The sequence below is a fragment of the Xiphias gladius genome, chromosome 20 (genome assembly GCF_016859285.1).
Source record: "Xiphias gladius isolate SHS-SW01 ecotype Sanya breed wild chromosome 20, ASM1685928v1, whole genome shotgun sequence".
Classification (NCBI taxonomy): Eukaryota; Metazoa; Chordata; class Actinopteri; order Istiophoriformes; family Xiphiidae; genus Xiphias; species Xiphias gladius.
In genome coordinates, this window is record NC_053419.1 from 23114943 (window position 1) to 23176110 (window position 61168).

The 61168-nt window shown below is 42.8% G+C and overlaps 4 protein-coding genes across 17 annotated transcripts in view; 3 read left to right on the forward strand and 1 right to left on the reverse strand.

The window, feature by feature from the left end:
- Positions 1-802: 802 nt before the first annotated feature.
- Positions 803-10894, forward strand: ckmt2a (creatine kinase, mitochondrial 2a (sarcomeric)). The gene is made up of 10 exons (XM_040157098.1): positions 803-907; positions 3345-3534; positions 4842-5040; positions 5275-5370; positions 5462-5683; positions 8137-8222; positions 8645-8768; positions 9262-9396; positions 10235-10360; positions 10533-10894. The coding sequence occupies exons 2-10, from the start codon at positions 3386-3388 to the stop codon at positions 10647-10649; spliced, it is 1254 nt and encodes a 417-aa protein (XP_040013032.1). The 5' UTR covers positions 803-907; positions 3345-3385; the 3' UTR covers positions 10650-10894.
- A 1546-nt stretch (positions 10895-12440) lies between these two features.
- On the reverse strand, positions 12441-19833 carry LOC120805948 (ubiquitin-conjugating enzyme E2 L3-like). The gene is made up of 4 exons (XM_040156520.1): positions 19703-19833; positions 15031-15126; positions 14422-14608; positions 12441-13303 (listed from the first exon to the last, which is right to left on the reverse strand). The coding sequence occupies exons 1-4, from the start codon at positions 19727-19729 to the stop codon at positions 13149-13151; spliced, it is 465 nt and encodes a 154-aa protein (XP_040012454.1). The 5' UTR covers positions 19730-19833; the 3' UTR covers positions 12441-13148.
- Positions 19834-22046: 2213 nt separating this feature from the next.
- On the forward strand, positions 22047-45016 carry zfyve16 (zinc finger, FYVE domain containing 16). Of its 5 annotated transcripts, none has more exons than XM_040156767.1 (18): positions 22047-22157; positions 27231-27340; positions 28026-30118; positions 32134-32230; positions 35612-35788; positions 35893-36032; positions 36331-36547; positions 37891-38013; positions 38171-38326; positions 38426-38650; positions 39497-39579; positions 40854-40958; positions 41060-41210; positions 41365-41445; positions 41581-41743; positions 42944-43049; positions 44051-44227; positions 44334-45016. In XM_040156767.1, the coding sequence occupies exons 2-18, from the start codon at positions 27271-27273 to the stop codon at positions 44490-44492; spliced, it is 4323 nt and encodes a 1440-aa protein (XP_040012701.1). In that variant the 5' UTR covers positions 22047-22157; positions 27231-27270; the 3' UTR covers positions 44493-45016. The 5 variants fall into 5 exon arrangements, with proteins under 5 accessions (XP_040012701.1, XP_040012699.1, XP_040012700.1 ...); XM_040156765.1 differs by having other exon boundaries at positions 22099-22211; XM_040156766.1 differs by lacking the exon at positions 22047-22157 and adding an exon at positions 22216-22315.
- A 5392-nt stretch (positions 45017-50408) lies between these two features.
- sec14l7 (SEC14-like lipid binding 7) overlaps positions 50409-61168 on the forward strand; it is a 13815-nt gene continuing 3055 nt past the window's right edge. Inside the window, exons 1-9 of one of the 10 annotated variants that reach the window (XM_040157459.1) lie at positions 50420-50488; positions 50806-50946; positions 51392-51467; positions 54747-54790; positions 56579-56641; positions 57702-57890; positions 59174-59269; positions 59346-59406; positions 59502-59585. In XM_040157459.1, the coding sequence (XP_040013393.1) occupies positions 50435-50488; positions 50806-50946; positions 51392-51467; positions 54747-54790; positions 56579-56641; positions 57702-57890; positions 59174-59269; positions 59346-59406; positions 59502-59585 (808 nt within the window). In that variant the 5' untranslated portion in view covers positions 50420-50434. The other 9 variants (XM_040157461.1, XM_040157463.1, XM_040157460.1 and 6 more) reach the window with 9 other exon arrangements.

The window sequence follows — 61168 nt, forward strand, 5'->3', positions numbered from 1 at the left end:
CACAGAAAACACAACCACACACAGAAAACACAACCACACACAGAAAACAAAACTAAACGCAGAAAACACAACCACACACAGAAAACACAACTAAACACAGAAAACACAACCACACACAGAAAACACAACTAAACACAGAAAACACAACCACACACAGAAAACACAACCACACACAGAAAACAGAATTGTGCAACAAATACAAATGACACTAGCAAATAGAGAAACGCTTCTAGTTGCACAGAACAAAATGCTCTATTTTTCTCCATCTTGTGTGGCCAGTTTCATGAGTTTTTAATGTTTTGTTTTTATTTTGTTTGTACCTCAGTTCCACTTTATCGCTTTTCCTCTATTTGGTTTTCGTTCACTGCATTTGGTTTTTCTCTGTTTGCAGAACTTTTCGTTATCAGTCATGTGCTGTCAAATTGGTGAAAATGTTTTCCTCGTTTATATTTGCATGTGTTTTCTGACGTTGCAGTGTGCAGAGCACACAGGGACACTGGAGAGAAAAGGGTCAAGGACTGTAAGAATCGGGGCAGCGGGAGGAGACCGTGTGTGTGTGTGTGTGTGTGTGTGTGTGTGTGTGTGTGTGTGTGTGTGTGTGTGTGTGTGTGTGTGTGTGTGTGTATGTGAGAGAGTGTGTGTGTGTGAGAGTGGCTGCAGTTGGAAATATCAAGGTCAAATGGAAAGTGATATCGGACCCTCGGTGGTCATGGCTCAACACGAGAGGTCTGGACCGTTGTAGCTCACGTTGGTGGCCTTCAATTGGTTTATAACGGCGAGTCTCTGAACTTATGATTGGCCTCCAGTTTGTAATCCCGTGTGAGGGGGTGGAGCGCCCTGTGAGGAGAGGGTGAAAAGCTCTTTAACAAGAGAACTTCAGCAGGAAGGCAGAGCAGCTTTTCTACAGGTACTGTACCCTCTTTTCTTATTTCTCTTGCAGGAAGCCTTAATTAGCTTCTAGTACTTTCTCATACATTTCAAAGTGTTTGTTAAAACCATTTGTAGAGAATGTTTTAAAGAAGATTTAGGCTATATTGCTATATTTTATACCACGTTTGTGCACGCTTTTGATGTTTATAGTTAATCTGAGGGGGTCTACCAGTGAGTGAGTGTTTCAAAAGTCAAAATGTTTAAAGTCGGACAGCTAGAGGCACGTGATGATGACTTTATATATAGCTGAACAAATAAACCAAGGCCCAAAGAGAGGTTAGAAATAAAAGAAAGCATTGCAGTCAAACATCTCCGGTAGCAGCAGCCTTGGTTCGTCACATGAAAGTCATTTTGTCCGCATTTAATGTTTTTATTTTAAATACCTGAAGCGGCGTTAACTCGTCTGTGTCCTTTGGACAGGCCGAAGCCGGTCTTACGTCCTGCACTCCCTCAGAGTTAAAAGGTCACACAGGCCAGGGGAGGGGAGGCTGAGTCTGTAGTGGTTTTAGTTTAATCCTGACCCTAAGGCCATATGATCCACAGTGTCAATTAGCAGTAGAGGCTTTATAACCAGAGGACAGTGGTACCATGAAGCCAGGGATTTTGTATCTTGTCTAAACTTTTACTTTTTTCTAGAGATCTTTCTCTTCTTCCTTTGATCTAGCCTAATTTTCATCACTATCTCTGCTATTCTGTGTTTCTTTTCCTACCTCCTTCCCTGTTTCCATCCCTCGGTCCAGCTGACTTGGCCTCATGAGGGTCTGGTCTTGTGACCAATGTCACTGTGTTGTGAGCCAGAGACGGCTTTGGTCCTGGCACTGGATCCTGGCAGCACAGCCGCCCTCCTGTGATCTATAAATAATATTACCATTGACCTAAAGAGTCCGCAGTCCTCAACCGCCACGGCAGTGGGATGAATACAGTGGATAAAAATCCTGTGAATTACTGGGTGAATGTTTTACTCCTCAGTTATTACTTCAGTGTAGTGCAGGAGACTGACTGGCCATGTTTCACCTCTGACCAGGATTAACAAGACAAACGTTGTCCTTACAGCTTCCCTCTATATTAAGACACAGTTGCATCGTCTCTGCCCACTCTCTGTGAAGGACAAGCTCCAAAAAAATTACCTCCCAGTAACAACGGTTTCATTAAACCTAATCAAAGTATTAAAGATAACATTTTAAATCAATTTTGATGGACTTAACTGGCAACTGCAACCTTATTTCCAACTGCGCATGAGATCTGTCTCAAGCCCCACCTTTCCTTTCATCCTGAGTTTAAGACAGATTTCTTAGGGTAATTGCTCATTACTGAAGCATTACATGTTCATATGAAATGTGCCATTCTGTAGGTGAGAGTCTGGGATAATGCTAAGAGGCTAAGAGGCTAAGAGCATCTGCCAAGGCCCCGTCTAATCTGATCTTGTTACTGTACTGAACAAAAACCAGCGGGGGGGGGGTCGTCAAAGCATCGGGTGTGAGTCGGTGTATGTCCACAGAGACTTGCGCCCGAGGACTTGAACGTCTGCAGCAGTTAGATTTGTTGGAAAAGGGCTCCGCTCTTTGAGGCGGCTCTCAGGGAATCAGACCAGCATCAAGGATTCTGTTGGAAGGTCTAATTCAGCCTTAATAATCACACGCAACATGAATCAACAATACCATGAAATAGGCGAAGGTTGGGGTGGTGGAAGGAGCTGCGGCAAAAAAAGGCTGTTGGGATTGGCGCATCTGCAGATCAAAGGCCTGGTCACACCAGAAAGTAGTGCAACAAAATTTATTTGCGCGTCTTTGTGAAACATCGGGTCTTAGAAGCTCGCTGACCTGGGGACTACTCGCGGCGCTAACCGGGCAGGAACATGTTAGTAGCACCCAGCACCCAGCAGTCTACTCCCATTTGGCTCTCCTTTTTAGTCTTTCTGGCGCTCCGTTCCCTCAAAGGTCAGCATGGTCCTGACAGTTGTCTATTGGTCAGCGGCACACATTTGCCGCTCAAGGTTCACCAAAGTTGAACTTGACGTGAAATATTCACATAGATTTCCACTGAAATGACTTTATTTTGCTGCGACCTTTTGCTGTTTTTAAATGCTGGTGTGACAGGGCCACAGTAGTGAAGGGTGTCACGTTCTAATGGCGGTGCTGTACACCTGCGGGAATACGACCGGACGAGACTAGTCGGCCGGTAGCCATGCGCCGGTCTGACCAGTGATTGTGAAGCATGAATGAAACAGCTGATGCCAAATCTGCTACTGTAACTGCTCGGCCTGAGCTAACGCTATCCTCCAGTGTGTTTTCCTTGTACTGTACGTGTCATATTTCAAACTCAGGTTGAAGATTTTTATCGGCGCACTGAGTCTCAGACCCCGAGCAGCGTGGACCAAACTTTGCGTCTCTTTCTGTCATTTGTTTTTCCTCCAGCTCATTCGCTACTGACGGAGAGTTACCCAACGAGCAGGAAGATGGCGAGCTCTTTCACGCGTCTGATCTCTGGCCGCAACAAGGCCGTGCTGCTGGCCAGCTTGGGCGCGGGAACGATGGCGACCGGCTTCTTGTTGAGCGAAAACAGCTCTCTGGCTGCTGAGGCGAAGAAGAAGCTTTATCCTCCCAGGTGAGACGGCGTAACATGAACAGCGTATGATTGGTTATATTCCATGAGGAATCAGATCAAGATGAGGACCCTGCAAAAAGGGGTCCATTCCCAATGTTTACTGTGAGTGCAGTGGATGGGTGACCTTAATGAGTCTGTGAATAGTCCAAGCTCTATAATTATCTGCCTCGACAACACAGAAACTGACTACGTGCTTCACATCACTTGCACATTTCAGAAGAATGGCTCATTGCTTTGTTCTGCCACGAGACAAGCAGCTGAGGGGTGACACCGGTAGAAAAGCTCGGAGGGTTTATGAACTCATTTATGTGTTTAAAAGAGAGAGTGTCCCACGAAAACCGCATAGCATCGGTACACACATTCTGAGGGTCAGTGTGACCGTGTGGATTGCGTCGACGCACTGCGAGTGAATATCTGAGAGGACGAAGAGGTCAGAGCAGCTACAACGGGCAGCGTCCCGCAGTATCGCTGACGCTCTCAGGTTTCATCTTTTACCTTTGACTCACTCTCTCTCTCCCTCTCACTCTTGCACATACGCCCCCTCCCAATCCCCATGTTTCACTCCATATCATCTTGGTTTATATAATTTGATTAATTGCAATTTTTTTTTCTTTTTTCACGAATTTGCACCAGTAAAGTAGAACATCAACTCTGACAAGTCGTTCATCCTCCAGCTTGTGGCCCTGGTGTTGTAGATGAAGCCTGTGTTTTAAGACCTAAACTCTTTCAGTTCATATTGAAGGTCGTTTGTTGTAAAGTTGTGTTTTATCATATTGCTTCCATTTTTACCTGTTTGAAGTAAGTTAACAAACAGAAAACCTCAGGCAATGCTGTACAATTCCGTCATAGAACTGTAAGGTTGCTAACAATGATTATTTTTATTTTCAACAGGTCTCACAGTTATTTTCTTAAATAAACCCAAAATTGTTCAGTTTACTGTCACACGAAACTAAGAAAACTAGAAAATATTTGCATTTGAGAAGCTGGTAGCAGTGAAATTTTGGCATTTGTGATTTTAAAAAATGACGTTAATAAGTAATGAATAATCAAAACTGTTGCCCATTAACTATCTGGCAATCGACTAATGGATTTATCAACTAATGGTTTCAGCTTCGCAGTACTTGTTGGTTTCTGGGTGTCTGGGGAAATAATGAAACTGACATGTATAGTGGGAATCAATAGGGGCCCAGCAGCACATTTTTTTCCCCTGTTGTCACCACTAGTCGGCAGTGCAAGCATGATAATTAGACTAATAGAATAATCAGATTTCAAAGCTTAAAATCTTTCCAATACCTCCTCTCCTGTAGCTCTGATTTCCCTGACCTGAGGCACCACAACAACTGCATGGCCTCGGCTCTGACTCCAGCCATTTATGCCAGACTGAGGGACAAGGTCACCCCCAACAACTGGACCCTGGACCAGTCCATCCAAACTGGAGTCGACAACCCCGGGCACCCTTTCATCAAGACGGTGGGCTGTGTGGCTGGTGACGAGGAGAGCTATGAGGTAAGAGAGGTCAAGGGTCACAGTTTCCGTTTCCTAAAATTAAATAAATGGTTTGTACTTTGTTCAAGGGCGTTATTTACATTTAAGTGGAGCTTCAAAGTCAAATTTTGATCTTGGAAGTACCTTTTTTTTTCTTTTTTGAAGAACCTTTGACATTATTGTGCCCCCCCGCCCCCAAGCTCCCACTGCTGAAACCAAACCTACACCCTTGACTTTGTTTACCGTTCCCTGCAGGTGTTTGCTGACCTCTTTGACCCCGTCATCAAAGACAGGCACAACGGCTACGACCCCAGAACCATGAAACACCCCACTGACCTGGATGACTCCAAGGTCTCTACACCCCAACACCCCCGTCCCTTTGTTATCTCTCCATCCATACAGCTCCTACAAGTGGAACAACATTTTCTTTCCTCCCATGCAGATAACGCACGGCGTGTTTGATGACAATTACGTTCTTTCGTCCCGCGTCCGCACCGGCCGCAGTATCCGTGGGCTGAGCCTCCCCCCGGCCTGCTCGAGGGCCGAGCGTCGCGAGGTGGAGCGGGTGGTGGTGACGGCCCTGGCAGGCCTGAAGGGAGACCTGGCTGGACGTTATTACAGCCTGGGAGAAATGACGGATAAGGAGCAGCAGCAGCTCATTGACGTGAGTTTCATCTTGGCTTATACAGAGAAGCAAGAAAACCATGTATATCCCATATTCCTCTGACATTTTTGTTGATCGAGCAGCTTTTTGGTTTGAAAAGCCCAGTCAAATTTCTGTGATTCCACTGACCTATATCATAGCACATAGGTCAGTATATTCCATGCTGACCTACGGATTTTCATTGGCACTTTCAACTTAAAGGGCCAATGAAAATCCAGAGAATCTACATTTCAATAAACACGTGTTCAAGTGTTTCAATAAACACTTGAACAGAATAGGAAATTGGGATTTTAAGATGTAATATTATTCAGTTAAAAGTTGACTTACTGACTCGATCTTGTATACACAGTCTGCACTGTTTATGAGTTTGACTTATTTTGAATATATTTTTGAAACTTTCTTAATAAGCCCTCACTAAGACGGATTGTATGTTTGTATACATTACTATTAACACGATGGTCTTACTGATTCTGAGGACATCTAGCCATCATTTCCAGTTCTTCCAAAGTTTGGAATCGCAAGACAATGACGGGTAAATCATTGTTTAAGTCTGGCCTTGGATGATGGATTACCACATTTATGCCAGAACCTGAAACACAAAGGTGTATACCAAAGTTTAACTAAACTAGCTGGAATCTGTAATACCATGATTGTTCTTGTAATCTCAAAGTTCATCCGTGGTCTGCGTGTGACATGGACTTAAAGGGGCACTCCACCAATTCTGCACATGAATATCAGTTTATTTGCAATAGGGACTAGTCTGACATTTTGAAAAATATGCTTATTCAGTTTCTTGCTGAGAGTGAGATTGTTCCGAGTCTCATGTCTGTCCTGTAAACATACGGCCTCCCGCCACCAGCCTTGTACTTTAGCTTAGCATAAAGACTGGAACCAGGGGGAAACTGCTAGCCTGGCTCTGTCCAAATGTAGCAAAATCCACCTACCAGCACCTCCAAATTTTGATTTGTTAACTATATACCATACAAAACCTTTGGCGTAAAAATGACAAATTGGGGTTTTATATGCAGGACTATTTCCTACACGTCTCCAGTCTATGTGCTAAGCTAAGCTAACCTGCTGCTGGCTGTAGCTTCATATTTAAGGGACATAGATGAGCTTGGTATCAATCTACCCATCTAACTCTGCTAGAAAAACCAAATGAGTGTGTGTGTGACCGAATTTGGACACTTCAAATTTATAGCAGGAAGCCTTCATTACAAAAACCGGGGTTTGGAGTTCGCAAGATGTGGGCGTTTATGAGAACTGTGGGAACCAACAGTTTTGGAGATTGACCCATGCTGAGGACTAAACGTCATGATATGAACGATACAAGCCTTTTTTTCTCTCTCTTTTTCACCTAAAGTCATGATATCTTGCATATGTCGCATCATTTTTGACTATTCAAAGTCCAAAAGCTTTATTGAAGTGCAGTTCTACATTGCTGGCGTACCTCTCTTAGAACGTATGAAGTTTTAGGCCAGAATAGAAGCATGTAGTGCAGTTGTTGTATATAGATATGTCTCGATCGGTCCCAGAGGTAATGTGGGCTCACTTTTATTGACCTTTCTGCTCTGACCATTTTCACGCTGCACCACATAAGGATCACTTCCTGTTTGACAAGCCCGTGTCTCCATTACTCACTTCGGCCTTCATGGCCCGAGACTGGCCTGACTCCAGGGGGATCTGGTAAGGCCGACACCGTTCTGTGAAAGTAAAAAAGGGGAAATGCAGTTCAATGCATTTCTGTCTTGAAAGACCAACATATTTGACCCACACCCTTTCCTGTTCCAGAGTCCCGATCTGTGAAGTCATCCCATTTATTCTGTTCTTTTCCTCCCCACAGTAGGTGGAGGTTACAGTTTTTTTCCAGTGGCGGAAGAAGCACTCGGATCCTTTATTTGAGGAAAAGTAGCTCTGCCACGTTGTTAAATTACTCAGTTACGAGCAAAAGTCTTGCATTCAAAATTCAACTTAAGTAAGAATTTTAAAATCATATGTGAACAAGATGACCTGCAGGTTAGTATTTTATAAAACAAGATCAACAATACAAATTTTTTCAGGTCCTGACCTCATGTACGTCCAGGCAGAGCTTTGCACAACTCTAACCTGAGCCGGTCCAATCAGTCACGTAACTGCAAACACCTGTGCAGGTGTTCAGGGCCTTTACTCCCTAATAATCCATCACATTTCATAAACTGAACGTATGTTTTGTTTGTAAAATCAAAGTAATTATAGTTTCCAGATAAATACAATGGAGTAAAAAGTACAGTATTTCCCTCTGAAATGTGGAAGTATAGAAGTATAAAGTACCATAGATCGGAAACATTCAAGTAAAATACAAGTACCTAAAACTGTACTTGAGTAAATGTACTTTGTTACTTTCCACCACTGATTTCTTCTCCTCCTCTGTAACATCCCCTACCTCTGTCTTCTGCGCCCCTCCCACCCTTTAGGACCACTTCTTGTTTGACAAGCCTGTCTCTCCGTTGTTGACATGCGCCTTTATGGCCCGAGACTGGCCGGACGCCAGGGGCATCTGGTAGGGTCTATTCAGCTCTCCTGCATGTCTGCTGTGTGACCATTTAGGCTCCGACCTCCACACGCTGATCCATGCGGGTGATGCATTTAATTTTTAGATACCTTTCTGCTTCACGTGAAGCTCAACAGAAGCATTCAGTTGTTGTTTCTTTGACGCACGTTGGCGGAAAAAAAAAAGCTTCCTGGCGGCTAAACCAACAGGAAACTTGCTTTGTTTGTGTGTGTGCGTGTGTTGTTGTCTGTTACAAATGCATGTGTCCCTCACAACACTGTTGCACATGTTAATTCTACACAGACAAGCGGCATGAATATCAAAATGTCTACGAAATCAGGTCCTCCGTGACCGTGAGTCATCTCCGGTAATGAAAGCGGGGTTTTACCTGGAGAGCTCTTTATTTAGTTCCTTTAGCTGGTTCTCCTCAGGCACAACAATGAGAAGACCTTCCTGATCTGGGTGAACGAGGAGGACCACACCAGAGTCATCTCCATGGAGAAGGGCGGCAACATGAAGAGAGTGTTTGAGAGATTCTGCAGGGGACTCAAACAGGTAGAGTGGCGTCTGAGAAGCACAAACATGAGCAGAGCCAGTGGTGATGCTAGTGGTGTGGCTCTCTGGATCCAATACTTTGTTCCAGACTGAAATATCTCAACAACTATGGGAAGAATTGCCATGAAGTTTAGTACAGACATCCACGTTCCCTTCAGGATAAACTGTAGAAACTCTGACCTTTCATGTAGCGCCATTAGCAGGTCAAAATTTCGACTTGTCCAGTACCTTTACTCATCAACAGATCACCTTGCTGACGTTAGCATTTAGCTCAAACCCCTGCTGTGCTAGAACGGCTGTAGACGCTTGGTCCTTTTATTAAAGGTACACTGGTATGTAAAATAAGATCTGGGAGAATTTGTTTGTTTCTTTTGTTTTGTTTTTTTTTTTCCTGAAAAAAAAATCAAATTCACCAAATTTTTGGAAGCATAGTTTTCACATCGACAATACGTAGCATGTGACTGGTGAACTCTCTGCATATCGTATCCAATAGGTGGAGCATCTGATCCAGGAGAGAGGCTGGGAATTCATGTGGAATGAGCATCTGGGCTACATCCTCACGTGTCCCTCCAACCTGGGCACCGGCCTCAGGGCGGGCGTGCACGTACGCCTGCCAAAGCTCAGCAAGGTACCACGCACGTTCAGACTTACTAACGATTCTGTCCCAGTCCTTAACAATATAATGGTTACAACTCTATGGGAACACACGCAGGTACAACTTTAACCAAGCTGACAAGAACAGTCTCACTGCGGTCCGTTTCATATCGCACGATCTTCCTCAGCAGATGCTGTTCGCTCGTTTCTCATGGAACTGTAGATGATCAAATTTCCATTTTTCTGAAAAATTTAAAGCATAAGTTTGGTGATATTCTATATTTTGTATCATCAGTAAATCCCATTAAAAGATTAAAGCCAACGATGATGTCTCTTCTTCCTCTGAGCTCAGAGCTCCATTGTGTCCAGAAACACTTAAAAACACATCAGTGAATCACACTCTTGCCCTGGGTGACATGTTCCTCCATCACCATGAACACACACACACTTTAATTTAATCTGACTCAGTCCCACACACACACACACACACACCATCCTGCTGCCCCCAAACACTCACCGGAGCACCAAATCTGGATTAATCCGCCACTGAAAATAGTCCCCAACAAATGCACCGTTTCCTCCTGTTTGTTTGTTTGAAAACTACACCAGCCTTCTCCTCTAAATTAAACCTGCTGAGGAAGATCATGTGATATAACTGAAAGCTCCTGAATGGACCCTGTGATGAGATTGTTTTGTCAGCTACTGTTTCCAAGGTCAAGAATGAACTTTAAATCTCAGCTTCCGCCCAAAACCAGATACAAAAATGTAAACTTTTCCCTTTCTACTCTTGGAAATCAGTGTTTTGTTTTTTTGTTGTTGTTTTTATCTACTGTATTTGCACCATGTTACAAATGATTGAAAACACTCTGCAGGACCCACGTTTCTCCAAAATCCTCGACAACCTGCGGCTGCAGAAAAGGGGCACAGGAGGTGTGGACACGGCCGCTACTGGAGACGTCTTTGACATTTCCAACAACGACCGTCTGGGCAAATCGGAGGTGAGGATCAATCAATCAATCAATTCTATGGCCTTTCAAGAAGTGTTTTGTTTTGTTTATTTGTTCGTGTAAATGATGAACTTCCTCCCGTCATTTCAACTTTCACGCTCACAAGCAGCCAATCTGAGTCACCGTTTCCCGGCAGAGATGAACTCTTGTGTGGTTTTTTCAGGTGGAGCTGGTCCAGCTGGTGATCGATGGGGTCAACTACCTGATTGAGTGTGAGAAGAAGTTGGAGAAAGGCCAGGACATCAAGGTCCCGGCCCCCATCGCTCACTTTAGGAAGTAAACGCTGGACTCCACACGCATCCAGTGTAAGCGGGAGGTCAGCTCTCTGCCCGGCGCTCCCTCCCAAACTGAGCCTGCGGAGAAACCTCGGCGCGACGTCCGTCCACTGCTACAGAGGAGGTTGTTTGTTGCAGACCTTTAGGGTAGCCTAATCTTAGACATCATCTGCTGTTAGGGGACAATTCTACCTCAAGTTAAGGTCTTCACTGTAACCCTGACTTCAATAAAGTCAACAATATTCGACAACTTGACTTTTCCTTCTCACGTCACCCTGTCTCACAAATCCCCCTTCATTCACATGACCCGACTCACTTTACCTCTGATCTTGTGTTAAATGTTTGCCTGCCGGCGTTTTTAAAGTGGAGATTATTGCTTTTATAGAAAAACTTGGTAACACTTTCTCATACATCCCTCGACACGCAGTACAGTTTCCTTGCATGAATCAGGCATCAGTTAAATACTTACCGGTTCCTACCGGCACTTAAATGTAGGTACAGTGGAAGAAAAGAAAAACTGTGGTGAACAAAGGAGTAGAAAACTGGGCATTTTAGAGGAAATCTCTAGAGACATAAATTATACGCCAAGCATTTTTGTAAATACTGGGTATCTACAGGGTACAGTGGTGAAATTATACAGGTAGCTACACCCACGCTCCAGGGATGTATTGTCATGTCACCTGCGTCATTGTAGGATTTGGAGTAAGGACAAGTCGAAAAATGGGCCTGGGCTTAAAGAGTTAGCCCCTCGTGAGACAGGTCGGCCCGGCACCGCGGCAGCGCTGGAGTGGAAAACGAACGCACCTTTTGGTCGAGCGCACGGCCCTACCCTTTAACCACACAAGAAGAACAAGGTTAGACTGTGAAAGTGTGAAACTTCGCCCTGTGAGGACCCAGTGTTTACAAAAATACCTGCGGTTTATGTCTCCCCTCTGCTACAGTGAAGTAAACTGAAGTGTCAGTGGGAAGCAGCGTGCAGGCCTTTCAGTGGCACCGGTTTCACGCAGCAGAATGACGCCCTTAATCGGGGACAGGGAGTTTTCCCGACCCTCCTTTCGCTTTCATTTCTCACTCATCCGCTACTTAACCCAGCTGCGATCCAACTACAACAGCGCGATTCTCCGATGTGTTTCTGACTCAGTCCCCCTTATTACACTTTGTCACTTTCGAGGGCTCCGTCATTTCATTTCTTCCTTCTCGTACTGAAATCTCATAAATGAAGAGAAAAAAAAACAAAAAAACCCCCCACCACTCACCGCTCCAAAATCTCCCGCGAGTTTTCGGCGGGACTGGGACCGGGACAAGGACCGGGACAAGGACCGGGACAGTGAAGGCCGTAACACGCGCTTCACATGATTCACATACCTATCAAACCGCTTCTCGAGCTCCAACGCCCTGTATGGAAGCATCAGCGCTTGTATTTCTCCTCTACTCGGGCTTCTTCTTTTATTCGTCGTGGTTCATAGGACGGATTCAGTAGATGTATCATCCACATATAATAGACGACGATACAGGTTTGATTGAGCATCCGTCACGGATGACCTTCCGCCCCCCCCACCCGCAGCTGGATGTGTCGCCTTATACACTGGGATGTGTTAATGGCGTGTGTTAGGAAAAAAAAAACCCAACAAAAGTAATTTCACACAATTCAAGGACAAAAGAAACTGTGGGGTGGCTGCGGGGCAACGTCTGACATCCAGTAGGTAGGTCATCGGAACAAAACCGTCCAAATCCACACCTGCGTGAAAGTTAAAATAATGCTCGCTGACAATATGCACTTTCCTGGGAGGCCAACAGAGGTGGAAGGATTTTAATTATTAGGGATTTTTTTTTTTCTCCAACATCTCAAAATACAAAGACATTTCAAAGGATGCATGAATGTTGTTGCATTATCATAAATTTCTGTTTACATGTGGAATTCTGAGTCAATAAACTTTTTTCATGTACTGCAACAGGTAATTTCACAGAGTACAGTGCATCTTTAGGGAAAAAAAGAAACAAAAGGAAAATAAAGGAGAGAGACAACAGATATAAACAACAGCATTTGATGCTGTGCAATCTTAACAAAAAATCTGTAAACAGGTCTGCATAAGCTAATGATTAATCTGAGAAAACATTCAACATTTAAGTAAGCAGAACAGCACTTTTATTTTTTTCTGACATTTTACTTTCCAGGATGCCACCTCTGACAATTTTCTTATTTTTTTCTAAAAAGAAATCAGTAGAAAGAAGTCATTGACAAACCAAAAGGTGACACCTAGAGGCCGGAGCCTGTCTATTCACCAAAAAGTCCTGCTTTTTTTTTTTTTCTTTTCTTTTTTTGGCAAAGTGAAACAGAAACACAAGCCTCTATTAAGGAGTGATTGGAGAGTGCTAAAACAATGCAGGTACGCGAGAACAGGGTATCTCTGTGTGGTTTGGAGATAAGAACAGAGAGTCAGGGTGAGCTCTTTCAACAGGAAACAGAAAGGAGGCCAACAGCCGTGAGTGTCAGTGTTGTGTCGTCAGTCCACAGGTCGCTTTTCACTGTGTTTCTTTGTGAACTCCTCGGCATTCTTCATGAATTTTGCGCGGTCTTTAGTGTATTCCTCTGCCAGGTCTGCCCTCAGTGGGTGCTCGGGCTGAGGGATGTTCACCAGAGCAATGAGACACTGAATCACTGGAGGAGACAGGGAATAAGAATATGTGTGATTTATGCACAAAAGTCACCGTTTTCATATTTGTCGAACTTTACACAACTAAAAGTCCAGTATTCCCTCTCTTTTTATCCCGGTTTTTGGTCTCCACCAGCTCCTGAGGGAAACCTCTGGCTCTTTGGCTGCTAAATGCTCTGCTGTGTTCACCAGCTGGTCTCTGACTGTGTCTGTCTGCTGCTTCCTGCTCAGCAAGAAGTGGACAGTGGCTTTTCACAGCTGTTTCTCTGAAAACAGCTGCCTGCTGCTGCTGCTGGAAACTATTTTTGGCCGATTAGCTTACACACTTGTCAGTGTATTTTCACTTTTAATGTGACAAGAGAAAAGGCTTTTATGATGAGGATGAATGGATGTGTTTGGCAAAAGTCTCTGGTAACCGCTGGGTTTTTTGGACTCTTAAGCTCCTGAAATCACGCTAATGTAGTATGAAATGATACTTGCCCTTGGAAGTGAATGCTGGGTTACTAGTGTGGCAGCAAATGACTAGTTTCTTTATCGATTAACCTACCGATTATTTTCTCGATTAATCAATTAGTTGCTTGGTCTGTAAAATGTCAGACAATACCCATCACAGTTTCCCAGGAGAACATCTTCAAGTGCCTTTTTTTCTTTTCCCAGCAAAAACACCCCTTTGGCAGCTTTTCTTCTCAAAAGCACCTGATGACAAATAGTGACTAACACTCTCCAAACTCTCAGTATATATCTTACTACAGCTCCATGTACGCAGCTTCAACAGGTGGAGAAACCAAAAGCTCCACAGGCCTGCCTTGTCTATTTATGGTCGATAAACTGTCTAGGGGAGGGGATTAGTTAAGAGTCAATGACAGAATGTAAATAGCTTGTACGCTAAAAGCTAGCATACTGAAAAGGTGAGAAAATACCAGCCATTACTTATAAAATTATACTAATTAATTAATTATAAAATGGGGTCTGATACACAAGAATCTTGGGGGTTATTACTTTAAGAGAGGCAAGATTAATGAGTGTCCTTGACAATCAACATCACACACACACACACACACACAGATCCGACAGTAGGAACGAAATGTGGCCATTCACAGAGGAGCCTACAGCTCTGCCTCACCTTGGCAGGTTCTTGTCGCTGGCTTCCAGTTCTCCACACTGATGATAGGCAGGCAGACCTGACCCTTCTCGTCAATGTTGGGGTGGTAGATTTTTGTCTTGAAGGTGATCTTGGGCGGCTTGAAGGGGTACTCGGCGGGGAAGATGATCTCAATCCGAAATGCTCCTTTGTCATATGGAGGACAGTCCTTGGAGAAAATAAGAATTTTTAGAATGAGGAGACAAAAAGAAGTTTTTTGATTAAGGTCCAACTGAATTCACATTTCATCAACCCTTTTTACGTTCAAAAATAATGCTTTTTTTTATTATTAAAAAGGAAGGAAAGAAGAAATGATCCTTTTCCTCTCAGCAGCTGGTGGGGTGTGCGATGTCTGTGTTTGATTGACAGCAGCTCTTCTCCGGCTGACTTCTCAAAGTTTCAAGCCGTCTCATTCTTAAATGTGCATTTGATTTTCAATCATAAAATATGAACTGGTTTCTGATTTCCACTCAAAGGAGAACACAGAACGTGCAATTAATGCTGTAGCGGTAAAAAACAAAACAAAACAAACAAACAATTCAGTCGGATTTGAACAACTCCAGGTTATTTGAGAATCAATTCAATACTTACAGGAACGATGAGCCCTTGCCAGGTCAAGATATTTGCTTCATCCACTTGAATGTTGCGGAAATGCTTCATCCCAGATTTGCGGATGTCATCAAGCTCCTAAAAGAAAACATTATGGATTTAAAATGGGATAAAATCCCGAGTCTACTGGGACCTCACTCGCTCATGGAGAATGTACTCTCAGTGGCCACTTTATTAGGTACACCTGTACAATCTAATGCAACTGTCCTGCCTTAACACTTACGTTTATGATACCTATAATCTTCTTCTTCTTTTCATAGACGTGTTATTTCAATTCTATGTTTTAGCACCTAGTGGTGGTGTTATACTGGACCGCTGTTTATTCAGGGATGTTTCTATTTTCCAGATTAAACGCGATTTTTATTATAGTGATCCGATATGGATTCTTAAAATCCCAAGATCGATCTTCGCATTTGTGCCTTTTCCCAGTAAACATGTACATCTGTGCTATATTACGTGTAGGCAGTGGGTCATGTTTTAACTGTTTGTATTTGCGGAAGAAAAAATATCCTTGCTCCACAGTTTCATAACTGGGAAAATGTGTTTAGAATTTAACCAATAATGTGCATTTTACAATTCTAATATTCAGGGTAACAACAGCGTTGCTCATTTGTTGAATGTAGAAGAAATTTAAACTCCCACAAGAAGCGCTTTATGCAACATTGGTATTTGATGTAACTGAATCTTCAAGAACCAAATCGATTCTGGACTTTGTGAATCAAAATCAAATTGAGCCGGGAGGTCAGTGCCGATATCCGGCCCTAATGCTGACAGCTTCAAATGTCTGGTTTTGTCCAACAACTGCCTAAAATCAGAAACTATTCACACTTGAAGCTGTAATTTTGCCATTTTTGCTTAACAATGACTTAAATGATTAATCAGTTATAAAAAATAGTTGTAGATTAATTTACTATCAACTGACTTAATCAGCTAATGGTTTTAGCTCCACATGCCTTTCAACTATTTGAAATATTTTCATTTTAATATATATTTGTTTTTACGGTGACAACGTGACTTCTGCCGAGGGAATATAGATGAAAAATACCCCTTTGGCAAGTTTTGGCAAATTTATGACAATGTTTATTGACTTGCACTGTCCCTGATGAATAAATAAAATTCATTAATTAATGAACAGCCATGACCAGTGATTTCTAACTTCAGCTGCTTATTGGTTAACTAGGAACTCTGGATAATAGCATCACAATATTCACAGAAAATGAGCTGTTGGCAGAAAAATAATATACAGCTCTTTTTATAATTTGTTAAACATTTTACTGATTTTTTCCAAGCAAAAATACCATATATTCACTGGTTCCGGCCTCTACAATGTAAATATCCGACACTTTTCTTGGTCTTACACGATAGAAAACTGAGTATCTTTGTGTTTTAGACCGTAAAACAAGCTATTTGAACGCGTCCCCTAAGGTATAACCGGTGTTTTTCATTATTGTCTGACAACTAAGACAAAATAATTAATACAAAAATAACCGTTACTTAATCAATAATAAAAATTACCATTGATTTGGAGTAGTTTCACTTGATAAAATAACTTCTGAGTGTAGCAACTAAGGCTGCAACTAACAATTATTTTCATAGTTGAAAAACCTGCCAATTATTTTCTCTTTCACTTTTTCTTTCATCGATTGCTCTCCTCTATTAATTGTAAAAATAGTGACATGTGTTGTCACACATAATTTTTTCTAATTTTTTGTTTTGTCAGACGGCTGATCTATAAGCCAAAGACTTTCAGTTTACTGTTGTAAAAAACAGAAAAAAGCACACTTTAAGCTCTCATCAGCAAATGTTTGGCATTTCTGCTTGAAAAATGACTTCAAACGATTATTAAGAGTTGCAGATTAATTTGCTGTTGATCGATTAATCGATTGCAGCCCCTGTCATTTTGCTGTGTTTTATAGATTACAGAAGCGCAACTGAGTTAGTACTAGTTTCTGATGTTGACTGAAAAGAATCTGGACCAACTGTTCTACTTCCTGTCAGCATAAACTTCAGTGTAATTTATCTCAATAGCAAAACTGGACTGTGAAGGGATTCAGGAAGTGGTTACAACATACTTCACTGATGTTCTCACATGGGGAATTCCTAAAACAGAGGCTTTGTTGTAACAAATCAAAATGAAATCCTGGTCTGTCACAGTGAAACCCCACAAGACCGGAGGACTGAGCAGCCACACAGAAAGTCATTCACTGTCCATTACACTCGAGTCAAAGAAGTTTTTAACCATTTACATTTATACGGGGGTGGGAAGTAACTAAATACATTTACTCAAGTATTTCCATTTTATGCTACTTTATACTTCAGGAAATATTGTACAGGAAATATTGTATTTTTTATTCCATTAAATTTATATCATCTTATAAAATCTTGTTCATCTTGTTAAAAATGAAACCCAGTGATCTCCAGTAACTCAGACCCCTCAGATTTATCTGGTGACCGTTTGGAGGGGCCCGACCCCCCGGTTGGGAACCACCGGACTAAACCATCGAACTATATAAAAAGTAATTAAAACCAGCTCCACCTGGAGCAGCAGAAACAGTACAATGCTGCTGAAAGCATTGATGCATCAGTGTTAACATCAATACATCAATTACAGGAGCGAAATGCGTAACTTTACTTTGTTACTTTAAGAGCATTTTACTGATAATACTTCTCTACTTCCAAGCAACATGTAAAGGCTGTAAAGAATTCACTAAAAAGTGGCTCGTGTAATGTATTAGTTATGATGTTTTTCCCCCATGAAATCAGTAAGATTAGGGACCTGAGTAAAAGTTACTTTAGGTAAATATTTGTTGTTTCGCTTTTTTGATTATTTTATTTATTGGTCATGATGCAGTTGTTTCAAGCTCACAGTTCCTGTCGGTTTTACCAAAGACTCACAGATCAGACTGGTCAACTGGTTTATGTTTCTGTAACAAGCTAACACGGTTGACACCTTCAGAATTGTAATAAAATGCGTTTTGTAACAACCTTTTCCAAGTGAACCCAAATTCTAAACCAATAAACAGGCAAATAACATATTTAGTTTTAATTTCTCTGTGAAAACAACTACAACAACTGCACCAAACAGACATTTAAAACTAGACCTTTCTTCAAATGTTAATGCATTGTTACTTTTTATTTCATGACCTTAAAACAATAGAAAAAAACAAAACAGTAATCGTACATAAGTTTGGGCACCCTACTAAGTCAGTACTTGGCAACACCACCTTTACCAGCTACCATAGAGGTGGAAATATTCTGCTTTGGGGTTGTGTGGCAGCCAGTGGCACAGGAGACACTGAACGGATAGAGGTAAGAACGGATTCCACTAAATAGGAGCAAATTCAACAAACCGAAAGTGAAAGTGAGTTACTAAATATTGACTTTGAAAAATTTTGGGCATGGCATAATTACTGTTTTTTGTTTTTTAAAGTCATGAAATAAAAGTAACAGTTCATTAACAGTTGAACAAAGGCTGATTTTTAATGTCTGTTTGCTGCAGGGGTTGCATTTACTTATTTTCACTTCATAAAATCAATAAAACGTGATATGCCCCGAGGTGTCCAAGTTTTTCGTATACAGCTGTAAGTATTTTTTCACTATTTTATGACATATCATGGAGTATATGACTGATTAAAAAAACCAAATGAAATTGACTGATTGGTTGATAATGAGTATAACTGTTAGTTACTAGGTACTGACTTAGTAGGATGCCAACACCTTTGCACATGCCTCAATTACTGTTTACTTTTTTTCCTATTTTTTAAGTTAGTGACAGTATATTTAACATTTGAAGACTTTTTTTTAATGTCTATTGGCTGCAGGGCTTGGATTTACTTCTTTTCAAATAAAAAGAAATCAAGAAAATATGTAATTTGCCCAAACTTTGTAACAACTATACGTATTTTTTTTTCCCATCAATTTAAAAAGACATTTCATTGACTACATGCTTAATCAGTAAAATAAAATCGTCTGACTATGGAATCGATGATGAAAATAATTGGTGTTTGCTGCCCTGATATTTAGTTTAAAAGATGTAAAAACTGTGAAAAGCAGCAAATTCTCACATTGGAGAAGCTGAAGAGAATATCTGGCATGTTATGCTAGAAGAATCACTACTAAACTAACGATTAATTTCCCCCTCGATCGACTAATCTTTTAATCGATTAATCCTTGCCGTTTGAATCGTGGTTTTTTTTTTTTTTTTTTTTTGGTGAGATAAATCGCCCAGCTGAGGTCTAACGTCACGCCCCAGCCCGAAAGTCTCCATGTTTTCGATACAGCTGCCGCCTTCAGACGGTGACAGCACGTAAAACGAGCGGATAGACTTTTCCCCCGACGCGGTATCTTAATCGGCTCCCCCCCGTCGAATGTACTGTCGAACGCCTCGGTGCCGTGTTTGACGGTTTTCCTGGCGGTGCTGAATCACGCCCCGCCGGCGGCTCAAACTAACTAACTAGTTACCTCTCAGTCACCGTCTGTCGGACGTCATTACCCTTTCATTTTGTCGGACACATGAACGCCGAACACTTGGGCATTTTCTCTCGGACGACGGGTCCGTAGCTACGCGTACACATCCGAAACAAGTTGTTTAAACCCTCTCAAAGTGGATTAAGTTGAATAATTTGGTTTAGTTATGTTTTTTTTTTGTTGTTACCTTGCCTAATCTCCTGGTCGAAGTCATTGTGGAACCGAGCTCGTCTTCTTCTTCTTCCTGTTTCTTTCCGTTCCTCCTGGGCTTCTTTTGATTTTGGTTTTAAATGGCTGACAACCGGCGTCCCGGCTCACTACCGACGCCTACCGGCCTGGAGTGAGTAGGTCAGAGTCGGAATTACAGGGCGGAGAGGCTGTGAGTTTGGTCTATTTGCACCGGTGGTGGAAGATACTTTACATTCAATAAAAAAAGTCACAATGAAAACCTGTTTACCTCAGTTGCCATTTAACCTAATGTTGCTACAGATTCAAAACGCATTCGTTTACTTAAAGAGTAATAAAAAAAATTCTATTTCTACAATTTCTACTCCACGAAATGAACTGATGTCTTTGAGGCAGTTAACAATATGGGGAGCTAGTGTACATGAACCCTTATATGGCACGAATGTCAGGTTTTGCCGGTCAGTTTTACAGCATTAAATAAAATAGAATGTAAGGAGAGTATATTCATAATGGTTTAATAATAACAGTTTCAAAATAGGCTGTATTTACAGAGTTGCGGGTTTATTTTGAATGTCACAGATGAAGTCGACACGCTCGCTTAAACGAAGACTGAGATGAGCTTGTGTCTCTAAGGTGTGGCCCAACTCAGACTACCTTTAAGAGCAGCCTTAAAACTCTACTATTCTCTGCTGCCCTCTAATGTTGTGTTTGTCAAATGTGCTTATTCATAAATTTCTCTTCCTCTGTAATGTCTCTTACTGTATTACATGTACAGTATATTTCCTTTTTTTTTTCAAATTGTCTTTGAAATCTGTTTTTTAAATACACAAAAATTGAAAATGCCTTAAGTGTATGACTTGTGCTATACTGTATAAGTAATTTTGCCTTTGTCTTTATAAGGGTGGTACCACACACTGGTACTGGGGACAGGAAAAAGGCACTGGTTGAGGAAGTATTCAGATCACTTCATTAAGTAAAAGCACCACTACATCACTGTGAAAATACTCCATCACCAGCAAAAAAATCATGCATTCAAAATCCCATTTAAGTGAAAGAACACAAGTATTATGAGCAAAATGTACTGGAACTCATTCTGTAGATAAATGTCCTTACTTTCTGTCAAAGTTACACTCAAATATACTGAGTTCGCTAAAATTAGAACTTGTATGATTGTTTATTGTGTAAATATTGAGTTCAGTTGTTTTCGTGTAGAGTATGAACTTGTCATTTTTGAAGATGTCTTGTATGTAGGATGTAGTCTGTGGTGCTGTTTAACTGTGTTGCCTCATACACAGAGGCGTTTTTGTCATTTAGCATACTCTCATTGATACAAATCAGTCAAAGTAAGTAGAAGCCGGCCTGTTAGTGCAGACATTGTATTTTACTTTATTGCACAAACTATATTTTTAATAACTGTCCCACATAGTGGTAGCAAAACTGGATAATGGTTTCAGGCAAACACCTTTCAAAACATCTTTCAAGCAATATTTCTGCAGCATTATATATTTAATTCAGTGATAGAAAAGACCGATGGAGTGATCAAGATAAACGGTGTCACAATTTTAAATAAACACTTATCTTCAGAATTTACATCTATGACGTTACATTATCTTAACTACAGTACACCCACAAACACACACACATATATATATGTATATATGCGTACATATATAGGTGTATATATGCGTACATATATATATATATATATATATATATATATATATATATATATATGTATATATCTATCTCATTCTACCACATCCCACAGGTGTTGTATTGGGTTCACATCTGGTGACTGGGGAGGTCACTGTAGTAGAAAAGGAAATGTGTGGGTACAGCTTCAACCTGCTGTCGTGCAAGGAAACCTAAAAAAAAAAAAAAAAATCTCAGAACTTGAAGTGGTATCTGCCAAAGACGGGGGTTCATTGGTAGGGATTTTTACACCTGCCATTAGTTTAAGGTCAAGCAATAAAAAGTAACAGTGCATTAATCTGAGGAAGAAATGCTCACTTTTAACGTCTCTTTGCTGCAGGGGTTGGATTTAGAATCTTTTCGCTTCACTTTAGCAAACATTACAGCTGTATCTGGAAAGTCATGCCTATCGATGCTCAATTCAGAAAACCCTTTGCAGAAAAGTCGGCGGGTTCATGCGCTGTCATGCGTTAAAAAGAAAAAAAGGAAAACAAGGACACGGAGAGACGTGCGCCGCCGCCACTTCTCGAAACTATAATCACGACTAGCTGCAGTTTTTGTGAGCGGAATAATTATGTACATGGCAGGCGGACTGAGCAGAGCCCGTGACCTCCCCGACAGCCTGCCCAAGATGGCCGCCCGAGTGGAGCATTCACACATCTCCTAAACTAATCCGACAGCTATCCTGGCCAGCAACTCCGGCTGTCTTCTTCGAGAATGAGGCGGCGAAACCGGCCGCGTTTGTTCCCATTCTGAAACGGAAGGTGAGCGTGATCGTCGAAGACGACGACGGGGCTATGGAATAAAGACAGCGCTGGGTAAGGAGTTCAGAAACAGACCAGGTTAAACCCACGGCGAGCTAGCGGCACTAGCCGGCGTTCAGTAACAACTAACGGGCTAACTTTAGCTACACCTGCGTCAGGTCAGTCACGTTCATTCAAGGTGACGAACAACGGGCCGTGTGTGGCCAACACTCACGCTAACTGTGTTTGTTAAGGTGAAATGTTAGCTGCCAACGTTTCCTGCGAACGTCGGCGGTTTCATGCGTGCCAATTAGCTCGGCGTCGGGCTATCCAGGTTAGTTAGCCTGTTTGCTAATTTTGCAAAACGGCACAGAGTGGACAACAATTCACCTTCGTGCTTGTCCACCGAGCGGGCTCTTTGTGTCTCGGGGATTCGTGCTTGGTGTGAACGTTTAGTCAAACGCTCTTTAAATGACAGGAGAATCTGTTGAATGATATTACTGATACACAGCTCTGCGTTTATACCGCTGCCATCGTACAAACTAAACAGTTGGTATAGTTGACACGGCCGCCAACAGTGTTTAGACAGGGTCACACAGTTTGATCACACCCTAGAAAAACGCTGTCAAATCCTACCTGTCACCTGACCCAAGCGACCGTAGAGCAGCATCTTGGATTAAAGTTGGAGAAATGCTTGTAATCGATCAATAATAATACTGACGCTACTAATAATAGCAGCTTTATTTATACAGCACCTTTCCAAACGCAGTTACAAAGAGTTTTACAGTAAAGGAAGAAATAAAAGTAATAAATCAAGAGCGTGAATCTAAAACAAGGTAAATAATGAAAAAGAATTACAACAAATACCATCATTTAAGAAAAGTCTATAGGATAAATGTGAGTTTTAAGAATTAATGATGATTTATGGTCAGAGAAATAGCACGGGGGTGTCAATGGTATGTGGATTCTTGTGATGTGTGAATAAGTTCAACTGCCTCCTGTCAAATGACAGGAAGCAGGAAAAACTGTGAAATCACTACAACAGTATACAGCTCTGCGTTGATCCGGTTGCCATCGGTGTTACAGTGATGTCTGTGACCCGTCAGGTTTTCGTGACTTAAGATGTGCTGCAGCTCTAAACATCCACACCAGGTCACACTGGATGTCGATGGTTGGTATTTAATACGGTGACCCCAAGTGTTTAGTCTTTTCTCCACAGTTGACCCAGTTAATTAACAGCCTCCCCTCCCTAGAAAACACTTGCAGATCCTACCTGTCACCTGACCCCAGGTTATAGTAGTGTAGCAAGTTTGAAAAATGCTAGATTAGCTGTTGTTACATGCATACAATGTGGGAATGCACAAAAGCGTACTCCTTTTGGGCTCAAGCTGCTGCCATCCTCTCTGGCAAAATAAATAGTTATGTAACCCTAAACCTATCTTTACATATAAGAAGAGGGCTTTGTGTGCAGGATTGACAGCAGCAAAATAAAATAAACAAATAAAATTAGAAAGATGCTTCATGATTTTTAATTTAAGAGAAATGGTAGGTGGCTGTTTAACAACTGGTAACTCCAAATTCACGGAAGTGCATATTTTACTATGATGATTAACCCTAATGCATGTATTTTGACTGACCTCCTCATTCCCATCCATATTTAGCCTAAATGTTCAACTGTTTTTGTGTGACGCAGCAGTGCAGAGAAGGTTTCTGAAGTAGGCAGGGAGGAAGTTGTTTGCTAAATTTACACTTCACTAAAACACATTGACCTGTGGAAAAAGGAGGTGTCTCGAAAAATTTAGCTGTCTTCAGTGGCCATTGTGTTGTGGAGTCACTACAGCCTGCTGCCTCTTTTTATGAACACTCTTGTAGAGGTTTACATCAGACGATTTCTGTGTAAAAGTCGCCAGCACTTCCTCCAGCTCGTACTCAGGTATGCAGGGACAAAGTAATGCAGGAGGTTGTCTGGAGAAAGCTGTCACAAGCATGTTTAAGAGTTGTTTTCATTACATTAATTGCAGGAAAACAAAAGGTAAAATCAGTAATCTGATTGAAATGCTGGACACTTTAAAGGTAATCTGCCATAATTTCAGTTTGGTTCTGATTCTTAATTGTGGGATCATCTAGAAACTAAGTTGACTACTAAATACTATCCTTGGCAATACTTACACTATGTAGGATATGAATCCAAAGGTTTTAAAAGAAACTGCTTGTCATTTTTGGATAAGACAGTGTTCTTCTCTCCTTTTTTGAAGCAGCTAATTTTTAGAAAGTATTTCATGTTTGCCTTCAGTTTTGACAGAGAGTTATTTTCAGCCCTGCCAGAGATTTGCTTTCTTGGAATTTGACCTATTTTCGTTCACAGTAATATTAAAGGGGCAATGTTTGAGAATTGGCCAACTGTCGAATTTATACACCAAACAAATACAGGGCAGCATATTACCAGAAAGTTGTGGTGTCCACCCCTATCGTAAGAAACAAGGAAATGCCCTCTCTTTGGTCCCTCCTCCTGCCTCTTCCCTTTTCCCTGTGCCATAGTCGGACGGGCCATCGGCCATGCTGGGACAAATCCTGGTGGGCTGGGGCTGGGGCTGGGCTTATTGGCCACTCAAAACCAAGTTTCAACCCTCACCCTCTAGTTGAACTAGTTTTAGCTTGAATAAATCTAACCTCAGCGCAGGGCAGTCGTTGACATGTTGCCAAACCTGCTTGGTTTGGGGAATAATGTTTTCCACACAAGTTTACCTTGCAATCTTGGGTTATTATTAGACAGACGATGACGATTTCACACCCAGTCTGCCCAGTCAGAGAGACAGGGAAGATGTAGTGGTGGCAGGAGTGGAGGACGAGTCGCGAGAGGTGGAGGAACGTGAGGGAGAGGGAGAGGGAGAACAGCCGGAGCAGCAGCATCAGTAGCTGAGCTTGAGCAAAGAGTGGAGGAATGTCGCTGAGAGGAGACGGCTCTAACACAGGTTTATAGCCCACTCGCAGTTACTACTTCTTCATTCTCTCATGTTGGACTGAGGACAGACTGGACGCTACAGTGACTCCCTATCGCCTCTTGAGGTACAAAGTGGTATTACGAGAGGGGACCAAACGTCAAAACTGTTATTTCTTCACATTCTGTTGGTAATTTTCGAATGTTTCAAACTAAAATACTTACATTTAGGCCCATTAACTGATTTCTGATATCCCATTACATGGATGGGGTTTAAAAGAAGAGGTGTATTGGATCAGTATTAGATTTTTTTTAAAGGTGTTGAGAGTTTACTTGATCCATGGAGCCTTTACTTTAGGAGTGAAGAGGTGAGACAGAGTTAGAGAGGAGAACGTGGCTTAACACGTCTCATTGTGGGGAGATCGGTATCATGCAACGTGTTTATTATTGATTCTGAGGTTGAAGCTGAACTTAGGGGGAGTGATACTATTATCGGTCTGCACTTCCACAGACTTGAAGCGCCACGGGTGTTGTTGTGTTAGCACTGTGTGTTACTGCGGGCGGTTAGCTGCTAGAGACCCACTGTGCCTCAATAACACAATGTCATTACACACTTCTCTCTTACTGTGAGTTGCGCTTGCAGGTTTCTTCCTTGTGTTGTTGCACAGATGTTGAGTCTGGGACATTCATGGCTTATGTATCATGTTGTTTTCAAGTGTCATTAGGTGACAAAAACGTAGATATTAATATTTCCATATGGTAAAAGCTGATTCTCAGTCATGTTGAGCTTTCTGCAGCTCGCTCAGCCGAAGAACTGCAGGCCATCTGAAATTAGACAGTGTGACTCCTGTGCAACAAGGAGAAGCAAAGTCATGAGATTGCTGTCAGCTGGTAGTGTTCAAGCCTCAGTGGAAAAGACAACAACCTTTTTTTTTTAAATAGAGATTCATTCGAAATTGTGTTGTTGATTATACAGACTTAAACAAGTGTGTCATTTACAAGTTAAAAGGTTAATAATTAAAGTATACACCTTATTCCTACCCAGCAGAAGAAATTTATATAGTTGGTGTTCACAGTAATCACTACTTCATATGTGTTGACTGATGTTAGAGGAAAATCACATGATGCAGCACAGCTTGTTGCTGTGACACTGGTCTGTGTGAGGATAATGGTGACGATCCCTTCTCGCTGCTGGTTGCTTACTATTTAAAAACAGAGAGGTTGTGTTTTTCAATTCATTTTATTTTGTCAGCTTTTCAATTAATTAATTAATTAATATTACATACAATTTATACAATAGGGCTTGTTCTAAAGATGTTAGACTTCTTTGCATACTCAAGCATGTTCTGTCTCCACCTGTTTATTTATCAGGTCCACATTACCATTGAGTTTTTAATCACAATTTTGATGTGCATAAAGGTTGCAGCTAACAGTTCATATTTTCATATTTTTATATTTTTTTTATTCAGTTTATGAAACAATTAAAAAATAGTGAAAAAATGCCCATCACAGCTTTGTTTAGCCAAAGGTAATGGTGATCGAAAGATATTAAATTTACAATGATATATGACAAAGAAAGGTGGCAAATCCTCACATTTGAGAAGCAGGAATAAGAGAATGTTTGGCATTTTTTCAGTATTTTTGCTTGAAAAATGACTGAAAAAGTTAATAGATGATCAAAATACTTGCTGGTTATTTTTCTGTCGATTTGATTAATGGACTAATCATTCCAGCTCCAGCGTAAATGTCCTCTAAAAGTTTCTATAATCATCCCCAAAATATGTGCACATTTGATCTGAAATCATTGTTTACCTGTATGAGAGAACAGATATATTTTTTTACAGTCTTAAGGTGTGTGGGGTTGTTGTTCGGTTGTCACATTCATATATTTGCTGCTTTTGTATTTCTATACGTTCTCATGTTTGACTTTGTGTTATTGTTTGCTTTAACTCTTAAATCTGTTATGCTTTGCTGCATGTGAGTAAACACGACAGTCAAACTGGGTTAATGTGTCAAGAAGTGACCTAGATTCTCGCTCCTCAAGGAAATTTTTAAAGTCCCGCCCAAAGAGCAAAGACTTTAGACTGTAAGCATGTGGAAATAATACTTTCTTTTTCCAGTATTACAACAAGTCTTTTTTTTTTTTTTTTTTTTAGGAATTGAAGGGGAATCAAGGGCCCTTTGTTTTAGCCCAGCATGGACAGCTACTTCAAGGCAGCTGTATGTGATCTAGACAAACTGCTTGATGACTTTGAGCTCAACACTGGTAAGCTCTGGGGCTGCAGCTAATGATTATTTTTGTTAACGATTAATCTGTTTATTGTTTTCTTGCTGTAATTGATTTGTTTGGTCAATTAAATGTCGTAAAAAGAGAAAAATGTCCATCACAGTTCCCCCAGAGCCCAAGTTGGCATTTTTAAATCTCTTGGCATGTCCAGTGAAGAGTCCAAAAGCTAGAGAGATAAGACTTTATTGACACCGGAGGGGAAATTCGCAGGATAATAGGATATTTGCAGATATTCATTAATATAGAATAGAGAAAAGCATCAAATCTTTATATATGATAACCTGGGAATTGTAAATATTCATCTTTCCCTAAAAAAAAACAAAAAAAAACTTAAATGATTATTGTCAAGGTAGTTGTTGTCTAATTTTTTAGTCGATCACCTATTCAACTATAAATGGACTAATTGTTTCAGCTCAATAAGATCATTCACAATACACATGGCAATAATGTATGATCCATAATTTTGAATGCATAAGCTGATTTAGTATTTCGTCTGTCACAAATTCTTGCAAAGCCATTTAAGTCTTTGTGAAAAAGAAATGGAAATTTGGTAGTTAGTCTTAAATTTGTATTAGTTAAAATCAGAAATAGTATGATATCTGTATGGTCTTTTTTCAAAAACTGTATCTCAGTTTAACTTGTTTTGTTCTTTTTTTGATTACAGAGGAACTTGATTGCAAGTCTGTTTTCCTGAAGCCCTCTGCGTATCCCTTCTCCTCACTGGGCTCTCAGTGTTTATCCTCAGAGGCGTCCACCGTCCCACCCAGCCTCCCTGACCTTAATTCTCTTCATTACGGCTCTGCCACCAGCTGTTCCGACCACCCCAGCGGTCACAACCGCAGCACCGATGACAGAGAGGTCAAAGGTCAGCCTCTCACCGGAGTGGACCTTCTCTCCTCCGTGGATCGTAGGCCAGCTAAGAGCTCGGCCCCTCCGTGCCCAGATCGAGCTCTGAAGCCAGTGTGTGACCTTGTGAATGACACAAGCTCGGCCATCCTGGTCAGAGCCAACAGCCACGATGCTTTCAGCGAGCTGGACATGGTGGAAAAGCAAATGGAGGAGGAGGAGACCCTGCTTGTGGACTTTGACAGCCCCGTGGTCACGGAGGAGCAAGGGGGGCTAAGCCAAAGCACTGGCTGTAGAGACAACAAGGAACAGCGCGCCTCTGCAGGGAAAGACGAACTGCTGAGTCTTGATTCCCATGAGCAGAGTGGTGGATACTCTGCCTCACTCAGTCTGCTGGATGTCATACTTCCTGCAGCAGTGGACAGGGGCTGTGAGTCTACAGATGATTCACCGTCACCAAGGACCAATGAGTCAGCTGAGAGAGAGGAGGGGGACTGTGAGGAGGTGGCTTGTACGAACCAAGTGTTGGATAACTCTTTAGACCATTGTGAACCAGAGGCCCCCCTGAGTGCTGAGAGCATTAAAGAAACCACAACCTCACTGGATAAAGAGAACGAGTCACAAGAAGCCTCAGATAAAGGTGAGGCAGAGTCTCCTAAAGGTCTGAGGTCTGGGGCTTCAGACAGCGAACTGGTGGGCTTATCATGCTTGCCCATAGCTGTGTCCATGTGTGGAACTCTGGTGAAACCAAAGGACACAGAAGATGAGTCAGGACAAGCTACAGAGCAGTGTGATGAAGCAGACATGTCGGAGAGCACAGAGGCAGACTCCCTGTCAGCACTGGAGGCCAGGGAGGATAGGTCCTGTTTGAAGGAACCTGTTAACTCATCAGTGTCTGTGTCCCAGCAGATCGCAGAGGGCAGCCTGTCACCAGAGGGGGAGCATGTCTGTCTTGGAGCTGCTGCTGCTGTCCCTTCTGTGGACCATACCTCCTCTGATCGCTCAGAACCCAGTCCACTTGATCCTCCTGAGTTTGGCTTCGAGTATCTGCCTGAGAGTGACCAGGCTGAGCTGCTGGTTACTGACGAAGAGTTAGATGCATTCCTGCAGGCGCACACTGAAGCAGAGCAGGGCAGAAGCGTCTCTTATTGCAGCAGTTCTGGAGATTGTACTCTACCTGAAAGTCTCACGGAACCAAATGGGGATCTAGAGGACAGGCTTGTGGAAGAGGAACTGAGAAGCTGTGGTCGAGCTAGACACGAGGAGCTAGAGGGTCTGGCTTCTCCAGAAAGTGACAGAACAATGTGCGTGACTGTGGAGGGAAGTTTTAACCCCGGTGCTCCATCACAATCACAGGACTCTTGCAGACCTTGCCAGGAAGAGCCAGAACTCTCCTCTGGTGCAAGCCATTCTTTGACCAGCAACACTTTCCAGTCCCAGCAAAGTAGTAGCCCTGATCAACAGCCCTCCTATGGAGGTGCAAGACCTAAACAGCTACACTGCCAAACTGCAAGGTCTCCACCAGCAGGGGAAGAAGCAGCGGCAGAGGAGCCTCAGACACTCAGTGGTTTTTCAAAAGGGCCAAGTGCAGCAGAGGATGAAGGGAGTTCACCCATAAGCACGAGTCTTACCGTAGAGCATTCCAACATTACGGATTCAAGCCCTATATATGCCACTCAGGAGAATCAGGATTACAGTGTGGGGTATGATGAACTCTCAGAGCCTCCACCTTACCCCGGGGAGCCACCCACAGATGGTGCCAGGTCAGTATATTGGAAGAGAGAGGGAGCGGAGGAGCTGGGGAGCAGGCAGCCTGCTTGGGTGCCGGACTCTGAAGCCCCCAACTGTATGAACTGCTACCAGAGGTTCACTTTCACCAAGAGGCGGCATCATTGTCGAGCATGTGGAAAGGTATTCAGAGCCAGTTTCATTGTTGTGTGAAAACCCTTGGACATCTCTGCTCAGCTGTGAATTCAGTAGGGCTGCAAGTAACGATCCGTCTGCCAGTTATTTTCTCAAAAAGCTGCGATTCCTATGCTTTTTCTGATGATTTTAAATGCCCATCACATTTTTTCAGAACCTAAGGTGACATGCTCAGATTACGTTTCTCTGTCCAACAATCCAAAACCTAAACCTATTCAGTTTATCGTCATAGAAGACAAATATGACAAACAACATTCAGATTTTAGAAGCTTGAACTGATGTATTTTTGGCATTTTGGCTCGATTATCAGAATTTTTGGTAATTGGTTTTGTGTCAATCAACTAGCTGATTAACTGACTACTCCTTGCTATAAAATACTATTAGCAAATTGATAACACCAAATGAAGATGTTAAGTAGGCTTACCTTCCCTCCCCGCTGAATTAATTGGTCTTCATCAGAAAACAGTTAAAATTTCGATATGCGAGAGGTGACGGCATCACTGGTCTTGTTTTGTCCGACCAACAGCCCAGAACCCCCAAATATTCTGTTTTCAGTTATGTGAGACCAAGAAAAGCAGCAGATTCTCACATTTCAGAGCCTTGAATGAGCAAATGCTTTTCATTTTTGCTTAAAAAATAACAAACAATTAATCGATTATCAATATATTTGCCAATTCATTTTCTTTCTATCAACAGAAAACAATTAATTGACTAACTGTTGCTGTTCTAGTCTTAAGGTTCAGCAGTGTTACTGCTGAAATGAATCCATCTACAGTGCAGCCATTTTCTTGACTGTTCACTGCTTCATTTTATTCTCTTGGTTTAGTTTAGCCGGTTGAATAAACAGGAAACCATGAGAAAATTGTAAACATTATACTTGTTTCTAGCGTAGTCCTGCATGAGTATGCAGAGAGGACAATGAGAAAAGTAGTATTCGGTATTTGAAGTTTTTATGTTACTGACAGAACCAGTCAGTTGTGTTTACAGTGAAACCTATGAATGTGTTGGACAGGGCTGCAGCTAATGATTATTTACATTATTGAATTATCTGCTGATTATTTTCTTGATCATCTTCTCAGTCTATAAAATGTTTTAAAAAATGGCCACGGTGGTGTCTTCAGGTTGCTTGTTTTGTCCGACCAACAGGCCGCCAGTGAAAGATTTTTAATTTACTTTCCAATATGACAAAGAAAAGCAGCAAAATCCTCATATTTGAGAAGCTATAAATAGAGATTATTTGGCCTTTTTGCTTGAAAGTTACTGAAATGAAACAGTTATAAAAATAGTTGCTGATTAATCTGTATATGAACTAATTGATTAATCTACTAATTGTTTCAGCTCTAGTTTCTGATGCTGTTGAAATCTTCCGGGTTAAGCATTTGCAGTTTCTATTAAGAGTCTTCATGTTGTCTATATGTGATTTGACAAAATTTACCAAATGTTTACAATAGATTATCTAATCAGCTTCCATTATGAGGTTGTTTTACATGATTATTTGTTTTTTGTTTTTTGTTTTTGTAGAGATGGAATGAGAAGTTACATGCATATTTGTTTTAAACACTGGTATTGTATGTGGAGTGAAACGAAAGTGAAAGTTCTTTCCTTGGATTACGTCCCAGGACCAAATATATCACAGTGGATTCATGGAAGCAAAGAACATGAGTCAGCAGTTTCTTTTTCCAGCTCTTCCATGCTGGACGTGTGTCCCAAAGCTGGAGCTAAGTCGTTTTAAAGGCCAGTGATTAAAACAGCATTAGAGAGGACTGTTTAGGATGTGTAATTGTTCACAGCGTGACTACTACTACTTAATCAACTAGATAGATAAACATAGGTAGATGTCCTGTCCATTGCTGTACCTTTGTTCCTATTTATGAGGATGTACTTTCCGTGCGAGGGACCTTTTTCCATTAACAAGGGCCCGAATACTTGGCCTATTCTGTGCGGAGTGCTTCCTTCCTCCTGACGTGGCTTTCATCATTATCGTCCTCTCTCCACTGTGGCAGGTTTACTGCGCTGTGTGCTGCAACAGGAAGTGCAAGCTGAAGTACCTGGAGAAAGAAGCTCGCGTGTGTGTCGTCTGCTTCGATAGCATACACAGAGGTAAGGCCCTAGTTTGGTCTGTTTGGAGATCTGCTTCAGCCACTGTAGTTTCACTTCAACGTATCTCTACAGACACATGAGAAAAGACGAGTTCCATATTGATACACAAGAATGCACATATGGTTTCAGTATTGTAAAAGGAAAGTATTTTACCACTGCAGTATGATTGTTGTCGGAAGGGTGTAATCATCAAGTTGTCTGATGGCTGATAATCATTTCAAGAGACAGATGTGAGGCTTCATTCTTTTCTCTTGAGTTCTGATCAGTTGTATACTATTGACGAACCCCTAACATGGTACAAAACTGTTGTGTATGCTCAATTTAGTTGTCTTTGTGGGACACATAGCATTAGAAGACTGTGATTTTTAAGGGGCCTTTGAGAAACGTTTTTTTGATACTGTTTATTTAAATATTATATTTTTTTACGCAAACAAACCTGTGAGTGCACAGGTGACTGGCTTTACGGAATTTCCAGTGAGCATGCGCATTAATGAATACAGGTTCTGAAGTGGAAAATCAGGTACATCAGTAAAACCTTTTTGTCAGTGTATATACACAAACTCGGGTTACTCGACTGAAAGCTTCTTTATCAGACCCTCTAATTGATTGAGAACATCCTAAATCGATATACATAACACTTTAAAGCTGCAGTAATCAATATCTTTTATATTAACAGTAGATAAAATGACACTGTGTGAAGTGAAAGGTGTTGATTCCAGGAACCCACAGAGGTTTATCACCCGACTTTACAGTTCCCCACAGCTCTTCAGAGTTTTTTAGCGTCTTTCAGCTCATAGTTTTGATTTTACAGCCCACAATTTTACCGTTTTGGTTCAGTCTCACGGCTCTCAGCAACGTTGTTCCCAGCAGAAACCGTTTCCCTGCAAAAAAACAAACAAAACCTGGTGTTTAAACCACTGTACACTACCTGTCCAGCACCAACAGCAGTTTGTGAAGACAAAAGGGCAGAGAGGTGGACACAAACTAGTCTCCACATGAATCCTAATTAATGTAACTGTTTGCTAATACATTTGCAGTAACAACTTTATAAGGTGATGATATGCCGAGATTGTGTTTACAGCGTGGATTCCGTACCCCCAAGTAACCTCCGAAAAAAATTTATAGCAGCTTTATTATTTCAGATTTGTATACAAAACCTTTTTTACATGAGATTGTGCTGCTTCTGTATGGTGGTGAATATATATTACTCACTTTGACAGGGTGGTGTTACTTTGAGCTTTTCATTCCCTCTCAGGACTAGACAAAACCTACGAGTCACCTTCAAAACTTAGAATAGACTGAATTCACCAGGTGTCATTAAAACTTAATAACTTCACACTAACATTTTTATTCAGTTAATGAAAATTTAAAGCACGAAACACACAAAAAAAAAATTCAGTGCAAAATGGCTGAGGGGCTTTCCTCTGAACTATTAAAAATTTAAACATTCATATAAAGAATTGTGTCTTTTTACTGACATAACCAGCATGATAGTGTCTCTCATCATTTCAAGCAGAGTCAAAAATGATGTAAAATCAGATGTTGTTTCTATTTCTGTGGTCTGTTGTCTTCTTTGATGATAAAGGGCAGGTTCACAGAGGCACCTTTTTAAGTTAAAGACTGCAGCAGGGACATGGGGGGGGGTGGATGGAGAGGGCAGGAGAGAGGGAGGAGAGTTAAAGCGGACACTGGCATTTGTCCGTGTGTGTGTGTGTGTGTGTGTTACTGGACCCGCCTAATGCAGTAGACATGTGATGCTCACGCTGGCTAAATTAAGAAGAAAGAGGTGATCCACTTTTTGTGGCTGGCGGATGCTGGAGCAGTGCGATTCGATCCTTCTCTCCTCTCCATCACCCGTCCCGTCTTTCTTTCCTTCCCTCCCTCTCTTCTCTCTGGTCTCCAGCTCTCATATCAGTATGGTGAGCTGCATGTGATGCTCACCACACACACACCCCCCCAGCCTAAAGCTAACAGGCTATCCCGGCTAACAACAGACGTAAACTCGTGGAAGTAAGGGAGGAGCAGCTTCAGGAGTCCTGCGATGCGAGTGTCTAAAGTCAGCATAAGGCATAGACTTGCGAGGATTTTGACCGGTTGAGTTTTAGCAGAGAGGATGAGGATGATGAGGATGAGGTAAGATGCAGTCAACTTCTTAATAAGTAGGCTGTTGCTATTGTGTTGCAGCTGTGTACTGCTACTGTGTTTTGCGGGGATGTTGTTTTGTTTACGTTCACTGCAGAACATGTAAATCACCATATTGACTTGATTTTAAAGAGGAATACTTGTGTGAAATGGGGTCACTAATGTATTTTACTTGGACTTGAAGTAATTTGCCTGGATGCCTTTTCTTGCCTCGTCATCCTGTCCTTGCAGAACAAGGTGAAACAGCTCTCCTCTTAGTGTTGCTCTGTGACTGACAATGGACTGTTTTCCGTTAACAAGGGTCTGAATACTTGTAATGCCTTTGCGGTCTGCTTGCTCCTTCCTGATGAGGCTGTGTTCCTGTGCTTCTGTAAGCCACACTGTAGTTGTTGTCAGTACACACCACATCGATAAAGATCTATGATGCTTAGTCAATATAATATAGACGAGTGCCACATCAGCGTTTTCTGGGAGTGTGACCAGAAGGCATTGAGAAGGCCTTTCAGTCGTAACCAGCTTCCCTGGATGTAACAACTCATGTCTGTTCTGTTCTGCAGTAACTTTCATTCATCTGCACTTCCCGATCTACTGTAAATGAACTGCCCAGTTTTCGATTTAATTCAAATGTTGGATGTTTCTGATTTTGTCGAGGGCAACAGCCTCTTTTCCTTTTATTGAAAACAGTGAAATGCAGCTCTAGGAATGTTAGACATTGGCTACTGTCACTGCTTAATGACTGGCAGTTCCCAAACACAAATTAGTCATTACTGGTCTTGTGGTCTTTGTAACATGGCGGTGTTCACTGTTTTGTCAAGCTCATGTCCTCTGAGCTAGTATTGTCTCGCAATCTTTAAACAAAAGCCTCCAATATCAAAAAAGACATTGAAAAACCATGAAAAAACGTCTTCGTCCTTCTCTCCGTGTTAATTTATAGCATCGGTGACATAAAATGACGCCAAACAGGGAAACGCAACATCACCTGCTACCTGCATACCGTGAAAAACTTAAACAGTCGGAGGTTTACCAGAGTCATTAGGCTTCATCATCTGGGGACCTTGAATGTCTTCTGACCGAACAGCTGACTTTTCCATCCCTAGATCCATCCCACCAGCATGGCTACTAAAAATCAGTCAAGTGAAGAGAACTGGCATCGGGACTGATATTTGAGTTAAGGGATTAAAATCGTATTTGAACTCTGTTAAAATTAACACACCTCTAATGACATCTATCTCCTTGTAGCCCAGGCCCTGGAGCGGATGATGAGTCCTACAGGTCTCAGCCCAAACCCCAACGTCCCATCTGAGTACTGCAGCACCATCCCCCCTTTGCAGCAGGCTCGTGCCGCCGGCACTCTAAACTCACCTCCACCCACCGTTATGGTGCCTGTGTCCGTTCTCAAACACCCAAACAACGACAGTACGATTACTTTTATATCCTGTACATAGTCTGTAGTTTGCTGTTAGTTTGTTTTCCTGAACATTACGCTGGAAAAAGACTTCCCGTATTCCGTGTGTTGTCAGGTTGTCCCCGTGAACAGAAGCGCGTGTGGTTCGCTGATGGCATCTTGCCCAACGGCGAGGTGGCAGACACAGCCAAGCTGTCGGTGACGAGCCGCAGGAGCTCCCAGGAGTTCAGTGGTGTCACCCCAGACCAGACAACAGTAAGACCCATGGATGTATCATCCACACAGCCAAGCTGCAGGGATACACTAGATTCTCACCTTTTATGACTTGTACGCCAAAGCCATGAGTTGCATTCACTGTCTGTCTCTAGCGAGTGACTTTATTTTGAGAAAGTTCGGGTGAGTCAAAGTGGCTATAATGTGTTTTTAAAGGGAATTTATCTGCTTTATTCCAAAAATAGATTTGAGATATTTCAGTATTTTGAGCAGTAAAAATGACTCAGTCCATTAAAGCATAAGGGGAATGCTACCACAGTAACTGACCCTCTCATTTCAGCCTGGCTCAGCCGGGCCAGAGGTTGGAGTCGGTGTCTCCCCGACCCCCGAAGCTTCTGGAGCTGTAGAGGTGGTTCGACCTCCGCTGTCTGGACCCTGGGATTATGCCCTGCTTTCTGGAATCGGTTCTTCAGTTAAGAGGGTTCCCTGTCTGCTGCCAGACAACGAGGATGAGCTCCCTCCTCTGCTCATCACCACCGGCGAGGACGATGGAGGAGGTGTGTGTTTATTTCAGCGTATCTGCATGTTTTCGGTGGTTTTGTAACTCCATTCAGATACCTCTTTATGTAAATGTGTTGGTGGTTTTACATGTTGGTCTCCTTTCTGACTAAGCATCCGACACAATTATACTTACAGGTCAGACCTGTAACATTTCTGTAACGCTTTTAGCACATCAGAAGTCTGAATTTAATCCCGTCACATTTATAGAAAGGCCACGGCAGCACAAAGGTTATGTTCAGAGAGAGAAAATTAGATTGAGAGCAGTCTATAACATCATTTTTCCCCTCAAGGTTTGGGGCAAAGAGGTAAGAAAAACCTGTACAACCACATTAATAATCAGTTCAGGTGTCTCCCTCTTTATATTTTCAACAAAAATTCAGATACAGCATGTGAGCAAATAGGAATTAAATGAGTCACAACTTAATGTCATTTTATGCATGTGCACCGCTGGACATTATAAAGTAGTTAGCAGAATACTCTATGTAACAAATGATATAACTATAACTATAACTATAAGACACTCAAAGCTGTCACGAAGCAAGGCTTCAACAACAAAATAAGTTTTTAAAATCCTTCATGTTGCTGCTTGCGAGAGAACGAAAACGCTCTTCTTCCTTTATATCATTAAACTTCGAAACTCGCTGCTGTTTTCCACTGATACTGCTCCCTGTCGCACACCAGGGGGCCAAATATCTTGTAAACACATACCTCTCTCCCCGAAACTGTACTTTCATGTCTCGATAAAGCCGCAGGGAACATTTACATAAAATCTGCAAGTCTTGAAAAGTCTTAGAAGGCATTGAATTTAATTTCCCCACTGAAGGCCTTAGAGGGTATTAAAAAGAATTTCACTTACAAAGGTCTTGAATATTTTTCAGCAAATAACTTAATTAACTTAATTGAATTATTTTTTTAACTGTTTAATTTATATCTCCGTTTATCTCCACGTATCTGAGTCCCCAGGTCACATTAATAGATTGATTATATCACTAGAAAATATTGTTATATACAGCAGGGGAATACTGCAAAAATGTGACGTATGTGTCAATAAGTTTACGGACTTAATAAATAACCTCATAGGCCTGGATTTCCCTACCTGACCAAGAAAAAGGTATAGAATTCTGTGTGGTATTAAAAAGGTCTTGAAAATTTAAATCAGTTAATTTGGTAAACGGTGCCAAATTAGTGCAGAAACCCTGGTAAAAGTCTGAATAACAAAGCCATCCCCTAAGAAGTTAGACGAGACCAGCAATGTGATGTGTTCCGGCAAGTCTCGTACTGTCGCTCGTAATTGTGCGTGTAACTTGACATGCCCCCTGTCTGCGGTTTTTCTTTTTAGATGTTTTGGTCGAGGAAAGTCCTGCCCCATGCCAGATTCTGCACCTACTAGAGGAAGGAGGACCCCGGCCTCTGACATTTGTTCTGAACGCCAACCTGCTAATCAACGTCAAGCTCGTGACATGTGAGTAGAATAGATCTCATATCCTCAAATCTCGGGTTCTCTCTGAATGTGTTACACATACAGAACTACATTCAAAAAAGAGAATCCCGGATGTCCTCGCTTGCCCTCCCTCAAACCTAGCCCCTGTTAACTCTGTGTTTTCCGTTTTATCTGTCAGATTCCAGTCGGCAGTGCTGGTGTTTTGGTTCTAATGGTCTGCAGGCTCTGGGACAGAGAGAGTTGGTGTTTTTGTTGGAGCTTTTGCCAGAGGAGAAAACTCTTCCAAAAGACCTCTTCACACTCTATCTCACCATTTACCAAGATGCCCAAAAAGGTAGACATGTACTAGACAGGCCATTTGCTCGGCTTGTAATGACAGAATTTTTTACTCGTGAAAAACAATGACTACGGAATCATTATTCTGTTTTTACAGGGAAGTTTCTGGAGGAGCTGGATAACGTGACCTTCACAAGCAGTTTCCTGGGCAGTAAGGATCACGCTGGGATGCTCTTCTTCTCTCCCACCTGTCAGCCTCTAGATGGCCTCACCCTCCCCCCTCAGCCCTTCCTGTTTGGCCTGCTCATCCAGAAACTGGAGGTGCCTTGGGCTAAAGTCTTTCCACTCAGGCTGCTTCTACGGCTTGGAGCTCAATACAGTGGTGTGTGGCTTTCTGTAGTTAAATGTCGTTCCCATCTTTGTCTTAAAATATAAGACTGGTAAAGTTTCATATTCTCTTGAGTTCACTCACAAATACAAAAGGCATTTGATACCAAAAAGTTTTGTAAAAACAGTTTTTCTCATCTGTTTGTCCAAAATGATTAAAGCTGAGACAAGTAGTTGATTAAGTAATTGTTATTAGTCAATTTCATTTTTTATTTTTTATTTGCAGAAAAGGTATAGTTGTACATCTTCTACAGCATAACTGGATTTTCCCATCACATGCAAAAAACTAACAACAACAAAAAAATACAACAGCTGTGTATTCCTACTTCTAATCTGAAAATATTTTTATAATTGATTAATTGCTCAGGGACGTTTTCAAGCTAAAATGCCAAACCTTGTCTCAGTATTGAAGATTTGTTGTTTTTCTTCATCCTACATGATAGTAAACTGAATAACTTTAGGTTTGTACTGTTGGTTGGACAAAAGAAGCAGTTTAAAGACATCGCATTGGACTTTAAGAAATTATTATTGTGAAAAAATGCAGCCTTTCAGTATTTGCTGACATTTCCTAATAATCATTTAATTGAGAAAATAATTGTTAGTAGCAGACCTAAAAAATATTTTTTCTCAATGCAAAAATTTTATATATATTTTTAACCATATTTCTATTTCATGGATTGTGTCTTGCAAGCAAACCTGGTAAATTTTTGTATTTAAATTAGTAACTACTGTTTTTTTTAGGTTGCAGGTAAAGCTGATTAATTGCAGTGTTGCTAACCAGTAATTTTATGTTTTAATGGTTGATGTGGCGATAACTAATAAAATCTTTTCTCTCTTTCAGTGTATCCCACTACATTGACTAGTTTTCGTTTTCGGGACTCTGTTTATCGAGAGACGGGACACACCATTATGAATTTACTGGCTGTAAGTACTACGCCACAACCAGATGCGGTAGAAGCCTTTGTTGTCATCAGTAGGTGCGTTTCCGTCCGCCTGCATTAATGCGCATTTTCAGTTTTGCTTAAAAAAAACAAACTCTGAGTGGACAGGTTGGTAGGGGGGTGGAAATGTCAAAAATTCCGAAGAGACTCGAGAAATCGCAAAAGTGTTAACTTTTCTACCCCAGCAAAAATCGATAAAAGCAAAATGTGACACAGTGCAATGGAAACGGAATAATCTCAGTGTATAAATAATTATGTGCATGAAGCATGTGACTTAAACATCCACTGAATCTTCCGCTGAAGAGACGAAACATCAGATCTATGTGGAGTGATGAGGAGACTGGAACATTCCTCACACTGATACACGAATTAAACAGATATGTCAGACTTCCATCATGTTTTCCACATCGTTTACTTTTGTTTTAAGTCCTACTGCCGCTCTTTAAATTACATCATCTCGTTGTGTCCTCTTCTGCTGCTGACTGCAGAATGAGCTTCACCAGGTGTTTATTTCAATGCATCCAGCTCCTAATAGTCACTGATGGAAACGGGCATTAATCTGCCTTTTCTTTTGCCGATTTTCACACTACATTTGGATGGAAACCTGACTATGAGCAGAGTGAGCTCAGAACCAAGGCTATGTACAGTGCTTGCGTTCTTAATCCCGTCTGCACCACATTTTTAAAGACTGTTTTAATGAAGTTGTCGAGGAGGTCCGTTCTGCTGTTAATCATTCCCTAAAATCAGGGTTATTTCCCAAATGGCACAGAAGACTGCCGGGGTGAAGCTAAATGAAAATAAGTCGTACCATCGTCACTGTTTAATTGTAGACCAGTGCCGAAGCTGTGTTTCATAAGTAGGATCATAAACACATAAATATTTTAAAGTTCTAGTTTCACTGAAAAATTCCAGTAATTCCTCTGGATAAACGGCAGCTATGAGACAGACTGAGTTTCTGTGGTTAATAAGACCAGAATGAATCTACGTGCCAAAAAGAGTTTCCACTCTGTGGCTGCTTGAGCTGAGAATTTGATGCAGTTGATCATAGAGTTCTTCTGAAGAGAGAAACATTTTTGCCTCTGGCAGTTGTGTCAGCTGGCTCTACTCCTACAGTACCTGACGGGAAGATGAGTTTTTCTCCTTAAGATCAAAGCTTATTTAAGTAGTAATACACTTCCTGTGAATGCACGTTGTTGGCCTTTTTTGGCACGCGGTACTGAATGTTTGCCTCGGTGCCTCTGAACTGTTTCCCCGCAGGACCTGAGGAACTACCAGTACAGTCTGTCAGTCGTGGAGGGCCTGAGGATCCACATGGAGATGGGCCACAGTTACATCGACATTCCCAAAAGTAGCTTCAATGAGGTGAGCGAGCCGTAAAGGAATGATTCAGCTTTTCGGGGAAAAGACACAACAGTGTAGTACAGAGGTTCATTGTGAATGATATGTTTTCTCTGTTTTTACAGATGCAGAAGGTGGTGAATGCGTCTAATGAGCACGTCATCAGTATAGGAGCAAGTTTCAGCTCGGAGGCCGACTCTCACCTGGTGTGTCTCCAGAATGAGGAGGGAAACTATCAGACCCAGGCTAACAGCATGCCTGGGAAGACCCGCACAGGTGAGAGTCATTAGCAGCCTTCTGTTTGTGTCAAAATAAAGAAGATGGGAGATGAGTAAACACAATAACAACCTTCAAAATACACAATTTGTCTCTTGATTCTGTTTATATTCTGTGGATAGTTAACTCTGTGGTGGTCTGTGTTTTGTTGCAGTGACTGGGGCCAGTTTTGTGGTGTTCAATGGAGCGCTGAAAGCCTCCTCGGGCTTCATTGCAAAGTCCAGCATTGTTGAAGGTAACGTTGCTGATTTGTCGAGTCTTATTCCGTCATTTCAAAGCTGTGAATTAAGCTACAACATAGTAACTTGCCTAATGCAGCACTTGACTGTTGTTGGGACGAGAATAACTGGAATTTGTCTCTGTGTGTCAGATGGGTTGATGATTCAAATCCCTCCCGAGACCATGGAGTCTCTGCGCTCTGCCCTGAGGGAGCAGACAGACTTCCACATACCCTGCGGCAAGAGTGACGGAGGGGAGCTCCGGGAAAACGTCACTGTCCGCTGGGTTGACTGGAGGTCACCCGTCAACACGGGGTAACCGCAGTGCAACCAGTACACACAAACGCAACTATTTACACATTCTTTTGCAGTCTGTCCACCACTGACTGCACTACTGTCGTGCCACACACTCTAAAAGTTGTAGAGATTTGCCAGGTCGAGTTGTTGTTAATGAAGTTGTGATTTTGGTTGGGAATGATTGCTAGCAGCTTGAAAAAAAGTTCTGCCATGGTCAGCTTTTCAATCATAAAATCATTACTGGAGGTACAGACACCTGGTCAGTGAGCTATGTAGGCAGTGAATGGAATTGTTGATTGTTCTCCAGTTCATTAATTGTCAATTTATTGTACTTTTCTTTTGGCTGGATCGCAACAGCCGACCGAGTGTTTTGGCGTTTCCCCGTTGGCCGTCGCTCTTTCGCAAACAGTTTCAGTGTTTCACCACCGTTTCCAACTTAGCGCCATCGTCGCCAGGTTTACGGACTTTTCACACCGTTTAGAGACTTTTCTTCAACGAAGCACCGGGCGGAAAATGTACAATTTTTTGGCCCAGCATTGCCCTGCGAGCACGAGGTCGGGCTTCTCCTCCGCAGGCGACACCTCTCTATGCCTCTCATTCAGCTGACCACACGGCTGCTGACACAGACGTGAATGAGCCTCTAACTTTCTCCCTGATTGATCATTTTTCAGCTAAATATACCTGAAATCACAGCACAGCCGTTGTCTTTAACTTACGTGTCTGGTGATTTTTGTCAGATGAACGTGCTTCAGAGAAAATGCCTTTATTTGAAATATGCATATATATATTAGAGATGAGCCTTTGTTTCAGATTTCCCCCATTAAGTTCATTTGATCATACTGTTTTTAGAAAACCTCCCTGTTGTCTGATCTGCTTCTTTTTTCATGTCGTCAATGCTGCTGTTGGATGTCAGTACAATGTCAACACTTCCCCCATGTTACTTTATGAATTTGATGTAATGTACATGTCGATAGCTTTTGCAGCTTTCACATTAGAAGCTTTTCTGTGGCTCCAAAATGAAATTAGTACGTAATAGTACACAAATTTACTTCAGCTGACAGAGAACAGGTAATTCCAATCCTCCTCACCGTTTTTCACCGACCTTTATTAGCGAATGGCCTTTATTTGTTATATTGAATCCCATCTATTATTTGAGAATTTACAGGATCTGTAATGTCATATATTTTTTATTTATGTATTTATTTTTTTCATCTGCAGCAAAAGTAGCGGGGTTGATGGGAGACCTCTGGATGGAGTCCACAGTGTGAGGATGCAGCAGGACACAGAGTTCGAGTCAGACGGTCGCACCATCAGATGCACTGAGGTGAATTTCCCTTTTCTCTCCCGCCTCACACCCTGCGTGCACTGGGCAGTGGTCAAGTTTCCAGCATGAGGTTTAGAGCCAATTGACAGCGCAGGATCCTCTTCGTCAAAATGTGGCTTAACTAATTCGGGCTAACATGCTGTTCTCAGGTTAAAATAATCCTGTTAATTATAATCCAGCAAATTTGGTTGTTTGAGGATTTGTTTTTTTAATCCTGGATGAAGTTGTCCTCAGTAAGGGTGCAATCCTATTTTGAAATGTAGGCAAAATGAGTAGGGATTTGAAACCATGATCAGCATTGACTCACGCTTGACTCAGCGCTAAACACGGGATTGCAGGTAGATGAAGGTCTGTTGGGAATCCTACCAGCATGCACTGGGGCATCAGATTTGTAGACGTAAGTCTGATTTAATGTGTGCTACTAGTGGCATTTTGTTCTACGTCACTCCTCCACAGTGTTTTCACGCTTTCGTCACCGTTAAACATTAGATCCTGTAGTCTGAGGTTCTTCCCAAAGGACGTGCAAGAGAGTGATGATCATCAAGTCTGCTATGAAAATGAAATCTATCAATAAATAAATAGATGTAAATAAATAATAGTTTATTTGTGTAGCACCTTTCAAAACCAGTGTTACAAAGTGCTCTATACACAACAAACAATAAAAGCAGAGAATCAAGTACATAAAACTATGATTACATAACAGATCATAATGATTTCTCAATAACCTGCCGGCTGTGATCTAAATAATAATTAAATTAACACACTCTAACACTATCTGAACATGACTTCATGTAATGGGCTCACCCTGAAAGGTCTTGGTCATGATCCAGCTAACTGTCAGTAAGTAGCATTTTCACAGGTTTGGCTTTAAGGACTTGTTGCTGACAACAGTTAATCCAGCTTTGAAGGACTAAAACGTTAATCGACATTATAATCTGGATACCCACGTTCAAAGAACGAGGCTCAGGCGTGTGACCTCACCTGAATGCCCCCCCCCCCAGGTGTTCTACCAGCTGAAGAGTCCTGACTGCAGCCTTGCGTCAGTGCTGTCGTCCTGCAGCGTGTTTCAGAAGGAGATGGCTTTGGCCGCCTGCAGCGCTCTGACTCCTCACCTCGCTGTTCTCACCTCCAGTGGCATCAACTCCATCTCTCTCCGCGTCTCCACGCAGGCCGACATGGTACAAAACAGTGTTTGTAACACAGTACAGTAATTAGAATATCCTCTGTTTGCTGAAAGTAAGGCCTGGTGAGTATTTCTCTGTGTGTTTGCGCGTTTGCTCTCAGGTGGAGTACCAGGCCGGCTCCGGAGGGCGGCTCCTCCCTCAGCGCTACATGAACGAGCTGGACGGCGCTCTGATCCCCGTCATCCATGGAGGTAGCGCTAGTGTGCCACAGACTGCCATGGACGTGGAGTTCATCTTCTACATCTCACACGCTATCTAATGCACATTGCGGCCGTGTCACACTCAAAGTATCGAAACAAATAAAAATCCACTTAACCCAAGGTGGTTGAGCAGAGAGAGAGAAGCTGTTGGTTGTGGCAGGACATTGTGGCTAATTCAGCAGCTAATTGTGCAGGACTGGACTTGCAGCCAGTCTCAGAGGACAAGTAGCCGCTGGCACAACATTCCCCCTCTGAGGTTGAGGATGCAAACTGATATGATATTGGTTTTCTGTTAAGGAACCGGTGTATGTTTGTGCTTTTCGTGCTCACCAAAGCTGCTTTAATACAAGAAGCCAAACACAAAACAAGGAATACGACAACACGACCAAATACGACCAAACGATTCAAACCGTTTTCCTCGGCTCTGCCTTCCAGGCTCCCCGCTGGCCTCTGTCAGCTCGGAGCACCTCAGTGAATGTTTCCCGCAGAAATGTCTCTCATTTGGATGTATTTATTATATTTTAATATGGGCTTATTGAATGAAATGATGATATTAAAGCAAGGGATATTACTGACTGCAGTATTCAATGCTCGAGAGGTGATTCATATGATCAGGTGCTACTGCAGAGCCACTTTACGTTCACAGCCGGCCCGTTCTGAACATGTGCATCGCAGGGGTGAAATGAAGTTGCATCTCGTGTCCTCTCAAGCTACTACGCTCTCATTTCACGTGCTGGTTTGTGACGGTACTGCACGGGAAAGCAATGGGCCTCATGCAAGAACATTTTTGTATTCAAGTCAGAGTCACCAGACTCTCCACAGACTTGCCATAATTTTCACGTTTTAAGATGATGAATGCCTCCTGTTCACGAGGAGGTGCCGCGTTGGTGATTTTTGATCGTTAGCATAAGCGACGCCCCATAATTGCTTTAGAAGCAGGCACTCAGGCTGTGTTGGTGGGGGGCGTGTTGCTTCAGGTGCTGCTGAAACATGAGAGACGACCCACGAAGTCCAGTTTGAGCAACAGAATGGCGAATTTGAAGGCCTATCGGGCACCAAAACTCTGCGCAGCTGTTTGTAATAGTCCGGAAAGTTATCACGGCGGCAAACGTTTTAGCTAACGTGGCGCCGATTGCCGGAACAGTAGGAATACGGCCTTCAAGGTACAAGGTAACCAACCAGGGATGTGACCAACACAGAAAAGTTTCACCCAGGTTTAACTTTTCTGCTGAATGACCCTGCGTTTTGTTTTTTTTCCCCCTCGTTGGTCACTCCCATTCAGATGAATGAGGAGGCCGCGGTTTTTTTTTTTTTTCACGCAGAGCTGTGGGAAAGTTTCATTCACAAATGTGTCGTCCAAAAAGCACAAAGAAGAACGTCACTCTGCAGAGTTTTAAGTCCTGCTGGTGGAAATCAGCATAACAGATATAGAAATGTCAACAGCCATATCAGGGGACTTAGAACAATTAGACCGTATTGATACAGCTGCCAGTGACATGTTACCGGTGTACAGCTGTTCTGTGACAGAAATAAAGAGGGAATTTTCTTCCGTGAAGTGAGACTCTTAAAAAAGAAATGAAGTCTTGCTACCGCGAAGCAGCCTGTGACTTGGATGGTGACGGTCATGGAGATGAACACGGAGACTGCTGATATAGCAGGTGGTTTTACGCTGTCAGGTGTTGTGACGGAGGATGTCCCCCTGCACAGAGACCTGCAGACAAGGCAGCTCAACTGTAGAAGATGCCCTTCCAAATTATGCCAGTCAAATAAAAACAAGTAATAGTTGTCCAAGCTCTCAGTAACTTGGCAGCCGTGGTGACGGTGATGGCCCGGTGAACGGAATATTTATTTTGCGCGAATTTTATTTCAGTGGATATCGGTGACTTATGTAAACTCCAAATTCATTCAGACTAAGGCATCACAATGCTGAGGGCAAACTGTGCATTTCATTTGTAACTTAGAGAAAATTCCAAATGCTTAAACCTTGCTTCATGCCACCAATTCTCTTAAATCACCCGTACATGCCACTTATCTGTTCACGCAAGTGGTTCTTGCATGAGGTGCATTTTGTGTGTCAATAACAGGTTTCGTGTTCAGACGTAGCCCTGGTTGGAGTTTTTACCACCAGCTACCCACCACGTGAGGGTAAACGTGTCTTGACAAGTTGGTTTTGCCCCCTAGAGGTCTACTCAGCCTTTTGGGGCTTCCGCTTCATCCACAGATCATTTTTGCTAAAAACTGAACGGTTTTCTTTTTTTGGGGTTTCAGCCTTTATGAGGGTTGGACGACAGAGTTAACATCCTGTGCTGGATGAAATTTAAAATAATTTAAAACTGAAGCAAACCTTTTTGTCATTTTCATTTTGCCAGGATGCTTCTGCTATACTTCACTGTCTAAACATTCTTACTCCTTGAACCAGCAGCTGTTAGTTTATGAGTAGCTGCGTCCCCTTTCATTGCTGACCAGTATTTTCCAGTCCGAGCTCAAGCACCAATGATTTTCTTTACTTCAGGAGATTGTACACGTCTTCTTCAGTGTTTCTGTCTCTGTTAAATGATCAAATTTTGCACAGCTGATGTGATGTTTACGTCACATTTCAAGCTTTTTGTAAGTCATCTCACTCCTTTTTTTTATTCTAAACATTTAGAAAGTATATAAATATACAGCATTTTAATTGTACATTTCGGGAAATAAGCTTATTCACTTTCTTACCAAGAGTTAGATGAGAAGATAGATGCCACTCTCGTAAATATGAAGCTAGGAGGTGGGTTAGCTTAGCTTAGCATAAAGACTGGAAACAGTGGGGAACAGCTAGCCTGGCTCTGTCCAGTAGTCCTAAAATCTTCCCACCAACACCCTTGACGCTCATTAAACGACAAGTTGTGGTTTTACGGAAATACCATGGGACAAACCCCCCTGTAAGAACACAAATTGTCGTGTTTACACTTTGGTTTTTGTGCAGACGAAACAAACAAAATTATCACGTGTTAATTAAAGAGCTTTAAAGGTGCTGTTATGTGGATTTTTTAATTTTTTTTTATTTGGGGCCCGGCTAGCGGTTTCCCCTTATTTCCAGTCTTTATGCTAAGCTAAGCTTCATACTAAAGTCACAGACGTGAGAGAGTGGTATCGATCCGTTTTTAGGTGCCCTGAGCTTAGCAGTTGTCTTCCTGCTCACACAGTATTTTACCGAACAGTGAAAAACATCAGACTGGTTTCATGGTTTAGACGAATTCAGTGTATCTTCACAGCAGCTTTAAGGCGCTTTGGAACCATTAAAACAGGAGACAGCGCTGAGGTTTTTCACTGTGCGGGTGTACAGGATTTTGAGCGGGCAGCCCCTCTGTCTTCACCAGCTTCTCATTTTTTCCACAAAATCTAAAGCTCCATCAGAACTGCCAGTCTCCTCTTAAAAGTGCTGCGCTTAATAAATACTCTTGATAAGTCCGAATACAAGCGCGCAGAGAGGTTTCCATTCCTGTATTAAAAAAAAAAACAACCTGCAAACAGGTCAGCATGCACTGTTTGAAGTAGCTTTGTGCTTTGTCCCCATTAACCTAAGTCAGGTCTCCGTTTTTACGTCTCGTTCCCAGCGTCTCGCTTTTCAGTCAGGAATCTGCCAGTCGGCTTCGACCCAGTATATATGAGATATACTGTATGCATAGAGATTGTATCACAGGTTTTGTTTTTAGTTTCGTTTTTTTTTTAAATATTAAAGAGTTATTTTTGGAATCATTGGTATAAAAATTTTAAAAAGACGGAATATTTTTGATAGGACGTGTAGGCCACATTGATTTTGCAGTTTGTGTAGCAAGTTCCTTGAGCACTAAGAGGAAAAAAAAACAAGAGTATTAAAAAAAAAAAAAAATCTAATATATCGTTTGTCATAAATTGGAAAATATCTAATCCCAAAATGCAATGTAGAAAGTGCTCTAGTTTGAGATGAATGTGTAGATTAAGAAGTAAAAATCTGAAGACAATAAAAGTAGCTTTGAGCTGTTCCACAATTGTTGTTATTTTTACCTTAAGTAGCCAAAACATACATGTTTTAATGCTCGGAGATGATACATACCGCTCATTACAATAATCCACTAAAGTATTTATTATTTTCGTCCGTGCTTCATATAACACAAGTGAATGTGACCGCTAACCCCGGAGGAGCTGTTTTTCCGACTCGTGAACCTCCACGTCAGGTTGCTACATGGCTTATTTAACAAGCTGTGTACTGTCCCTCTGGTCAGCGGGGACGTCTGACATGTAGGTGGTTTCGACGTTATCAGTAGGTTTGGACGGAGCAGGTAAAAGTTCAGAGCAGAGTTTCTCTTCTCTTTTTTTTTTTTTTCTTTCCATTCCTGGAGGAAAAATCCAATCCTGCCCAGTTTGTGACCTGAGTTTTACTTTCGTCTCAGAGAAAATGCCGAGCTGATGGTGATAGGCCTTCGGAATGACCTGCCAACCGCATGAGACGTGTTTAGTAAACGATGGAAGAGGCCAACCGCCCCAACTGACTTCCGTGTTGCGATTTAGCCGCGCTAGCGCCGTGGCTGAAGGGATGGCAGTGTCGGTCGGTCCCGCCACCGTGGTCCACACTGAAATATCCCAAACGGTCACATACAGAGAACTGACACTTACACTATTGCGTTCGGGGCCTTTAAGGTGGATCGTCACTACCCTCATCTTCACTTTAAATGAATTTCCGATTTATTCAGGCGTTTTTTGGGGTTTTTTTTTGAGGAGCCCGAGTGAAGACCGAGGCCTGTTTTTGAAGGCAAAACTCTTGCGATTCGATGCTCGACAGAAAGCAAAGTTGGGGGAAAGTTGACATGTTTTCACCTGCTGTGTAAATAACCTCAAAACCGCATGGATGGTTTCTGGAGAGCTGATTGATCTCCACAAAGTACACACCGCATTGTTTTCATCATTTGAACTTTGGAGCCTTGGAAACAGGATGATTAAGTTTAAAAAAAAATGCTCCTCTAGGGTTGACTTTTTTCATTTCATACTCTCTATCAGGGCAGTAAGATTTTGGAAGATAAATTATTATTTTCTGTCTAGAAAAACAACTTTCCACTATGTCAAAATGAGAAGTACTTTTATGCTTTATGATCGTTTTCTGAAGTGTTGTTCTGTGTAAATCATCTATTTATTCATAAGCACCAGCTTTATTTTGGTGAACCTGGTATCTGGGTCCTAATCCGTTTCTGAAGAGCTTGTGTATTTAAAGAATAAAATCAGTTTTATGAAAAATATCGTCTGTGGATCTTTCTATTCCAGGAATACAGGTCGTCCATGAATTTCATTTAGCCTAAAGTTTCTCAGGTACCGTACCGAAGTACTGTTTTGAGATACTTTACTGCATTTCACAGGGGGAAAGGACTTTTTACTCCACCAGATTTGTCTCATAACTTCGCAGGTTCGAATTAAAAGTTCCAAACGTGATCAACAAATAAATGATGATGTTTTATTCTAGAGAAACATGAGACTACTGAGCCCCGGAGGATATTCACAAGTAAAGTAAATGAAGTAACGTTCACCAGCTGCAACATTAAACTGATGTACACACCAATACACCAGCACCTACTGTATAATCCAGCGATACGAGATATATTTGAATCTGAAATGGGCCATTTTGCACAGTGAGCATTTTTACCCCTGGTGCCTTTAGTATGTTTCGCTGCGAATGCTTTTACACTTTTTCCTTAACTTTTGAATGGATGACGACCTCTTACTTCTTACTTGTTTTTTGTTTTTGTTTTTCTTCCACCACACCGCTTTTCCCTGAACAACAGGATTCATGGGCTGACAGAGTTTCTGTCGCAACAGGGAGCCTTCAGCTCAAGGATGAAAGTCCCCCTGTGTGTGTGCGTGCGTGTGTGTGTGTGTGTGTGTGTGTGTGTGCGTGTGCGTGGCGTGGGCGTGGTGTTTACGCCTCTACCTCCATTTCCCTCCAGTGCAGCTCACTCGCAGCCGGCCTCCGTCAGAGCAACGCATCAGCTGAGACATGAGTGGACGAGTCGGAGACCTGAGCCCGAAACAGGCCGAAATCTTGACTGAGGTGAGAAATTGATAATCAATATGAGTCCGGTATCATTTTTATCTTTTAGATTGGCTTCATTGTCATTGTTTTCTAAGACCACACTGATCAACCGGCTGTTCATGTGTTAATATTGAGGCTGTTCTCGATTCGGGTTCAGTTTTCACTTCTCTCATCCACAGTGCGGCAAAACCCACGAACTCAAATATACAGTTTGGAGCCTCACTGTACTTTTTACTCCACTAAAATTTATCCAAGTTATAATTAATATTTTACATTGAACAGGCAGTAAACAGACTGAGGATTAAACCGGTGGTTCCTAAACTTTCTCTCTACAGAAAAACCAGTATCTAGTCGGTCCCCCTTGTCAAGTTGGAGGCCAAAAGAGCTCAACATTTTTATATATATATAAAAACAGGATGTGGCCCTTCTGCATAACGAGCACTTCTACTCTATGGTGCCTGAGGTACATTTTCTCAGTGAGTGTGATGCTGTTTTTTCCAGGCAGGAACTCCACTTGTAATGGAGCCGGTTTACTCTGTTGTGTTAGTGCTTTTGCCGGAGTAGAGGGTCTGAGTTTCCTCGACCACCACCGGGTATCGCTACAGTACAGGCCTGGTCGGGGGGGGGGGGGGGGGTCTGGTCTGGTCTGACCTGGCCTGCCTGGCCTGGCCTGGTCTGGCTGTAGTTGTCAGTGAGTCTCCCAGTCGTTTTCCTAATTAACCGTTGGGATCACTTCACAAAAACGGTCGCAGAGGATTTTCCCCCCAGGCGACTAATCGATCAATCAACTAACCGCTTTAGCTCCGGCCTACAGCTTCGCGCGCAGAGTCCACATTTTGGTGAATGGGTTTACTGGCTCTGGGTGAGGCGACCGGTACCACTCTCACGAACTTTCTCTTCCTTCCGATTCTCTCGCTCCAGTTTCGGGGGATGATCCAGGACATCCTCCCCGACCTGCCGGCACAGCACGACCACTACCTCCTCCGCTGGCTCCGAGGTGAGACCCCCCGCAGACCCGCAGACCGGACAGGCTGCGGTCTCGGTATTCAGCGTTTTCCCGGTGCGTCCCAGTACAAGGTGACCTCTTCAATCCCCAGTCAGGACGAAGGGGAAAGAACAGATTAGGTGGAGAGGACCGAGAGGTGCCAAACAATCACCCTGCGAGGACAAACCGGGTCCCATCGTTTCGCACGTGACACCGTAGCCGGTTTCGGTGCGGGACTGGGTGGAAATACCTGAGGCGGGAGGCTCTGGCGTCTGCATCCCCCCTTCAGGTTTCGGCCTGTAGAACCTCAGGGGTTTGGAGCAGCCGGCGTCGTTTGTTCACCGAGAGCAATCGGCGACGCGCGTGAACTCCGGGCGCCTACGACGCGGATTCAGCATCTGGTTCACCTCTGGTTCACTTCTCAACCCCGCACCCAACTCCGTCCGCGCGAGCTCTTACGAAAGCGATACTCTGAAATGTCGGGTCGGACTGTCATTTGCATCGGTAGAGGGGGGGGGGCTGGGCGCGTCTGCGGCCCCCCCACACACACACGCACACACACAAAGCCAGTGTGAGTGAATCAGAAGGTGCTGGCAATCAATCAACAGCAGCAGAGAATCGATCGTCGCTGTTTTGACTTTGACCAGTCCGACGTGATTAGTCTGCGGGGCGATAATTACCGGTATCGTCCGGGGGGATGTTGGTGTTGAGAGCAAATAACTGGCGGATGTCGTACGTTGTTTATTTTGGGGTTTTTTTTAAGAGTTTAATCTGAAACTTTCATCAGGATAAAAACATGATCCGTGCGAGTGAAGATATTAAAACCTGCAAAAACAACAAATTGTTGCTGCAATAAAACTGCAAAACATTCTGAAAGTAAAAGAAAATGTTAAACCTACAGGTCGAGCATGTAGAGGGTGATTCACCCCCGCAGCGTTGTTTTAGGCGATGCATCAAGTCTCCTGTCCCGCGTCCCCTCTGTCTGTCCTCGGCACCTGCAGCTGTTTTCCAGCTCCCTACCTCCGCCGGTCGATGGTGGGTTAGTTCCTGCTCTGTGTGCACAAAAGTGAAAAGTGAAAAAGAAACAAAACCAAAACAAACACGCTGAATGCACGGGAGACAAGCTCCCAGGCAGCGTGGAAACCTGTCTAAGTTCTGCACAAGTTCACCTGTGGATTTCCGTCAACGCGCAGCTTTGTACGCTGGACGCTCTGTCCCCCTTTTTTTATTTTTATTTTTTTCCACGGAGCCTGTTTTTGATTCGTTTTCAGACCCTTTGAGGTGAAGAAGTATTCATTCGTATGAATGCACTTACGGCCCCTTTGGGTCCGGCGGCTCCTCTGAACCTCGGGCTGAGGCGAGGGGCCACAGTCGCGGCCGCTCAGGATACTGAGGCAGAGGAGCCGCGTGTGCGTCCCTCAGACCGCCCACGTTTTCACCTAACAGAGCCCGTGAGGGCGTGTGTGTGTGTGCTTTGCTTCCTATGAATCAACTTTCCGAGAAACGGAATCCGCGATCTTCTCACCTGAAGGGTGTTCGTTGGGATAACCGATCACATTTCCGGCCTCGTCTCGGTTATCGGTCCGTTTTTTTTACCGGTAATATTTCCTGCTGTCCCTCGAGACAACAAGCGGCATTTACTCTGACTCTGGTAAAGCTGCAGAGATTTTAAATGAATTTACTTCTCACCATCATTTAAAGACGTGTTTTCAAGACTTGGTGTAAAAAAACAAAAAAAAACAAATGTAACCTGAGCTGCGAATGAAGTCAGGTCACTTCGGTGATCTTCTTATTTACTTTCTGCCTGATCTGAGTTTGATTTTAATCCTGTCGCTTCACAAACAACTTACACAACAAGAAAGAAGAAAAAAAAAACCAAACGAAACACAGATTCAATCCGTCCTGTGACGTCGACCCGCAAAGGCAAAAAATACAAGGTGAAATAAAATAAAACACACCGGATGTTCGGTGTAGAATTCGAGCAGTGCAGGGGGAAGAAATGACACTAAGAATGGACATAGCTTCTGTCCGCAGTGATCCTGATCGCTCCAGACCAGGGCAACGACACAGACCGCTGCTGTGGGGTGGAGATTTATTTATTGGAAGATGCCACCGATTGTAGGGATGAAACATGTTTACTCCTCTCTCCTCTTTCCGCGGCCTTGAGTTTAATACCTGTGAAGTTTACATCGGTTTAAAAAAAAAAACAAACCCTAACAGATCCAGAGCGTCCCGTGTTATCGGGTAGGATTCTCCAAATCCTGCCCCCACGCAATTTGGTTTGGAAAAAAACAAAAAAAAAACGTATCTAGGATTAATTAGCTGCAACTGTTAGTTGATTAATCGTTGAACTGGTTGACAGAAAATGAAGTGGCAACTATTTGGATAATCGACTGATTGTTTCAGCTGTTTTTCAAGCAAAAACAATAATAACCTCCGATTTCTTTCTTTTTCTTTGTCACACGTGACAGTAAATTAAAAATCTTTAGCTTTTGAATCAGTGGAGGGAGAAAACCTGGTGGGCCATAAGAAATAGTGAAAGCCAGTTTTTCACAGTTTTTAAGCTTTTTTTTTTTTTAAGACTAAACACTTAATTGATCAGTGGAGGAAATAATCAGCGGGTCAATCGATAATGCAAATAATCCTTAGTAAAACCCGTAAATAGTCCGGTGCCCGGCCACTGTGGCATCCGTACACGGGCCCCTATCGGCAGCGTTGAACCGCTTCAGGGATTTTTGTAGTTGCTCTAAGCAAAAAAAACAAAACCAAAAAAACCGTAACATCTCACTTCAAACGGTCTGTTGCTTCAGAAGACCACGATTATAAAGATTTCACTAATCATAGGCACAACGCAACATTTTGAAAACCAGAGTGTCCTGAGTGATCTGTCGACTCGTCCACGCAGTGGTCCATAGTCCAGGGAGGCCCGGATCGATATTGGGTATCTACTTCAATATTTGCATTGACTGTCAACCTTGGACACTCTCCAGGCCGAGTGTATCCAACCACGTCAGGTTGCCTTTTGTGCCTTTTAATCGGACGCGGCGAGTCCCGAAGTGGCGAGGCGTTTAATGGATGATTGATAGTTAATAATACGTGAAAATGGTCCTCTGCGTTCTGTCTTCCTGCTTCTCGTTAATACGTCGACTTGAGGAGAAACCCGACACGCTTAGCCTCTGTTGTTCCCACACCCTCGTTCTGAATCGTGATAACGTGTCTGTTACGTGTTAATAAATAACAGGCGGTCGATTTTTCATTTTATTTCATCTGTTTTCTTTTCTCTTTTTCCAGCTCGCAGCTTCAACGTTCAGAAAGCCGAGGCCATGGTCAGAAAGGTGAGCTCTTGGTTCAGTCAAGGGACACCGCGTTCCTTACTGTTGTTTGAGTGATGACTTTTGTGCTTAGTGAACTTAAAGTTTGTACTTTGCCTGAATGTTTTCCATTTTATGCTACATGTACTTCCACTGCTCCACATTTTAAAGGGAAATATTGTTCTTTTTACTCCACTACGTTTATTTGACAACCAAAGTTTCTAGTTACTTTTCAGATTAAGATTTTATTCTACATAAATAATTTAATAATCATAATCTCATACATCCTTCTGTTAAAGATTAAACCAGTGTTTCCCAACCTCTTTGACTTTGTGACCATTTACATAAAGTCTGAGTCAAGTTGGAACGACTGTTCCATGTTCAAGGACACGGTTCAAAGAGGTGAAATCATCCAATGTTCCCAGAAAAACAGACTTTGTTTTTTCTTCTTTCCTCTCCCATTAATCATTTGACGACCCCCCCTCGAAAGATTTATCTGGTGACCCTTTCGAGGGGTTCCCAACCCCCAGGTTGGGCACCAGCGGACTGAACTGTCTCCCTGCATGTGACGCAGCTAAAATCAGCTCCACCTGGAAGCAGCTCCAACAGTAAAACGCTGCTGAAGCCTCCGTGACTCCGTATTAACAATCCAATAATGTCAAATATAACTGGAAGGGCATTCATTAGAGCGCAGAGCTCCGCCAAGGCCAGTGTCAACGTAGAGGAAAAAAATTCCAATTCAAATGATCCAGATCTGCCCCAGAATTTAACGGGTTCTTCTTTGGCCCAGACCACATCCCTCCACCATGTTCGGTGCAAAACGGTTCAGTAGTTTTTGCGTAATCCTGCAGACAAACAAACCAACCAACCAACCAACCAACCAACCAACTGACATGGGTGAAAACACGACCTCCTCGATGGAGGCAACGATATGTCGGTCACAGGAGACATTTCACTGCAGAACCAGTGCTTTTACTTTGACACAAAACTACATTTTGCAGATAATGCTTCTGTACTTCAACATGAGTAAGATATTTCACGCGGGACTTGTAATGGAGTGTTTTTACATTGTTGCGTTGGCACTTTTACTGACACGGCATGTGAATGATCGGAGTACTTCCTCCACTGTTCCCTCGCAGCGACAACGCAGAGGGGGGGACAAAGGTTTTGAAAAACCTGAACAAATGAGTCGAAACTCAAACAAACGCAGATGCTTCTACACAGGGCACGTGAGGTCACCGTGGGGCTGCAACGAATTATTTTCATGATTGATTAATTGGCCGGTTATTTCTCGATTATTCGATTGATCTTTTTATCTATAAAACGCCAAGAAAAACTGAGAGAAACCCCAATTTTTATTTTCCAGAGTCAAGCTGACGTCTTGCGTTGTCAGAGCAACAGTTCAAAACCCAAACATATTCAGTTTACTGTCGATTAAGACAAAGAAAAGCAGCAAATCCTCACGTTTAAATACATCTCGGCAGAAAATTTTTTTTTTTTTTTTTAAATCAAACATGGTCGTCGACGGTTAATTTTGCGTCCGCCGACCAATGGATCAATGGACTAACTGTTGCAGCTGTAGGTCGGCGAACGGACCAACGTGCGTGACAAAGATTTGAATCATATGTGCTGAACACAACGAGGGAGCATGTTTTTCGTTTCTCATCCCTGACTGAGAAGGCCTGGTGGTCGGGACGTGGGCACACGGTCTCACACTACCTCTAACTCCTGCCTCCGTCTCTGTCTCTGTCTCTGTCTCTGCCTCCGTCTCTGCCTCCGTCTCTGTCTCCGTCTCTGTCTCTGTTTCTGCAGCATGTGGAGTTCAGGAGGCAGATGAGAGTTGACACCATCGTATCTGACTGGAGACCCCCAGAGGTGAATATGCTCTGCTTGTCACAGTAACTGACAGGTGTTAAACCCCCCCCCCCCACCCCCGGACGGTTCGGTGGAGCAGAATTCCAGCTGTGACATCCTGGTGAAAGACGATTTGTACTGTCCTGTCTTGACTGCGGTTTTCAGATCCAGACATGTCGACTGGAGCTTCTTTCACATTATTGTTTTCATCTTGCGAGGACTGACTGGACAGGATGAAGGAAAATAATAATAACTCTGTGATCATTTTTTTTTAAAAACATGCTCCACCGCTCCATAGAAATGCTCATTAATGGTGAGGTTGGTATCGTTTTGTTTTTTGGTTAAACAATAACTGAATATTACACTGGAATACAAAGACTTCTGATTATCAGCTGGTGCCAGTTTGATAAATCCCATGTTATTTCATTGTTGAAGTTATTAGACTTTATCTTTCCAACTTATTATTTTGTTTCTTTTGATTCACTCGAACCGTTTTGCGAAAAAAATAACCTAGGAGACAAAACAGAGTTGCATTGTCTCTAATTAATTTTTGAGTCCTCGCTGAGCCATGTTTTCGGTGACAATGCCCCAATTTAGCACCGCAACAGTTGTGGCAGAAACTCCTGCACAAAGGTACGGTGATTGAAGTTGAGAGGAAAAACCTGTAAGAAAACAAGTCGATGAAAAGCGGATCCGTCGTCCGATGCGGTTCCTCAAAGACTGAACAGCAGATTATGGGATTCTGTTCTTTTTATATGTACTAGTAGTATTTTTAAGTTCATTTGATGGTTTGATGTTTATATGTATATCAAATGTTTCATGCGTTCAAAAGAGATGTGTAATATAAAATGTATTTTATCTGACTTTATTGGTGAGAACTTCATGGAGATTGCTGACAGGGTACTTTTACTGTGAAAGGACAACTCTCCCGCTTGGCCAAGGCTCGTAATTTGAAAACTGGTTTTAAGGCGGATTAGAAGCGTTACGTGAGCTGTTTTTTCAGAGCTTCTGTAGACTTGTGTAGACTGCAGCGCTCTGCGGTTTGGCGTCGGCTCAGGGTCTCGCTCCTGTTCCCCGTCAGGTGATTGAGAAGTACGTGTCTGGGGGGATGTGCGGCTACGACAGAGAGGGAAGTCCCATCTGGTACGACGTGATCGGTCCCCTGGATCCTAAGGGTCTGCTGCTGTCGGCCACCAAACAGGACTACCTCAGGACCAAGATCAGAGACACAGAGATGCTGCAACAGGAGTGTCAGAGGCAGTCTGAGAAGGTCAGGACCAAAACATCTGTCTCCCTCTCCTCTCATCCTTTCTTATCTCCTCTCCTCTCCTTTTCTTCTTTCCTCTTATTTCCTCTCCTCCCATCTCCTCTCTTCTCATCACTTCTTCCCTCCCTCGTTTCCTTCTCTTTCATTTGTTGCTTCCTCTCTTTTCTCCTCACGTCCTCTTGTCGCCCCTCCTCTTTCCTCTCTCGATTCCTCCTCCCATCTCGTCTCTTCTCATAGGTTGTTTCCTCTCTCCTCTCCTCTTCTTCCCACCCTCGTTTCCTTCTCTTTCATTTGTTGCTTCCTCTCTTTTCATCTCCTCTCATCCTAGTCTCTTTTCCTTTTTCTTCTTTCCTCTTATTTTCTCTCCTCCCATCTCCTCTTTTCTCTCCTCTTGTTCCCTCCCTCGTTTCCTTCTCTTTCATTTGTTGCTTCCTCTATTTTCTCCTCATGTCCTCTTGTCGTCCCTCCTCTTTCCTCTCTCGATTCCTCCTCTCCTCTCCTCTCCTCCCATCCATTGTTCCCCCCCTCGTTTCCTTCTCTTTCATTTGTTGCTTCCTCTCTTTTCTCCTCACGTCCTCTTGTCGCCCCTCCTCTTTCCTCTCTCGATTCCTCATCCCATCTCGTCTCTTCTCATCAGTTGTTTCCTCTCTCCTCTCCTCTTCTTCCCACCCTCGTTTCCTTCTCTTTCATTTGTTGCTTCCTCTCTTTTCATCTCCTCTCATCCTAGTCTCCTTTCCTTTTTCTTCTTTCCTCTTATTTCCTCTCCCCCTATCTCCTCTTTTCTCTCCTCTTGTTCCCTCCCTCGTTTCCTTCTCTTTCATTTGTTGCTTCCTCTATTTTCTCCTCATGTCCTCTTGTCGTCCCTCCTCTTTCCTTTCTCGATTCCTCCTCTCCTCTCCTCTCCTCCCATCCATTGTTCCCTCCCTCGTTTCCTTCTTTCATTTGCTGCTTCCCCTCTTTTCTCCTCACGTCCTCTTGGCGTCCCTCCTCTTTCCTCTCTCGATTCCTCCTCTCCTCCCATCTCTTCTCTTCCCATCATTGTTTCCTCTCTCCTCTCTTCTTGTTCCCTCCCTAGCTTCCTTCTCCTCTTGCATTTGTTGCTTCCTCTCTTTTCTCCTCCTCCTGTCCTCACGTCCTCTTGTTGCCTCCCCCGATTCCTCCTCTCCTCTCCTCCTCCCATCCATTGTTCCCTCCCTCGTTTCCCTCTCTTTGATTTGTTGCTTCCTCTCTTTTCTCCTCTCCCCTCCTCTGTAATTATTCATCCAACCTGTCCGTCCTTCTCTCAGCTGGGGAAGAACATTGAAGCCATCACTCTGATCTACGACTGTGAAGGACTGGGACTGAAACACATGTGGAAACCTGCTGTTGAGGCCTATGGGGAGGTTTGTCATCCACTCACACTAATGTTTGGTGTCTCCACTGAGACGCGCTCACTGTCGCTCTTCTCCTCTCCTGTAGATCCTCACCATGTTTGAAGAGAACTATCCGGAGGGGCTGAAGAGGCTGTTTCTCATCAAAGGTACCTCAGCAGATCTGCGGGCGTCTGTCTGACTTGATTTCAGGTTGCCTTCATGAATTCTTCAATGCTTTCCTGCTTCTCTGTGTTTGCCGCAGCTCCCAAAATGTTTCCCATGGCCTACAACCTAATCAAACACTTCCTGTGTGAGGAAACACGGCGCAAGATCATCATTTTAGGAAGTAAGACCACTTCTCCTTTCAACCCAGCGTGTGCAGAGTCCGCTTCCGTGCTGGAGGCTCCGTGAGGCTGCCCAGTGGCGCTCTGAGCTAAACGCTAACATCAGCGTGCTGACATGCTCACAGTGACAGTGTGAACACGCCGATGTTCAGCAGCCAGTGGTGCCACAAGCATTCAGTTAATTTACTTAAGTAAAAGTAGCAATACCATACTATAATAATACCCAGTCCTTCGTTCAAAATGTTACAACAAGTGATGAAAAGAGAGGAAATAAGAGGAAAAAACAAATGAAAGAGGGGAAGGAAACGAGGGAGGGAACAAGTGATGAGGAGAGGAGAGGAAATAAGAGGAAACATGAAAAAGGAGAGGAGACAAGGGTGAGAGGAGATGAGAAGAGAGGAAAAAACAAATGAAAGAGGGGAAGGAAACGAGGGAGGGAACAAGTGATGAGGAGAGAGGAAATAAGAAAAAGCAGAGGAGACAAGGGTGAGAGGAGATGAAAAGAGAGGAAGAAACAAATGAAAGAGGGGAAGGAAACGAGGGAGGGAACAAGTGATGAGGAGAGGAGAGGAAATAAGAGGAAACATGAAAAAGGAGAGGAGACAAGGGTGAGAGGAGATGAGAAGAGAGGAAAAAACAAATGAAAGAGGGGAAGGAAACGAGGGAGGGAACAAGTGATGAGGAGAGAGGAAATAAGAAAAAGCAGAGGAGACAAGGGTGAGAGGAGATGAAAAGAGAGGAAGAAACAAATGAAAGAGGGGAAGGAAACTAGGGCGGGAACAAGTGATGAGGAGAGGAGAGGAAATAAGAGGACACAAGAAATAGGAAAGGAGACAAGGATGAGAGGAGATGAAAAGAGAGGAAAAATAGAAGAATTAGAACCAAACTGTACTAAAAGGTTCTCCTCATGCAGAATGGCCCCTGTCAGTGTTACATTCCTATATTACTGGAACGTTTTTATTGATACCTTAATACATAAGTGGCAGTTAATGGTGTAGTTGGTCGAGGTGGTGTTAATTGTATCTGTTCAATTTATGGTTCAGCACTTTATTAAAAGGCATCACCTTTTACAAAGGGGTCGTTTTTTGTATTTAAAACCTTAGTCTGAAACGTGACTTGTTGTCAGAGAAATGTAGAGCGGGAAAAAGGACGCTACTGTCTCTCTCGGTTGTCGGGGAGTCGGAGCATAAAGGCCTTTGCAGTTGTAGTCAAGTGCGCGTACGCGAGCGAATGTTCTCAGTCACTTTCTGCAACTGGGAGCAGGTTTAACGTTTAAAAACCAGACGTTGGACAAAATGTGACGGGTCCGCATCTTTCCAGGCCACGTGACCACACGTACACCGGGAGCGGTATTGTGTTCGTACTTGTTCACACTGTCTTGTTAATGCTAGTTCAGTCCTCCCCGGTCCCGGGTCCTCCGGAGGTCAGGTGAAGCTACGGTGAGGCTTCGGCGCATCTGGACTTCCATCGGCGGACGTCGAGCGTTTTTAGTACCGGGCCCCTGCTGTGGCTCAGCGAGAAGACGCAAAGAGAGGAGGCTCTATACTAGCGAGGCTGAGCCTGGAGGAGCTCCAGCTAACCTCGT

Bases quoted from the DNA above. Each gene is read 5' to 3' on its own strand.
- ckmt2a (XM_040157098.1), top strand. From the start codon at position 3,386: ATGGCGAGCTCTTTCACGCGTCTGATCTCTGGCCGCAACAAGGCCGTG. The intron at 5,041-5,274 runs GTAAGAGAGGTC...CGTTCCCTGCAG, and splicing joins GTGACGAGGAGAGCTATGAG to GTGTTTGCTGACCTCTTTGA. The intron at 5,371-5,461 runs GTCTCTACACCC...CCTCCCATGCAG, and splicing joins CTGACCTGGATGACTCCAAG to ATAACGCACGGCGTGTTTGA.
- LOC120805948 (XM_040156520.1), bottom strand. From the start codon at position 19,729: ATGACTTCGACCAGGAGATTAGGCAAG. The intron at 15,127-19,702 runs GTAACAACAAAA...GTTTTCTTTTAG, and splicing joins CGACCAGGAGATTAGGCAAG to GAGCTTGATGACATCCGCAA. The intron at 13,304-14,421 runs GTGAGGCAGAGC...TGTCTCCTCCAG, and splicing joins AGCGACAAGAACCTGCCAAG to TGATTCAGTGTCTCATTGCT.
- zfyve16 (XM_040156767.1), top strand. From the start codon at position 27,271: ATGGACAGCTACTTCAAGGCAGCTGTATGTGATCTAGACAAACTGCTT. The intron at 30,119-32,133 runs GTATTCAGAGCC...CCACTGTGGCAG, and splicing joins ATTGTCGAGCATGTGGAAAG to GTTTACTGCGCTGTGTGCTG. The intron at 41,446-41,580 runs GTAACGTTGCTG...TCTGTGTGTCAG, and splicing joins AAAGTCCAGCATTGTTGAAG to ATGGGTTGATGATTCAAATC.